General features: G+C 43.4%; 1 protein-coding gene and 1 pseudogene across 2 annotated transcripts; one reads left to right on the top strand and one right to left on the bottom strand.

The window, feature by feature from the left end:
* Window positions 1–30,414: 30,414 nt before the first annotated feature.
* On the bottom strand, window positions 30,415–54,908 carry TEKT3 (tektin 3; the record flags this gene model as incomplete). The annotated part of the gene is made up of 7 exons (XM_080923567.1): window positions 54,324–54,908; window positions 51,710–51,793; window positions 46,255–46,325; window positions 42,813–42,956; window positions 40,138–40,360; window positions 36,996–37,150; window positions 30,415–30,631 (listed from the first exon to the last, which is right to left on the bottom strand). Exons 1-7 carry the CDS (start codon window positions 54,900–54,902, stop codon window positions 30,415–30,417), a joined length of 1,473 nt encoding a protein of 490 aa, XP_080779693.1. The 5' UTR covers window positions 54,903–54,908.
* Window positions 54,909–57,318: 2,410 nt separating this feature from the next.
* Window positions 57,319–60,428, top strand: LOC308426355 (peptidyl-prolyl cis-trans isomerase D-like; annotated as a pseudogene). The gene is made up of 2 exons: window positions 57,319–57,355; window positions 59,352–60,428. The product of its transcript is annotated as a peptidyl-prolyl cis-trans isomerase D-like (transcript).
* The last annotated feature ends 5,479 nt before the right edge of the window (window positions 60,429–65,907 follow it).

Here is a 65,907-nt window from a genome sequence, read left to right as displayed (position 1 = left end):
ACCCTCTTCAGAAAGGGGTTCTGACGTCTCAGGCAGGGTAGACTGTAAGAGCAACTGGGAAGTCAAGAGCTTAACAAATGATACTCATGGCATTTCCTCAGCTTGCCTCACCCCTTCTATCTCATGTGAAGGGTCTGCATCCCTAACGTGCACAGATGCTCACCTGAGGGAAGAGATTTAATTGAATAGGTTTCCTGGGATCCTGGCCATTTCCCCAGTCTCTTAGGTCAGGACCTTCCACTGTGACCAACCTGAAGCATTTGAGGAAGTCCCCGTCTGCCATACAGACCTCACATTTTGCTGGGCCTCCTAGTCAGGGGCAAGTCTGAATGGTCCAATTGCTCCACTCAAAGCCAGCATTCTTCTAGTTCCCCCAAGTCACTTCTTTCTCCCTTCCCTTTGCCATTTCTATTTTCCCAGCACCCGTTCTTAGCCCTGACTATTGTGCCTAGAAGACAATGAGAACGTGGCCAGTGATGTCACTAGGGTCCATGCCAGAGATGCTGGCATGAGGGGTAAGGGAAGGGACTCAGAGTCTGGTCACTTGTCCCACTGCTTCCCCAGCATGTCACATTGTCCAGCTGGGTGTTCTGGAGCTGTTTTTCCTTTGGCTAGGGGTGGGCTGCTGTATTATGCAAGACATGGATTGGTCTCTTCAGGTGAAATGAGGCAGGGGCATGGATAAAGGGAAGAGAATCTATCCTGGTCCTCCTCTGACACGGTCTGCACAGAGTTCTGGAAAGTGGGACGCCCGGGGTTCTTTGATTTTTACAGACACCCCTCTCCCACGATTAAATTGAAGGCTGCCATCCAGAGGCTGTTATACCACGGCCCAGGACAAAATGGTCACATCAGACAATATTATTTATGACCTCAAAGCCTAAAATCTGAGGAAAGCTGAGAGCAAAGGCTGCAGGCATGGGTTTTGCATCTGGGCCTATCAGGTCCCTCCATGTGTCCAGTCCTCCCTAGCCCCACCCCATCAGCCTCTGTCTCGTTTGCTTGGCCCTCATTTCAGCAGCCAGGCCCCGGAAGACCCACTGACCACACAGCTCACCCACACTAGTCTTCCCCCATCGGGATCGGGTTGTCTGCTTCGGTCCCCTGAAGCCACCTGAGGAAATGTCCTTCCGGTTCTCTCGTGTTCCTGTAAGTAGCCCTCTCCTCAGCCAAACAGGACTTCATGGGTAACATGCCACTGAACCACTTGCCACAATGATCACGTAGAAGGGTCACCCGGTTCTACTTATCAGCATGGATGTTTGGCTCCCCCTTACACACAGAGAAAATAAAACCCCTAGAACTTCACCGAGGAAATGGTGAAGTCACCCCAGACTGGCTAATTCTACCAACTGAGTTTTTCTGCTGTGAGTTTGAGTCTCTCGGGAGTAGTGGATTAAATTAATAGAAATTAGCCATTTATATTTACCAAGCTGTTCCATTGAGGCCGAGGAGCACCCTGAGCACGTCATATGAACCAAATCACTAATCTTCACAAAGACCATATGAAATGGGTACCAGGAGCATCTTCTTTTATAATAAGGGGCATAGCATGTCACTTAGGCCCCATTCTGTCTTACTCCTCACTACATCTAGAATAGTCCTAGCATAGCTTTAACACCCAGATTTGATCAATTTTCTATAATTCAATTTCCTTTTTTCCCCATGAAATATACAGTTAGTCACCCACAGTTTTTTCTATTACATGGAGAAATTAGACCTGTCCCTTGGTACTGGCTTACAGCTTCCAGTCTCAGAAGGTCCTTATCACACACACCTGCCCAGCACCTGCCCTAGGGCGATGCCCAGAAGCAACAGTTGATTCCATGAGACTGTCACAGTTCTTTGTGGAGCAGGACTTAAGCAGACTGCAGGAGGAAACCCTTTGTGCATTTGGCAGCTGATAACACGCTGCTGACAAGAGCATCCTATCCAGACAGAAGCCCTGTAACCATTTCCACGAGAAGGAGCTGGGGTGAGAAAAATGCACATTTCTCCCAGCTCACCAGGGCCAGGCTGGGACATAAGGCCCGCTTTCCCCAGAATGAAAACGCTATGGTTTTTTATTCTGCACACTCCCCAAGAGCAAAGGAAAGGTTAGCTTGAGCTTGGCATGTGTCCCGATGGTGAAGTAGCCACTGAAGCATCTTTTCTCCACCACTCTCTGGACAGTGTTCACACGGCAAAGGGAGCCTGTGCGGCCTCACAGCAGCCTGTGTGGGAGAGCTCTTGGCCCAACCTGGATGCAGCTGGTCTGGAAGGATTTTCAAAAGTCAGCTCACTGACCCTGGACGCATCGACACTGTTCTGACCTTGTGCAAGAGCAGTTTTTATAGAAGAACAGACAAAGTGGGGAGGCTGAGAGAAGAACGGACGATGAGGCAGAGAAAGGAAGGAATGGGACTAAGTTTGACTTCCATTGGCTTCTATTCCCCTCTGTCAATACGGAAGTTTGAAACTATGTCATGCCCAAGTCTTGGAGGTTGGGAAGATGCTCTTTATAAACAAGGAAGCAAAAGTCAGCCACACGTGTGTGCGCACAAACACACACACCATACCACCACCACCATACATACACACACACAAATACACATTCACACACACACACACACACACACACACACAAATACACATTCACACACATACACACACACCATACCACCACACCACACAAACATACATTCACACATACACACGCACACACACTTTCACATACCATACCATAACCACCACCACACACACACATTCACACACCATACCACAAACACCATCACACCACTCACACACACAAACACACACACAAATACACACACATATCAGACCACCACACACATAGACATACAGGAGCACACATACACACCACCATATATATCACACTACATGCCACATACATGCATGTCATACACTATTCCACAGACATGTACATATGTATGCTCACACAAACATACACACATATCACATACATACCCCACATATGTGCCCACACATACTACACACACATACACACAGAACATATCACACTACATGCCACATATATAACGTGCCATACATATGCACATGCACACATATACTTACACACACGTACATACACACACCACACACATACCTCCTACACTACACACACACACACACACATACACACACACACCACACCACATACATACCACACACATACCTCCTACACTACACACACACACACACACACGTACACACACACACCACACCACATACATACCACACACATACCTCCTACACTACACACATACACACATACACACACCATTCACATATATACATACCACATGCACACACAACCTAACTTGAAAACTTAGTTTTATCTCAGAATAAAGTGCATCTTCGGCTCCTTCACCTGTGGGAGAGAGAAAGCACAGAATAATTATGTTGCAGACACAAAGAAAACTACAGAACACAAACAACTCTTTGTCCCTGAATGTGTTGTTGCTTAGGGAAGCCAGATTCCAGAGATGCAAGTGGGGGGGGGGGAGAAAGCTGCCTTTCTCTGACATCTTATGCGCTGACAGGGAGCAATTTGAGTGAGAGAAGGTCAGAAACAGACGACGTGTATTTGCAACGCTGAAACTTTTCTAAAGCTCCCAGTCCTAAGAGGCAGGCTTCTGCTCCAACAGCGGTGGGGTGTGAGCAGTCTCCCTGCAGAACTTACAAAGGAGAAAACGGGGCCGTGAGGTATTGTCTGGGCTCCTGCAGACCAGCTGTGGTCTTTCTTACAAGGCAGCCTGGACTTGATATGAGATAGAGAGAAGGGACAGAAAAGACTATTTATTAACCACAAGGGGATGCTTGAATCTGACTTGACAAGAAAGGGGCATTCACCTCTAGCAAGAAAAACAAACAATGGGGGGCCTAGGGGAAAACCCCATTGTAGTCCCAAAGTGTCTAGCTCTGTGCCCTCCATCCTGAAGTTCTGAGAATGCAGGTGGTTTCTCCCTCTGAGAACCTCCATCTACGTTTCAAGTGTGAAAACCTAGCTACACCAGAATGGTCACAGACAGGGGTCAAGGGTCAAACCCTTTTACAAAGTTCAAAGGAAAACTGGGCAAAATTTCAAGCTAGTTTCCTCTTCATTGTTATGGTCCAGGAAATACCTAATCCAGGGAACTTGGTGGCTAGCTGGGGCCTCCTGTGGAGATCATTTAAAAATCTGAGTGCAGAAATGAATTTTACACATTTATTTGAAAATAGTCATGGGTGTGTGAAAAGCTGCTGTTCAGACGTATTAATGATGACAATTCCTATAATGAAAGAAGTTACGAATATTTAGTAGAATTTGGTACAGCCATTAGGTCAACTCTTATAGAAACCTTTAAAGTAATATAGAGGTGTAAAATCCTGACATGTAGAGACATGCATTATAATATGCAATATTATACTCAGTGTATTGAACCCCTTCTGTACGCCAGTGCTAAACCTCTCACTTAGGACAGAGTGACTGTGACCCCTAAGACACCCCCACAATGGGCAGGACAGTGGTGCTCAAATATAAACTTTGGCCATCAGACCATATTCTTAGCTTCTCCATCAAATGGTCAGGGCTATTTCTTTTTGTTTTTATTTTTTATTTAAGGTATTAAGGATTGGACCCTGGTGCTTTTGCATGCTGGGCAGGTGCTCTACCACTGAGCTACCTTCCTAGTCCTCTGGTCCTGTGCCACCAGGCTCAACAAATATGTGGCCTCATAGCTCCATGGTAACAGCCATGAGGGTAAAAACCACGGTCATGCAGAGCCGCAGGTGCAGCTGACCCCTATAAGCGGTGTGTGTTGTGGTTGGGATAACCATTCCTCCAGCCACGCACATGCTAAGACTTTGTCAGTGGAGGAACCTGTAGACAGTGGGACTTAATAGAAGGAAGCTAAGTCAGTAGGATCTCCGAAGCAGAATCATCAGGACCTCAGTCCATACCCTCCCTCTCTCTGCTTCCTGGCTGCCTCGGGGTAAGCATCTTTCCCCATTGTGCACACCACACCATGGAATTCTGCCTCACCATCATCCGTGCTGCATAGAGCCAGCCAACCCTGGCCTGTGAGTCCTGAATCCTCCATGTTAAGTCGAATGCCTCGATATTTTGATTCAACAATGGACGGGCAATAGACACACTGTGTTTCCATGCTCCGACTTAAAATGAGTAACCAAATTGAAGGGAGTTCAGCACATCACAGGGCTAATTGTAGTGACTAGTCAGACATTTCAGCCCCTGGTCTCCAGCACATGGAATCTGTGGTTTTCTGGCACAAGTGGAAAGAATACAAACAATCCACTCCAGGGAAGGAGCTAGGCCAGGAGCCAAGGCTTGCTAGTCACAGCTGGACAGGGAGGAGGGCAATTAATGTTGGGCTAACTAATGTGTTTCACCATGTTGGTATTAAAATGCTAAGGTTCATATGCATTGTGAGTTTGGTAATCCTATATTTTACTTTTAACGATATATCAGATGGTTGTGAAGAAAGAAAGTAGGCCCAGATCTGTTTTTATCTTGAGGGGTCCTTACTGAGTCCAGAATTTATTGGTTTGGGTACACAGCTTTGAATGCGGAAAGAAAGAAAGAAAGAAAGAAAGAAAGAAAGAAAGAAAGAAAGAAGAAAGCCACAGCATATGGCAAGATGTGTGGTTCATATGATTAAAACGATACTGGAAATGGTGGTTAGTTTGGCTCAGGGGAAGCTCTGTGTGGTTGACATGGTTTACCACCTACTACCACATTGCCTTCTCCCTCAGTTTCTTCCTCTTGTTTGCTAAATGCCCAGCCTCAGAGTATGTGTCCATACTAAAATATGATGCTAACATCTGAATTCCTCTACCATGTGACCTCCTTAGTTATTAGGAGACCTGGGACCTTTGTGAGTTTTGTGTCTCAGCAGAGTGTTTTCATGAGCCTTCCCTGACCTGGAGGATGGGCCACATAATATTTTCCCCCACCTTAGTCTTATGTGGTCTTGGATTACTTAATATGCAACTGTGTCACAAGTTTCTAAAAGAAGACTGGATTCCAAAGCGTTTTCTAAGTGTATGGAGCTACAAAACTGTTCCCAGTTTATCTCCATAATTTAGGATCACTGAATGTCACTGCTGAAAATTTTTACCTATGTGACCTCTGCTTTGAGCTTCATCTGTGGAGAAAATGGATTATAGTTATCTCTGAAAGTCAATAGGTGGATTTCAAGGCAGGAAGACTTGGCTAAGACGTCTCAACCAGATAACTTTCTAAAGACAGAAAACAGGAAGCATCAATAGTACCCAACACTGAGAAGTCCCAAACAGTTCTGTCACTGTGAACCAGGATGAGGAAAAGGTGAGATATGTCTGGGATCTCGTGGTGATTAAATGTTGGGAGCATGAAGATCTTTGTACCCACAGACATCCAGGAAAGCCAAGAACATCAATCATGCAGGGTGTCTCCTCAAAGAAGGAAATAACCGTTCTTTCATCCAGAATTCTGGGAATTTGAGGTGATTGGCAGCCTGGTGACCTACATTATTTGTTAGACCAGATCACATCAAGCTCTTACAACCAAGACTGGAGGTGGCTAGTAATCTCAATGACCCTTACAGCCAGGCTCTCATACCAGGACCAGAAATAGTAATAGTCTAAGTGACCCCTACACTATTTGTATAGCCAGAGGTTCCCCAAGCTCCAACAACAAGAACCAGTGATGGCTAACAGCCCAGGTAACTTCTAATCTATCGGAATGACCAAGACTCTTCCCTAGGCCCTTAACATGTAGCCTATCTCTGGAACTCATCTTCTTGGGAGAAATAACACACATCGTGGATTGAGTTTTGATGTAATTATGGTTTCTTGGTAACTGGAGACAGTATTAGACCTTTTTCTAAATTGTACTGTATTTTAATATGCTGGCAATGAACCACCTGGCCTCAGACTCCCCAAGCCAGATCCAGGCTAATGAAATCATTCTGAACTGAGTTTTTATTTCTACAGCTTTGTGGTTCACTTCCTTTCCTGGACACCTGCAGGGCCCCTCAATCAAGACAGAATCACATTCTTCCCAGGTCTTCAGAATCTGCCCTCATACACTTCCTCCCCATTTTACAGCGCGTCATCTCAGTAAGTGGCTTGCTGTGGTCTTTCACAGCCAGAAGGTGCACAAATGAGCCAACAATGGCCTTTGGGTATTGGGTTGTTTGGCTCACTGTAAGCTGAGATTCATCAGCCCAAAAGCCTAGTGGTTTCAAATTCTACGTTTTACACATGGCCCTGTTTTTAAATGTAGCTCTAAAAATTATATTTTTAACCATATATGTCTACCTTCTTTGCATACCTCAGCCCATCTACCCATGGACAAGATGGCGTCTTATAAGATCCCAAGTTGCAATGGCCCTTAAGAGTTCTCTGACTCAGAGGACTGTTGAGTGATAATGGCATTCTCTAGACATATATGGCCCCTCTCTGATGTCTTCTTTCTTCAGAGCTCCCTATCCTCACTTCTTTGTTCTATATCCCCCAGTAAGCCACAGGCTATGAAGCCCTTTTTTAATACAGTTCCATCTATATACTTCCAACAGAATTTGTCACTTTCTATGATCCCTTATTGCCATGGATTTTTCAAAAGCCCATCCCCAAAGTCCTTTGAGTGATGCTTCACACATGGATTGGGATAGTGGAACACAGAGGATCCCAAGATCACAGAGCTCAGCAATGTCCTGAGGTTACTGAGGAAATTATCCAGAGGAGCTGAGTGTCAGGGTGCTATCCCATCACAACGTCTTCTAACAATGCAGCAGATTGAATCTTGACACATCAGACAAATTAATGAAAACGACCTTAGTTTGCTTTCTCTTGCTGTGATCAAACACCGAGCAAAAACAGATGTGGGAGGGAGGGGCTTAGTACATCTTACTACTGTCAGATCGCACTTCGTCACCGAGGGAAGCCAAGACAGGACCTGAAATAGGGACCACAGAAGGGTGCTGCTTAATGACTTGCTCTAAAGAAAGATCCTTCACTACAGCAAGCTGATGGTGAGGATGAACTCATGGTCTCCTTGGTTTGAAGCCAGGCAAAGAGCAACCAGGAGCACACACTTGCATGTAAGCTGGTAGAAGTCAGTATATGCAGATAACACTGTATATGCAGATGGCACTATATATGCAGATGACTGTGTACATTCTGATAACACAGCAGGTATAAGTCTATCCCAGGGACTGAAGAGCCATTTTTACTCTGCAGTTTTGACATCTGGCCTTCAATCCTTATCCCTTCGCACACAGTGTATGAATTCCTGGGTGGAGCTGGAACAGGCTGACCATCTCCTAGAAGCTTCCCACAGTAGTATCAGTTTCCTGCCCACACTAGAGCTGTCTTCCACCAGGGAAACAAAAGCCTTACTGAGGTCACTGGACTTTGCTGATTTCTTCCATGGTGAAAGAGATCTAACTTTTTCCAGGTGGTGACTAAGTATATTTGGCTCCCTGGCACTCTACAGAGCACAGACTTTGGACAAGTGTGCTTTGAACATCTTCAGTTCAACTCTGTGACGAGAAGCAAGACTGAAGACCTCTTAAAATGATATCCGTTCAGTAGATATTTATTGAGCAGCAACGGTAGCTAGGAACAGACAACCTTGTTCATCCCACAGACGCTTCTCAGTCCTAAAGCACTCCTCCCTCAACAGACAGATTCTATTTCCCACTCATTAAACTGGCATTTGTCCATGCCTGTATGATATTAGCTGTGCAACACAGTAAAGGAAACCCAGACATGCTTCTGGAGACTAAGAGGCGGCAGAATAAGAGATTCTCAACCACTACCCTTCTGTTAAAATCCTGCAAGTAAGTACACCGAGATCTGGCCTGGAGCAGAAGGATGCCAATGAACGCCACGTGAGAATTGTGAGAACCAATCATGTGCTGTTTGGGGCCAATAAGTTTAGAGATGGTTTGTTACACAACACAGAGTAACTAATACATTAATAATCCTTGGTCTGGGGGGATGGGTGCCAACCATGTTACATTTAGAAGCAGGAGTTTATATCAATGGGGAGAAAGGCAATGTCTCCTGAAGTAGCAGATTAATTTCTTCTTGCCCCTGAGTCTCCGAGGCTTAGAATTTTACTCTGAGAGTTGACTCAGCTGCATCTCCAAAGAATGAGAATGGCAGAAAGATCTAGAAACTACCTAGAGGCTTATGGAGACTCTCAGACATTTCTGAGAGTCTAGTTATTCTGTGGAGCCACTTGACAATCTGGAGAGTCCTGTGTGCTTGTGGTATGCTCTGAGGCTCAGTGGAGAGCAAGACTTCCCCGTGAACTATTGTTATTACTGGGCACTTGCTGGTTATTTCTAGTTCATCTTAATTAGTTACATGAGCCTGTAAGACAGACACGTCCACTGAATGCCACGGGACATCAGAGTGCTAAAGAACTGGAGAGGATAGGGAGAGGAGGTAGAGGAAGAGGGGGAAAGAACAGTAGGAGAAGAAAGGAGAGGAGGAAGAGGAGGAAGGGGAAGAAGAGGAAGCACCTAATATTTTTTCTATATCTTTGCTTGGCTCCGGAGGGCCTTAAACAGTATATGAATGTGCACAGGACTTATGTGCAGCATCTTGAGTAGTTTTGCTAGAAATTGAGCAAAAGCTTACTCTCCACCTCAGGCGCAGCATCACAACACTTCACATATCTCACACACTAGACTATTAACACTATTCTTTGAACATAGAAACAAATTGCGTTTATTTTCAATCTTCAGAGAAAGGCCTATGAAAACCGAACAGCCAAGGGTTGATAAAGAATAGAAAACGTACTTAGAAAAGGTGCTTTACAATAAGAACAAGAAGTCTCAACACTTAGCTCTTCACAGGCTAGAAGCTGGAGCAGAAGACATAGCTCTACAGTTACCCAGAGGCCTTGGCTCTTGCCGAAAAGCTACTTTAGGGATGCTAGGTGAGGTCTGACAAGGAAATGCAGAACATCCATGGACTGAGCTTCAAGAAGTATGCCCCTCAGATGCTTCAAGACAATAGAGATTTGGCATGAGGGAGATGAAGATTCCACGTGAGCACAATGATACCAGGCTCTTGACTCTTCTGAGCTTCATGAATTTACTCACAGGTTTCTTCCTGCAGTACTGGAAGCCCAGTGGTATGAACTTGTCACCGATTTATCCACCTCATCTGTGTCTTATCTCTCAGGGGTAACTGTTCTCGGTTGACAAATTTCCAGTGATCTAGTTGTTCTATGTATTTTGTCTGCTGTGTTTGTGTCTAGTAAGAGAGTAAATGCTATCTCTATTACTAACTTGGCCAGGGTTTCTTTAGCTTTGGGGATTTCCGGTCAGCACATGGCACCTCTATAGTCATCTGATCTGAGACACCTCTTTTGTGAGTCTCTTCCTGACCTCCTCCACCTGGAATGGCACATGATACATAGAAGATGCCCATGAGATATTGCATGAACATGACATGACTTTCCTCATTGGTGCTAATGAATACTTGTCAAGAGCCAGCCCTGGTGGGATTCTTCTTTCTAGTTGGTTCTTCTTAAGGCAGCAGAGGGGGAAAAAGCATCAGTGGAGGGTAAGTCATGGTCTTACCAGATAAGGGAGTAAGACTTTGTCTTACCAGAGATTTAGGGTTGCTGTATAATAATAAAAAGTTTACTTATCTAAGTTAGTATCCTAATTTAGCTGACCTGCCCTTTGTGTTCCTTTTTGTCCAGAAACTGCAGTTTATGGCACTTAGCATCTCAACCTAAAACAGCAGATGAAGTAAAGGATAAATTGCTACAGCCTTTTCTCCTTTTGTCCAGATGCCTCTTGCTAGTTGTGCTAGGGGGATGTCTGGAGCAATAAACTTCTACTGAACCAAGAAAAAAAATAACACTTGCAGAAGGAAATAATTTTATATAGGTAAATATGCACAAAGGCAATAAGTTCTTATACAGATTCACAATGCACATTTATGCATTTTCATTTAAACCAATTGGGCCCAGCTTGCATACATTCTCACAATTACATTCTTACAAGCACACATGCATGCATTCTCACAATTACACACACACACACACACACACACACACACACACACACATCCATACTCACATATACATATGGAGTAAAAGACCAAGCACTGGTGCAGAAAGAACTCACTTATTCTGGATGAAAAATGAACTCCAATCTTTATTGTATAGAGAAAGGAAAAGCTTCTACCTTTTTATTGCTAAATGAATTAAGCCTAAATTTATAAGAAAAAAAGCATTGCTCCTTTTAATAAGACTAAGCCTGCCTTGTTATTAAGAAAGGACCTGTTCTAGCCAATGGGAAGGAGAAGCCTGCCTGCTCCTTCTGCTCTCTGCAGTTTCTTCTCTTTTCCTCTTTCCCTCTGTATTCTACGCATTATTCTCTTAGTTCTTTATGTTACCTATAGTTTGAGTTATTCCACTCCACAGTCTCCTTCTTATCTTGCTCTCTCCTGCCGCTCTGAAGTCACAATAACGCTCTTACCCTAAGTGCCTTTTCTCCCAATGCTGTGTCTATACTTCTAAGTTCTTCTTGAGTTCAGTTCTGTCTAAAAAGTGTTCTGTCTAAAAACTTCTCCTCCATTCAGTTCCTCTCTCAGTTCGGTTCTTCTCAGTTCAGTTCTGACTCTTCTCTTGGTCCTCAGCACTTAAACATCTTTCAGAAGACATGGCTACATGTTAAAAAGTTCATCACAAGTTCACACAAAAAAAAATCAAATCATAAATTGAAATAGAAGTTTACAACAGGGAATGTTTGCATGCACATCCATTAGGAATGATTATCTGGCTAAACATCCATCACCTGTCTCAGCTCCACAGGTTCACTGAAGGTTTAAAACCATAACTAAATTATTAGTGAAGTTTTGTATAGATAAACCCAGTCAATATTTTATCTTCTGTCCTAAAACCTTTAATAAATCATTAGTTTCCTTTTTATGACCTTTGGTTAATTGTTTTAAAACCTCTTGGAATGTGCTCTGAGTAGGAGAAAGTCTGGTTACAATCTAAGAGCAATTAACTAGTGACACTTGGGAGACTGGCAGAGTTCTCATTGCAGTTCTATCAGAAAAGGACTTAATAGAAGTCCCACTATAAAAGAGTTTGATAATCACTGATATGATTTTAGGAATTCTTATAGGATCATTAAGACTTAAGTTATCTATTTGTCTATATAGCATCACTACAAAACAATACATTTTCATGGATTTGCAGAGATCTGCTCCAAATGGGTGTGCTATTTCTTAGTGATTGTTATGTTTAATAATAACAGAAAAAGCATATTAATAAATTTCTTTACAGCCTACTAATGGCTAATCTGTTTCAGATTATATAATAAATCTGAAGCAGGGAATCTCAGGAAGATCACCTGCTAGTTGTTAGCTTGTCCCATTATGGCTTCTAACAAAATGCTGTCTGTTCTTTATCTCAAATACTTTTCATTTCTCAAATCTCATTTTTTTCATATCTCAAATACATTTCATTAACAACAATTGCTGCCTCATAGATCTTCATTTTTTATGTCTATTAATATAAACTCCTGCTAGATTTGTGTTCCAATAGTTCTTCAAGACAGCACTGAGATGCTGTAATATCTAAGGTAACTGTGCTAGTGGCTGCCACAGAAAACCAAGCATCTCTATAGTGTAGCAGTTTATTCCCAGGTTGAAACATTTTAGCTTCAAGGAGAGTCCTTAAGACAGAAAGTAAAGGACTCAAAATAGCTTCAGGAAGTCCCTGAAACTGACCGGATGCATTAGGCCCCTGCCTCTTAAGAGTAAACAATAAATGCTGTGGAGGGCCACTCTCAAAGGAGCAAAGCATTCTGGAACAAGCAGAAATCAGCCAAGCTGCCTGGAAGAGGCTGAGAACAACTGGAAAGGACAACCAGAAAAGAACACTCTTCGGACTGTTGAATTCCCTATAGACTGTGCAATGAGCTCCAGGTGCCCTGCTCTGTGAGTTGTCACCAGGCTGGGCTAAACTTTGGTAATGGCTGTCTTTTGAGTCATTTCTGTGACTGTAAATAACCCCTTACCCACACTCCTATAAGTAACCCCAATAAGAAATCATTTGATCATTAAACAGGACTTCAGTGGTATCTATACTTTGGTCTTTTATGGGTTTCTTTCTTGTGGTGAGTAGACCTGGGTTGTGACTCTCCAGGAAAAACCTGTCACACTACTCTGTGAGGCACTGGTGATGGGAAGGCAGTGGAACTCAGCTTTCTTTTGCCTTGTTCTGCCTCTCACCCTCAAGGCTACAAGTTACACTGTGCCCAGTCAAGCAGTTTATATTGTATTTCAGCAAAATCAACATCTCTGCCTGTCACAGGCCAATGTGCTTCTCACAGATTGTGAGTAACGGTTATGTTCTATTTCCCCATTGGGCTCATCCTTCTGTGTTATAAGCTCACAAATGACCAAAGCCTCTCTTATTGTTTTGGGGCTATGCTAAGTTATGGTGTATGGGATAAAATAGGTGTTTGTTGATGACTGCACAATTGGAAAAGTGAATCTCCAAGCCTCCGTGTATCCTGCAGTGCACCCGTGTGAAGAAAGGCTGTACTTCAGCAGTTCAATATTATTTTCAATATGATAGCTAGCTAGTGTCCACTCTTGCACCTAGATTTCTAGATCATGGTATAAGAAAGGGAGGAAGAATGAAGGAAGGAAAAGAATGAAAAAAAGAAAAGAATGCAGCCAGTACTGTGGGGTATTTCAACTATGCCTCATTGGTAGGTCAAGAGATCACTGGGGTATTTCAACTATTTCTCAATGCTAGATCAAGAGATAATTGGGGTATTTCAACTATGCTTTCATTGATAGGTCAAGAGATCATTAGCTTTGTAACTGTCATCCTCATTGTCACCTCCAGAGTTTTCTGGATGTGTCTGTCTGTTGTGCTTGGACTTGGAGAACTTTTTCAATAGCCAAGCAAAAGTCTTCCTTTGCCTCTTGATTTTAAAACTTAGGGTTCACGTCTTAAAGACTTACTTTATTATTACTGCCATTTTAGACAATAAAAAACTAAAGTTCAGAGTATAGAAAACTCCCCTCCCCAAGCCCAGTAACAAAGTAAGGGCCTTAGCTTTCATCCCATAAGGCTAAACACCATGGTGTTTGGTTTCTAGAACAGTAGATTTAACATGTGACCAGCAACTGCCTGGATCACAGCCAGGACTTCAGACGAACTATTTGAAGGGCTCTGATGAAGCGCCGTGTGGCTGGATATTTAGTCATGTTCAAAACATCTGAGGGACCGAACTATGTTTATCCAGACCTGGCCATTCCTGCTCTCAAGGCGGCTTTCCTGGAGCACCCTGGAGGGTTAGTCTCTGCCAGAGAATGTTCCTCTCGAGTCAGAAAAGGAACCTGGTTGGACGCTATGTGTGCAGCTGGTGGGAAGGAGGGCGTGTAGCTCACAGCTTGCAGTCGGGATCGTGGGGATGTGGGAACACGCAGCTTTTTCCCAAATGCTTATAAACACTTCATTCACCGCACAGCTCTCCCCAAACATGCATGGGATGCTCTGACCACACGAATTCCTGCCCTCTGGACAAGCCTGGGTTGCGACATCTGGCTTCCACAGCTCCTTTCTTAGCCACAAATTCCAGCCGCAGGCTGCTTGTGGTTCTGGTCCCAGCCCTGGTCTCAGCGCACAGGAGCACAAGGATCTGTGACAAATGGCTGTGGGTGCAGTACAGGGTTGCCCCTCCAGAGGCACAGGAGGGCAGGGGAATTCAAAGTCACGTGATTCCTTAGGTAGCCCCTTTCGTGTCTAGTTATTATGCACTTACAAACTCAGCTTTAAGCCTTTCGATTTGTATTCCTCTTTGCTCCCTCATGCCTTTTTTAACAAAAAGCCTGCTGTAAGCATCATCTCACAACCCTGTTACAAAAATATCAAAGTAAGGATTGTTTTCCATGTAGCTGCGTTCATCTCCTAGGGTCACAAAATAAAGTCCAGCAGGCTGGGTGGGGTGGCTCCAAGAACAGGAATTTACTTTCTTATAATTCTGGAATCTATATTCCAGAGCGGAGGTGTCACTGGGTTGCTTTTCTTTGTGAGTCCCTTCTCAGGACTTTTCTCGATGTTTGAGTCGTTCATTTCAATTGGACAAGAGCCTCTCACAGCCTCCTTCCAAATCTGTCATCGTTACTTTAAATATCCTGTCTCCAAACTCAGTCGCATTCGGAGGGACTGGCAGCCAGAACTTCATCATAGGAATTCTGAGGTGATGCACCTCAGCTTCTACCCCCTTCACAGGAAACGGAAGGACAACCTTGGCAATTAATGAGCAACCCCAATTGGAGAGGGAAAACTGGAAAGGAAAATGGAAGTTTCAAGCCCCCCCACCCCAATCCCAGAATAGTTCATTCTCTATTCAAAGAAGCCCTGGAGCCTCTTGTTTCCACAGGGGTTTTTTATTAGACTGGCTTAGCAGATTGGAGGCTGGGCAAGTCAGCTGCCTGCCTGCACTGTGGAGATGCAGAGAACTGGTAGCTGCTCAGGCCAGTCTGTGACGCTCAAGGCCTGGAAATTCCCTAGAAAGTCTCTGGTGGGAATCTGATAAAGAAGCTGGAGTCTGATATTCTTCAGCAGCGATAGGTACCTGGGAAGAATGGAGCTAGCATGGACTGCCTGCCTGGTTTCTTCCACTTGGGATTTTGTTCCACCTTCTTGTTTCCTTTCTGCTCATAAGGATTCTGTTTCTTTGTAGCCTATCTCATAGTCAAATGTCCTTTCTTACAAACCTCATTCCACTACCCTGGCCCTGTGGCTCACCTCCCAGCCCTTCTTCCCATAGACCCATTGCAAGCATAGCATCTTCTCAGAGCCGGGGTTCTTTCCAGCAGTGTCTCCTCATGGACAAATTCATAAAGTTTAGCTGACTCCACCATATGGTTTCCCTCACTTCCCCAGAGCCTTCACTCCAGGCATCTAGGAAATCCACCAGAAACTCTGAAGGTCTTTCTCTACAGGTTCGCTCTTGGGATAAGGAATCTGATTCTCCAAAATTGTCCTTCCCTTGGCAGTCCGTGGTTAATTACCAAGGCTCCATCCTTCTCTTCTGGGTAGGGATGGGCCATGGGATGAGTTATGCTGCCAACAGTTTGTAAGTATGGTCTTAATCTTTAGTCCCTCCTGCTATTCCCATAATTCTATCTCCCTTTTCCAATTTATCAGTATCATTGGAAGGCTGCCTATCATTTAAGCTTTGTCTGACTCAAAAGGCACAAGTGCACACTCCTCAGTGTGGCTTGCTCTTCGATTTAATCATTTGTTCTGCCTCCTGACACCATTTCTTTTTCTTTTTCTTTCCTTTTTTTTCATTTTTGAGGATTTATTTCAGAAATTCCCATGCTTTCTTGTATAATAGAAAAACAAGATTTTTTATTGAATTTTTTAATTTATATTTTGAATGTTATTCCCTTTCCAGGTTTCCCCTTCATACCCCATCCCATCCCTCCTCCCCCTGCTTCTATAAGGGTGTTCACCCATCCACCCCTTCCATCTTCCCGCCCTGACATTCCCCTACACTGGGCCATCGAGCTTTGGCAGGACCAAGAGCTTCTCCTCCCATTGATGCCCAACAAGGCCATCCTCTGCAAAATATGCATCTGGAGTCATGGGTTCATTCATGTGTACTCTTCAGATGGTGGTTTAGTTCCTGGGAGTTCTGGTTGGTTGATATTGTTGTTCTTATGGGGTTGCAAACCTCTTCAGCTCCTTCAATTCTTTCTCTAACTTCTCCACTGGGGACCCCTTCTCAGTTCAATGGTTGACAAATACAGAATCTGCCTCTGTATGTTACGCTCTGGCAGAGCCTCTCAGAAGACAGCTATATCAGGCACCTGTCAGCATGCACTTTTGGGGATCAGCAATATTGTCTGGGTTTGGTGGCTGTATATGGAATGGATCCCCAGGTGAGGCAGTCTCTGGATAGCCTTTCCTTCAGTCTCTGCTCCAAACTTTGTTCTGTATTTCCTCCTGTGAATATTTTTTTCCCTATGAAGGACTGAAGCATCTGCACTTTGGTCATCCTTCTTCTTGAACTTTATGTGGTCTGTGAATTGTATCTTAGGTATTCTGAGCTTTGGGGCTAAAATCCACTTATCAGTGAGTGCATACCATGGGTGTTTCTGTTTGTTTGTTTGGGTTTTTCTTTTTTGTGTGTGTGATTGGGTTACCTCACTTGGGATGATAGCTTCTTGTTCCATCCCTTTACCTAAGTATTTTATGAAGTTAAAATTGTTTTTAATAGCTGAGTATTACTCCATTGTGTAATGTAGTACCATTCCTCTGTTGAAGGACATCTGGGTTCTTTCCAGTTTCTGGCTATTATAAATAAGGTTGCTATGAACATAGTGGAAAATGTGTCCTTGTTAGATGTTGGAGCATTTTTTTTTTGGATACATGCTCAGAAGTGGTATAGTTGGGTCCTCAGGTAGTACTATGTCCAATTTTCTGAGGAACTGCCAAACTGATTTCTAGAGTAACTGTATCAGTTTACAACCCCACCAACAATGGAGGAATGCTCTTTCTCCACATCCTCACCAGCATCTGCTGTCACCTGAATTTTTTATCTTAGCCATTCTGACTGGTGAGAGGTGGAATCTCAGGGTTGTTTTGATTTGCATTTCCCTGATGACTAAGGCTGTTGAACATTTCTTTGGGTGCTTCTCAGCCATTTGATATTCCTCAGTTGAGAATTTTTTTGTTTAGCTCTGTCCCCCATTTTTAAAAAGATTATTTGATTCTCTGGAGTATAATTTGTTGAGTTCTTTGTATATACTGGATATTAGCCTTGTATTGGATGTAGGATTGGTAAAGATCTTTTCCTAATCTATCAGTTGCTGTTTTGTCCTAATGACGGTGTCCTTTGCATTGCAGAAACTTTGCAATTTTATGAGGTTCCATTTTTCAATTCTTGATCTTAGAGTATAAGCCATTGGTATGTTAAGGAAATTTTTGCCAGTGCTTATGTGTTCAAGGCTCTTCCCCACTTTCTCTTCTATTAGTTTGAGTGTATCTGGTTTTATGTGGAGGTCCTTGATCCTCTTGGACTTGAACGTTGTACAGGGCAATAAGAATGGATCAATTTGCATTCTTCTACATGCTGACCTCAAGTTGAACCAGCACCACTTGTTGAAAATGCTATCTTTTTTTCCCCACTGGATTTTAGCTCTGTTGTCAAAGATCAAGTGACCATTGATATGTGGGTTCATTTCTGTCTTCAATTTTATTCCACTGATCTACCTGCCTGTCTCTGTACCAATATCATACAGTTTTTTATCACTATTGCTCTGCAATACAGCTTGAGGTCAGAAATAATGATTCCCCCAGAAGTTATTTTATTGTTGAGAATAGTTTTTGTTATCCTGGGCATTTTGTTATTCCAAATGAATTTGCAAATTGTTCTTTCTAACTCTATGAAAAATTGAGTTGGAATTTTGATGGGGATTGCATTCAATCTGTAGATAGCTTTGGTCAAGATAGCCATTTTTACTATATTAATCCTGCCAATCCAAGAGCATGAGCTATCTATCTTCTGAGATATTCTTCAATTTCTTTCTTCAGAAACTTGAAGTTCTTATCATACATATCTTTCACTTGCTTCGTTAGAGTCACACCAAGGTATTTTATGTTATTTGGAACTATTGTGAAGGGTGTCATTTCCATATTTTTTTCAGCCTGTTTATCCTTTGAGTAGAGGAAGCTACTGACTTGTTTGAGTTAATTTTATATCCAGCTAATTTGCTGAAGTTGTTTTTCAGCTGTAGGAGTTCTCTGGTGGAATATTTGGGGTCACTTAAGTATACTATTATATCATCTGCAAATAGAAATATTTTGACTTCTTCCTTTCCAATTTGTATCCCTTTGACCTCTTTTTGTTGTCTAATTGCTCTGGCTAGGACTTCGAGTACTGTATTGAATAGGTAGGGAGAGAGTGGGCAGCCTTGTCTAGCCCCTGATTTTGATTGCTTCAAGTTTCTCATCATTTAGTTTTATGTTGGCTACTGGTTTGCTGTATATTGCTTTTACTATGTTTAGTTATGAGCCTTGAACTCCTGATAATTTCAAAACTTTTAACATGAAGGGGTGTTGTATTTTGTCAAATGCTTTCGCAGCATCTAATGAGATGATCATGTAGAGTTTTTCTTTGAGTTTAATGACAGTGCACTGACCAAAGGCTGGCCAAGCACAGAGGCAGAGCAGGACCCACATTGCACACTGGACAGCAGCAGCAGTGGCACTTGTGTGGTGGTTAGCATTCTGTCAGCTTGACACAAGTCAGAGCAACCTAGGAAGAGGGGACCTCAGCTGAGAAAATAAATGGCACCACATTGGCCTGTATGCGAGACTTTGGGGCATTTTTCTTGGTTGATGATTGATAAGGAAGGGCTCAGATCATTGTGGGTGGTGTGGACCTTGGGCAAATGGTTTTGGGGTGTATGCAAAAAGCAAACTGAGCAAAATAGGAGGATCAAGCCAGTAAGCTGTGTCCCCCTTGATCTTTGCCTCAGTTTCTAGCACCAGGTCCTTGCCTTGAGTTCCTGCCCTGACTTCCCTCAGTGATGAACTGCAAGCTTAAAGAGCATCAGAAAGCAGAAGAGACCACCTAGAATGTGAGCAGAAGGACTCTTGCGATGTATGGCAGCTTTCTTGCAGGTCAACACAAGGTCTCTTTTGTCTTCTTGACTCATAAAATCAAAGTATTTCTCCCTTTTTTAAATAACTGTCCACTTATGACCCAATGGAATAATTTGATTTCTTTGGGTCACCCAAATATTTACTATAATTATTTCATTTTCTATAAAACACCCACAAATAAAGCATTGTATGAATCTTATTCATTGTACAGAGAAAAAGTGTACCAGGAAACAGTGGGTTTGGGGTCATGTAGAAACTGCCCTGTTTAGACTCCAGGGCCTTCAACAAGTGCTCTGATTGGCTGGGCTTTGGTACCTTAAACTTCCTCATGGAACCCTGGTTTGGAAATAGCTACTCATGGCTGGTGGCTACAGTTCTAGGCAGAAAAGATACAGAACATTACTCCCACTGCAGAAAATTGATGGACAGTGCCAAGAGAAAGGAACACCACAAGAAAGGCTATGTAGCTGCCAATGACATCACCGGACAGTGTTTATGAGAAATGCACAGAACAGAAGTATCTCGCAGACAATAGAGATATGACTGAAGTAAGTGGAGGAGACAGTCGAGCCCCTCTGGGATGTGCTCCAGTGTGCCTGTGAAATTAGATTAGTGGGATGCAGACAAATAACCAAAGTATCTCACTGCCGTCAGCTGGGCTCATGGATGATAAAAGGAAGAGGGGAAATTTACCGTAAATATATATGAATACCATGAAATAGGAACTTCTAATGTTAAAAATAGGAAGCAATCTCAAAAGATATCTTGAGGTTTAGTATTGAAGGGGTGGCTTTTAAATCTCTGTGCTGAAAAGGAAAACTGTGGCAGGTGGGGGGAGTGACATTTAGTTCAGAGGACAGTACAGTTTAATCCCAATTGAGTTACTTTATCACAGTAGTTTTCAGCCTTATAATACAGTTCATGTTGTAGTGAGCCCAACCAACCCCCCCCCATTTCCATTGCTACTTTGTAACTGTAATTTTGCTACAGTTATAAATCATAATATCTGTGTTTTCAGATGGTCTTGTGCAACCACTGTGAAAGAAAGTGTCATGTAACCCTCAGGGTCACAACCCACAGGTTGGGAGCCACTGGCTTATTAGTTGACTTTTGCACCTCCCCCGATTCTCTAGTGTCATCTCCTAGATAATGTTACAAGCCTTTCGGCTGGATTGGACCTTGGTATACATACTCCATGTTCCTTGAGGGGAATAGAAATGTCTTCTGCTGGTAAGGCAGAAAGAGATAGCTCGGCATGAAAGGGCACTGGATGCTCTACAAGAGGAGCCGAGTCTGGTTCCCAGCACCAACATCAGGCAGCTGGGAACAGTCTGTAACTAACTTCAAGAGAGTTGATGCCTCTGGCCTCCACTCTTGTCAGGCACCTGCACTCACAAGCATGTACCCACAAGTACACACATATATCTACACACAATTTAAAATAGTATCAAGTCTTAACCACACACCATACCAGTGGTCTTTAAGGAGTTTGGATTTATTCGAAAATAAAACTCCTATATTCAGGACCAGCTATAATTGAGAGAAGTACACAAAAAAAATTAGGGGGGTGTCTTTGCTCAAAACCCACTAGACATTTAGATTTTGACAAGAGGGAACTTGAACCAGGCCTGTTCTTTGTGAGCACAGGGTCCTGGTCACCTGTACAAGGATCACACTTATCTGACCCCTGGGCATAGTTGTATAGATGACACACCTTTTAAAACTATGTCTGCCTAAAACACCCTTGGGACCTCCCCTCACTGCCATGTTTATTATTGATTTGCTTCCTTTCGGGTAATCTTTTGAATGACAACTTTCAAGTCAGATCCCAAGACTCACTGTTTCTTGCACATTCTTGTAGATTTATGATTAGACAGGGAGAGGAGGTGGGGAAAAGGAGAGGAAACAGAAGAGGAGGAGTCAGGAAGTAAAATGGAAGAGGAGTCAGAGGAAAAGGAGGAGCAGACGGAATGGGAACAAGAGGACTGTTCACAGCAAGTGAGAGGGATTTCTTAGGAGGGGAACAGAGAGTGTAGTAAATCTGCCCCAAATAGACCACAGTTTGTTTTCCTAATTACTGAGTTGTGTTTTCATTGAATGGGTTTATTTGGGTTGAGGAGGGAAATGCAACAAATTGACGATTGGGTTGAAAAGGATATTGCAACACATTCTCATAATTAACTGAGCTCTTCCCAAGTCTATCTGACTGACGTCACTTCCCTGGGAGAGCAGGGTTCATTTTACTGTGCTTTCCTCCAATGCTTCCCTAGCATTTAGAGCACAGCCAATAAAAAATGCATTGGCTGGGAGAAAATCATGGCTGAAATAAGTTTTCCATAGCACATATCCTCAGAGAATTACACAGTGAGGGAAAGAGCAAGCTGACCCTGGAGGGGAGCACATCAGAGTTCTCTACACAGGTTGCTTCCACCCATGACCTCTGACACAGCCACCTATGGTTCTCAGCATGATAACCTTCCTCTGTCCACTGAATGTGACAAGCCTGTGTACATTTAGGGATTTTTTATTAATGATTAGCATCTTTCTCAAAGTCCTACCAATTTTTAATCTCTTCTTTGAAGACATAAAGTGGACCAAAAAAGGTTATAAAATGAGCTTTGAAATCCTCTCTGTCTCTGTCTGTGTCTCTGTGTCTTTGTCCCTTTGTTCCTTCCTTTTACTTTGTTTTTCTTACACACACACAGTTTGTAAGTTAAGGGAGGTTTGTACCTGATGCAAGTGCTTGTGGAGGTCAAAAGACAGCATATAGAAGTTGGTTCCTCTGGTTCCTCTAGTGAAGGCCTTAGGATCGAACTCAGGTCACCAGGTTTGGCGGCAAGCACCTTTATCCTCAGAGCTATGTCAGTCATTGCTGTTACAATAGTTTACACTGTAAGAATGTCTTGCCAGTTAGCAGCAGTAATTAACCCTGAGGAAAGATGTACTGGAGCGGCTGAGAGAGAGGAACTGAACCTCTGCTGCAACATTGCCTGCTGGTTTGTATCTGGCTTATCTTTATTCAGTCTAAGTTTTTTTTTTTTTTTATAAATTTAACTTTCCTCATTATTATCAGAATATTCTAGAAAGTTAAAAGAACACAAGCGCAAAGAAAAAAAATTCCAGCACACCACTTCCTAAGCTTTGAAGCCTTTGAACTTCATGTGACCCTGTCTTCCAGCCTATTTTCTTTATTTAACTCTGTGGTCCCATATCCACTAAACATAAAAGTTGATATAAATGTCATCTAGGACCATTGCAAAAGTCATTTATCCTGTTAGAAATTGTTCTTTGAGGTAATTTGGAACATCTACGTTTATTCTGTTGTGTAATTTGATTAGTTTGTTTTTAAAGAAAAACATGGTTCTGTGCTGCTATAACTTTAAATAACACTAAAATACAGACTATAAGTTCCCTAATTCATTGGCTTGACCATAAAATTTTAAACTCAATTAACTAGGGTTTATAAAACCAAATGTACTTATGCATTTAATATATAAGATGTACCAAAACATACACTTGTATTTTAACACTGTGGTGGTTTGAATAGGTTTGGCTCCTGTAAATTCACTCCTGTAAATTCACAAAATTTGAACACTTTGACATAGGGAGTGGCCCTATTAGAAGGGATGGTCTTGTTGGAGGAAGTGCATCACTGTGTAGGCAGGCTTTGAGGTCTCTTATACTCAGGCTCAACTCAATGTAGAATCAGAGTCTCCTCCAGGCCATCTGTGGAAGACAATCCCCTTTTGCTACCCGTGGATCAAGACATAGAACTCCTCCAGCACCATGTCTACCTGCATGCTGCCATGCTTCCCGTCATGAGGATAATGGACTGAGCCTCTGAAACTGTAAGCCAGCCCCAATTAAATGTTTTTCTTTCTCAGAGTTGACTTGGTCATGGTGTCCCTTCACAGCAATGAAACCCCAAGGCAACACTATTTAAAACTTAAAAGTGAGCATCTGGCTGATAGACATCCATCATGAACTGGCTCTCCTGAGCTTGCCACCATAGCCTTTGTGGGCTGGTGTAGTTAACAACCAGTGTGCTGCGTTATTAACTAGTGTGATGACTAGTTATGTTTTCCCTTTTCCTTGTCAGTGTGTGAAGAACATCAGTCTACTGTTCAAATCTCTGTCAGACAGTTATTTATCCCCAGCTATCCTCTCACCATGGATGTGTCTGTACAACCATAGGAAGATCCTCTTGCCCCCAGCATCACTTCAGCATCTTTCAGCATCCCCAGCATCCTTCAGCATCCCCAGCATCCTTCAGCATCCCCAGCATCCTTCAGCATCACCGCCTTGTGACTTACCCAATGCCCTTCAAGCACCATGGATAGCCCAGGGCTGCAGCCCACTGGTCTCTGCAATCTATTGCTACCTCAAAACTTACATTATAAAGTGTCAACCTTCTTCTCTCTATATACATAGAATTAGATGGCACTATAAAGCCATTCCTTTGATGTGGATAGATGTGGATGGTGGTACAGGTGAGGTCATATTTATTTACTTCCAAGAATCATATGCACCAAAGGTTATTTTTATAAGTTCGGTTCACACACTGTTAACCACCAAACCATTTTTCTAGTGTCATGAATTGATACTACATCCTATTACCTTTTTCAATGGGTACATTTATACATTTCAGCCATGAGTGGTATGGTATGAAGTGTGAACATAACAAACCTTAGCAGCAAGTCTAATCTGGGTCCTTCAACCCCATTGTTCCACTCTCGTTGCTTTGTAAAAAAAAAAAAAAAAAAATCACCCACTCTTGCCCTCCCATGTCACACCAAGCCTCCTGATTCTTACTAGAGCTTAAATAACCTCTAAAGCGGGGTACATCTATGCCAGCTGCACAGTGACACATTTCCACAGGGCAGTAACTGGCCAAGGCAGAATAACTGAGAACTCTTTCAATATGGGCAAACACTTCCATTGTTCTAAGCCTGCTCACTCTTCCCCAATGTTCTCTATTTCCCTGGCCCAAAAGCTGGTCTTCATCTGCTGCTATTTCTTCTTGATGGTTTTCAGTACAGTAGGGGAGTTAAATCTTTATATTTATGTTATCTGGCTTGGCTGGTAGATGTCGTAAGTTTGGAATCCCAGCTCTTCAGTGGACATGGGCTCAATTGTTTAGTTACCACTATAGCCTAAATCTGAGGAAGCAGAATTCAAAATTCATACTGTAAAAATATAATTTCTCTACATTCGGCTTGTGTGTGTGTGTGTGTGTGTGTGTGAGAGAGAGAGAGAGAGAGAGAGAGAGAGAGAGAGAGAGAGAGAGAGAGAGAGAGAGAGAGAGAGAGAGAGAGGGGGAAGGAGGGAGGGACAGGGACAAGGAGAGAGACTGCTGTATTAATCAAAATAAGTTAGGTCTAGATGCAGTAAACAAATAGCCCCAAGAGAGTCAGGCCCTTAAAAATGCACAGATTTCCTACCTATGTTACATAGACACAGGTCTGGAAAGTCAGCTTACTGTGGTAACTCAAGACATATCTCAGTGGTTCTTGCTTCCTTTTCCAGCAGAATTGAATTTTGGAGGTTCTAATGCTGGTGATAGAATACATTCTCCTAAAAGCTGCTCACGGTCTTTCTATTCAGGCCCATGGATCTACTTACCCACAGGGAACAGGTAGGTGGGATGGTGGAAATAACTTGATGTGGAGTACTAAGGCCTACTACAGTTGGTCCCACTTGACAAAGTTTAATGCATCCTCAATTCTTTACCTGGCAAGCACGAATATGTGGTCACCTCATTTCTGCACTGTAAAAAACGTAGGTCATCTTACCTAAAAATTATTTAATATTTTACTGATACTGCCTACATCCTGTGCTTGTGAGTCCATCTGTGGGATCAACCAACCATGGATTACAAATATTTCAAAAATGCCTGTGCACTAAGTATACAGACTACTTTCTTGTCCTCAGTCCTTAAACAAAGCAGTGTAGCCGCTGCTTATATGGCCTTTTCATTGTGCTGGGCATTGCACCTCTACAGAGATGACCGAGTACGGAAGGATGTGTGTAAATGTGATGTCACTGAAAATGTGAGCATCTATGAACTGGTTTCTGCAGCCCTGGGGCCAGTCTCTACAAACACTGGGGTATCTACCTAGCCTGACTCATGCTTCAATTCTTTCCTGTGAACAAAACCAGCCATTTGCCTTTTGTTAAAACACACCACTTAAGTAGAGCATATACCTACCAAACCACCCTATTCAGTGTAGCTCCACGCCACGTGCCCAGCGGGCGACTTTGTCTGTGTTTTCTTCTGAGGACCAGGAACAGCATCGCTTCCACCAGGAGTTCCTTTATAGAGTGGGAACACCCATGGGTGGGGTGTGTGAGTCATAGTAAGATAGACAGCAGTGTGCTGTTTCCCAATTCACTAGCCTGTCCCCATCCATCGCTTCCCTTTCTGAACAATAAGACTGGTAACATCCTAGCTAACCACTGCTTTCTCTCATTAGAAGTTTCTGTGTTTTCTTTCCAAAAAGCAAGTCCAAAACCCTTGGTCAGTCAGATAAATGCAGTCTCCTGGTAGGTGTCGCCTTTCATGATTCCAGGAACATGATGTAGCTTAATCACCTTCAGTTACTTCTTCCACTGCGTGAAAAGTTGCTGTATTATATTATAAGGTCTCAGAGGCTTAAAGTATTTCCTATGATGTGTCCTGTTTCATTTATTAGGATGCTCTCAGGAGAGGCCTGAATGTAGGGCTGAGTTAATTAGAAACGTAATAGTGTGAGGTCTACCATTACCTCTGTGTATGAGGTCACAGCTGAGTCTTTGGCATTGCAAAGCATTAGGGGTGGTACTGAAAGATGACAAAGACCACAGATGGTCTTATGTGAGCTGAGAACTCACCTGGAGCTGCTGGCCACAGATGGGAGTGTCCTTCACCTGAGCTTTTCTGTGTGGCTGCCTGGGTTTCTGCACAGCATAATGGTCCCAGATCTCTCAACTGTTACTAAGTTTCCAAAGGCACAAAATCAGACATTTCCAGGCTTTCTAAAAAGTCAGGCCCATACCCAGCACAGGCTTACTTTTATTGCATGGTAGGTCAGGTGACCCAAGTCAGTTCATCATCGAGATGGGGGACTTCTAAAGGGCATGGGTGTGACTGTTTTCCCTCAAGAGCTTGACTAATATCTCCAACCCTCACCTTAGGGAGAGAGGAAGCTTTCCTGCCCCATCCAGGATTTATGTAACATCAATGCTCTTGGGTCTTGAAAGCTAGATCTTGCTTCTCTTGCTTAAGTTTAGAGAGTCTTGCCTTTGCATAACCCATGGAATATGTTGGGGTCAAGAAATGAGGATATCTGGCTAGTGATGAGTAAATTGATTTCTTAAAAACAAAATTTTCATATTAGAAAATACTTAGGTTTCTCAAGTCACATTAGGACTAAGAGCATCCTCTCTTGCTGAGGCCAGACAAAGCAAGCCAGCTATGGGGAAGGGATCCAAAGACCCACAACCTAGTCAGAAACAACACCAACCCCACATTGGGTGGCAAATGTTGACGTTATTCTCTGGGGAGTTTCTGCCCTATTCTTTCCCCTTAGCTCCTGAATAAAAGACACAGAAACCTGGTATTTTATTTACAAGCTGCTGACACTGTGCTGAGCAGGTCCTGAGCTATTCCAACCCAGCTAAGAAGTTAATAAGCAAATAAACACTCCATAACTTGTCAACTGAGTCTTGCTTGGCTCCACTTGTACCCTCAGGGTGAGCTTCTCTTGGCCATGTGCCCATCCTACCTCATGGAGAGCTTCTCCAAGTTCCTCCATCCTCCTTATCTAAGTCTGCTTTATTATATTAAGTCTCGCTTTAAAAGGACATATAAAATTGGAATCATTATTGAAAAATAATTAGGATCCAAATGCACTGTGTTTCCCCCTCCATTTTAACATAGAAAATACGTTTTTTAAAACCGTATTTTCTTACTCTCACCTTTCTTCAGAGACTTTACCATTTTATTTTTAAAGTAAATACTTCTTCCTGTGATTTTTTTATAATCAGTTTATTTTTTTCTTTTCTTTTTTCTTTTTTTTTCCCCAAAATTAATGCCTTACCAGTTCAGACGTTTGGGGCTTTTCAGTCTTACCAGAATATGTTCCTTTTGACCTTCTGTTTGTTTGCAGGCTCCTGAGGTCATCATATGCCTATGGAAAACTAATTCTGCCCTCAGTTGGGAGGGCTGTAAGGGTAGGACCGGGAGGAAAGGAGGGGAGTACAATCAGGCTATAAATTAATAAATTCGTTATTGGAGGTTAAAAAACAAAGTATTTAGATTTCTTTAAAGAGTAAGTTCTCTGGCAAGTAGGGCCTCATTTTTTGGAAGTTAAAAAGACATCCTATGTCTAATTGACCAGAGCCTAAAATAGGTTGTCTCACAGATCTGAGTCTGTCTACACATGGCTTGGGTGTCTCAAGAAGACTGAAGAGCTGTTGGTCCCTACTAGGATCCTCTCCATTAAACCACGATGCCACCTGAATCTTTTTTTTTTTTGGGGGGGGGGGGGTTGGGAGAGTTATGATGGTGATGTAGCTAAAGGACTTTTTTTCCTTAAAAAAAAAAAAGAAGGCAGAAGGAATAGTCTTTTAACAAAATTATCAGAAAGCAAGGTCCCAGGGAGATGAGCCACCTACCCATTGTAGGGCACACTCCTCTATTGTTGACAAACTAAGAGCCCAAGCCGAGGAAGAATTCCCAGCCATTTGGGGAAACAGGGTGACTGTGACATTCCACCCTCTGGGACCCCATGCAGATGGCACTCTCATTTGGAGCTCTAGATTTGTAAGGGTCTGAGTTCTTATGTGACCTCAAGGGCTGTCTCAATTCAACACCATGCGTAATTTTTGCCAGTGGGCCAGGGCTGATTGCCAAAGTGAAGTCAATTTGTAGTCTCTAGTGATGAACTTAAGTGTGCTCTCGCCCCCTCAGGAGTGAATGAATAATTGACAGGCTAGGTTTCTGAACTCACCATCGGTGCTAGGCAAGAGTGGCTAGCCTTGGCGGTCAGAGCCATACAGCCCTGCTAGGAACCATTAAGGGCTAAGGCTAGGAGAGGGGAGGCTGACAGACTCAGGCCGCAGGATAAATAGCAGTTCCACTGTTCCAGCTTGGCCTGAACACACAGGGAAGGATCCATCCCTGTTCTCAGTGCCCACAAACACACAAATAATCGAACTTAAACTCAGTTCCTGCTCTTCACCTGCTTAGAGCACAAACTTAGGACGCAGAAGTGCCAGGTGAGTGGTGTTTATAACATTCTCCAGAGACATAAGTAGAAATTACTAAAATTACAGGCGGCTTGGCTATTTAGGGGAAATTACACACATTTCTAAAATTGAATGCTGCCCGGGTAAGTGGATGTCTTTGGCAGTCCAGGGATCCTCCCAGACTCACGTCATATTAAAGACAGTTTAAACCAAGAAATCCAGATCATGTGCTGTATCTGCTTCAGATTCTTCAACGTGAGAACTTAGCGTGAGTCCGGGCTGCCTGTAGATGTCGGCACCACAGTAGCTAGTGTCGTGAAGTGCCGGCCATGCTTCAGACTAAACCCCAGATGTTTATTTACAGAATCTTGCCTTGCCCACAGTTTACCAAACTTTTTTTTTCTTTTCCCGTCACATTCTTGTAATGCCAGGAACATACACTGAAGTAAAAGGGACTGTGTATCTCTCTTCCCTGTGAGTTTGTTGTGACTGTATTCTTTACATTAAAAAATAATAATAATACAATTCATGGAAAAAGAAAGGTTCTCCCCCAAACACATAAATAAGAGATGTGTAAGCTTAGGGTTGTAAAACTGGAAAAATTATGATGTTCTGTTTAACTCTTAACAGTCTGATGACTTCGTGGTACTGAGATATCTGGTGACGATGTTCTGTTTAACTCTTAACAGTCTGATGACTCCGCGGTACTGAGAAATCTGGCTCCATCCGAAGTGCAGGGAAAAAGGCAAAACCTATAATTTGATTTTCAAATGATATCTTGGGGCCACAAGAACAACCAGTGCACAGGCTTGTCATCTGTACATCAACCCTTCTGGCATCTGAAGATGTTTGGTGACACTGACTAACCAGTATTCCAAGGAGAGAGGACATAAGAGAAGGCAGGAGGAGGGAGTGACATAGATTCTGGAGTTAACAGGTAATGGTAGAGCAGAGAAATCACGCCAAGACTCAGAGAGAGGCACCAAGAGAAAGAGGGGAAGGTGAGAAAGGAGAAGAGGCCCTTCTCTGCTCTCCCTTCCCATTTCAGAGTGTGTAGCAGTGCCGAGGAATGCCCAGGAACTCGTGGGCAAGAAGGAAAAGATACAGGTTGGGGGTCAGCATCCCACCGTCATCTTCAAAGGCTGAGGTTCTCCACCTCCATCCACCTACCAAACATCCCACCATGTCCCAGCTGCTGATAAAGACACACAGGTCTTCAGTGAACATTCGGCACTGGATTCATGATCACTGTAAGGATAAGATGGTCCTCATTTTCGGCTCATTCATATTACATACGGAGTGATGAGAATCCTTTGAACCCTCTTATTTATTTTTCTCAGCTAGATCAACTATATTTCCTTATTTCGATTCCATAACCCAGAAAACAGAAAATCAAGGTTTTATGGTGTTTCTGTCAACACAACCCTTTAATAGTGACTATATTAACACTCATTTAGATGCTGAGATACTGCTTTCCTTCTACCATGTTTTTAGGAGCTTGAAAACTACCCTTCCCAGGGTCCCTAACAGAAGCCAACCAGCCGGAGAGTGTTGGGGTAGCTATTGCGCATGCTCATGCATTTTTCCTGGTCGATGTACAGAGTGTTGGCTTTCACGGCCAAGTCATGCTCCAGGGTGGCTTTGGTATGAGCCAAGGACTGCAAGGTGTCCTCCGAATCCCTCAGGCGCTGCTGCAGAGTCTGGATGGTCTCGTCTACCTCATAGACCTCGTTAACAAGGCTGCAGGACAGAGAGCATGGTTAGGTGGGCCGGAACACTCAGGAAGCCTGTCCCCAGCTGATTGAAGGGACATGTCAGAAGAACTTTTTATGTCGAGGGATGTATATATCTATGCATGCTTCCAGAATTACCAGGATCATTCCTACTGTGTGTACCCTACTATAGTCCATAACCCAAAAGATAATCTAAACCTATTCCTGAGATAACAGTAAAATTTTTCTCACTTACACACACACTCTCTCTCTCTCTCTCTCTCACACACACACACACACACACTTATACATTGACATACATCTTCATAGGTACACACATAAATGTTTGATGCTAATTTCAATATTTTAAGAGAAGGAAAATTATAAACACTGATATTTTGTTTAAAAATAAAACAAATGTGAGGGGGAAAACCTCTTGACTTAGGTTGGATGTTATACTTTTTACTTTAGTCTTGAACGTTAAGTTTTTGGAGTTGAGGAAAGAGCCTTTAATATACAGAATTCTGCCCAACCCCTTACCATATCTCAGTTAGGGGCATTCCTCGGGCTCCAAGGCCCCATCGCGACCCTAGGTAAAAACCTCACAGATCTAAAGTCAGGACGCCGTAAAATTTCAAACCTTAATGTGATATAAAGATGATGTTAGGTGACACTCGCCGTGTAAGCTGTGACCCCGAAACTGTCACAGACGTTCTTTCTGTGTCCTGATGAAAATTAGTCATCACAAAGTGGAACAGCCCCGCCTCACTGACACAGTCAGGTCCTCTCTGGCTTCCCGGTTTGTACTGTTTATAGGCCTTCCCTAAATGCCCCTGTGTCCTCTCCAGGTTGCCTCTGCCTCCCTGTCACCCTGCCAGAGCACTGCTACTCACCATCATTTGCATAAGCCAACATCACTATTAGGCATGCTTCTGGAAATAGCAGTGCTCTTGATTTTGGTCTGTTTGCTTGGGGAAACCATTGTCCCTGAGTGACTGTTTGCCTTCTTACTTGGTTTGTGTTGTGCTGTACATAAGAGCCCAGTGTTCCGTGAGCCACCCCGCCACCCCCCACCACCCCCCTGCCTTTGGGTTTTCTTTTTACCATGTTTATATTTAGACTGATGCAAGAGAAATTACCCACCGATTTGACCAATAGCATCCCCCAGGATACACCTCTGTGGCTCTCAAGGGTAAAGCTAGGCATGGGTTATAAAAGGGCAGCACTTGGTTTTGTTTCTGCAGCTCGTTAGTGACTGCTCTCCCTGTGGGTGCCATTCTGAGTGTCATGTCCGGTCAAATAGCTTACTCTAACATCCCTGCACAGACGCCAGAATCGTGTCTACCCTCCTGTGAGCAAATGGAGAGACATCAGACAATACCCATCAGCCACTTCTAAATACTCTCCTCGGATCTGAGAATGTAAGTTTGAGTACACTCAGCTGCCTGTATCTGGGGTCTGTATGTACATCCAGTAAGCCACAGATTTAAAATAATCGCCAAAAAAAAAAAAAGTATTCATGAGAATCACATGCTGTCCTCTTACTGCCTAGATAACACAATATAACAACCAATTGCATTACACAAGCATCATAAGTAATCTATCCATGAATGAAAAGTACACAGAAGGATATCAATGGGTTATATACAAATTCAGAATCATTTTATATAAGGGACTTCATGTTTGTGGATTTTGATATCCAAAGGAAATCTTGAAACTACCCTCAGGGATCCTGATGGATGTACATCAAAGGTGGTGCAAAGATGGGAACTGTATTTTCTTCAAACTTTCACTTACTGACAGATTAAAAGTGCATGGGATATATACATACATATACATATGCATATATACATATACATATGTATGTATGTATGTGTGTACGTATCAGAAACTATTCTGAATGGAACAGCATCTATGACCACATAAGGATCAAGGCGTCCCTAGAGGAAAAAGATTTCACCATGACAGAAACATATCTAAACCACATTAACACCAGAACACAGAGCTGCTTCGTGGGACTTGGCAACTGGAAAAGGGACATCAGGGGTCATCAAGCACAGTGTCCTTGTTTCACAGATGAGGACCCTGAGCCCAGAGGATTGATAAGCTGTCCTGTCCGTGGGTACACAGCCCACATGTGTTTATAAGCAGTGCCAGGCCATCCTGGAAGCTGGGAAGGATATACAGAGCCTGGGTGGCGTACTAAGAAACAGGGTCCCGTTTCCTGTCCCTACCCTCTCTATTTCTTGCAATGAAAGGACAGAAGCAGAATCCCAGGAGGGTGGCCTCAGGACACAGGGCTTCTTTGGGATGACCCATCTCATTGTCTGTCTTATTTGTAATCCTCACAGACAATACACAGGATGCTTGCACAGCTGAATGTCAATATCAAATAAACAAGCAAAGTTCAGTGCCAAGTATATATTTTATTCCTAGTACAATACACACACCGTAAAGTTTGACATCCTAGAAGATATGTATAGCTCAGAGACATTAAGTGTGTTTACATTATGTAGCTGGCTCCTCCAACCATCCAGATGGGGAGCATCACAGAGACCCATAACTGATCAAAATGCACATCTGTAATGTAGCCTCTATGTCTCTGGGTCAGAAAAAAAAATCATGGGAGGAGGAGAGAGGTCACAGGAGCCAGAGGCCCAGGATTCTTTGCTTCTTACTGAGCATATGCACCGAGGGAAATTCCACCCCTCTCATCCCAGACACAGACACAGGCTGGCCACAGGCTTTGAGGCTGGCAGAGGAGGGGTGTGAAAGAGATAACCACAGTAACCCGTGTCACCCGTGTGCCTCAGGTAAAGCTAACCTCATCCTTTCGGGTGCTGGACTAACTTCTGACTGACTTTACCCCTCCCCCATGACCCCACAACCCCCGGACATAAAAAAAATACTAGCCATCTTGTCTCCCAAACACCTAGGCCTTTCCCACTTCCCACATCCTTCCTCACCCCTCTGAAAACCAGCCCTCTAGTGAACTCCCATAATCTCTGACCTCAGAACATCCCTTTGTTATCTCTTCAGCTAGGGTAACTAATCTGTCTCTTAAGCTCTTTAACAAACCTCCAACACTAGGGGAAGAGATTCTTCCAGTTCTTGAGACTAGTTTGTTGCCCAATACTATGCTATGCATCCCAACAACCCAACCCTTCTGTGCTCATTTAGGAATACCTTCCCTACAGACTCCAGAAAGCGACCTCATTCAGCAGGAACAGCCCTGCTTGCAGTTACATCCTGCAGTTTCCTCAGCAGCTTATAGATATAACAAAACTATGTCAGATGAACATCAGCTTCTGCTCTCCAGGTGCAGGAGGCAGCCTCAGAAGGCAGGGAGCTACAAGAAGTTCTAAATCTAAAGGATGCACCAAGAGTAAGACTCAGACCCAGGACAACCCAAAGGAAATAGAAGAGCCCACTTAAACAGACCTACACTCAGTCTGAGACAAAGAAGACCCCAAAAAGGGTCCCCACCAGCTAGCAAGCTGGTACACACCTCTGATTCCTGTCCCGTGGAGGCAGAGGCAGAGGGATCCTGAGTTTGAGGCTGACCTTAGATACACAGCAAACCTAGCTCAGAAAAAACTAATCACTAGGGGTGGGACTATGTGGTAGAGCACTTGCCTAGCATGTGTAACAATCCTCACTCCATCTCTCACCCTTTCCCCTCCTGCAGCAGAAAAGGGAGCCATAGTAGCTCAGGGCACGGAAACATGTTAACATCTCATATCCCCTTCACCTAAAGACCATGCCGGTCTCCCTTCCAGTGGCACAGTCGGAAAAATCCTCTGAAATGATACATTTTTCTCTTTACAGCAAATTGGGTTAAGAAGAAAGTTTCTGTTTTGTTAATTAGCTCCTTTGTTTGTTTGTTTGAGATCCTAGCATGTATAACTTCATCAGCTCTCAGAGCTGCTGGAGAGGGGTAGGGCTGGGGCTTATACTGGATGCTATTTATCAACCCCAGGACCTGCCTCTCTTCTCTGAGTCTTGCCTGGCTTCAGAAGGAATCCTGAACCCAAATGTGTCCTTACTCACTGCAGCCAAATGCTAATCTCCTGGGAACTCATGGGGAGAAACTGATGTTAACGGAAGTATCGGTGTCAAAACAAAGACATGGAGAATCTGGAGACAGGGACCTCAGAGATTTCACTTACTTGAAGCTCTGTGTACACAGCAGAGAGGCGTGACTCCCCCAGTAGCCACCAGAGACCCACATCACTATCAAGGGCACAGGTCACTTCCACTTTCCCTGGTCTTAGCTGATTTTGGGAAACTGTTTTACTGAAGGCATTCCAGGTATTTTTTTTTCTTAATTCCAGACTTGAAAACCATTTTGCATTCAAATATAAATATGTCTGCTAGAGTTGATTTGTTTTGTCTGAGAATCTAGATTTAAGTCAAGCAGACCCTTCTCTGAGTTTCTACCAAAGATGCCAAAAAGGCTTCAAACTGCTTTCGAAGGAGCCGGCTTAAAATATTTTAAATGAAATTAAGTCTTGGAGTGAAGACTGCGATTTTTCTCCATTCCCAACCCCCACCCTGAGTTTATGATCTTTCTCCATCTAGACAGACCAAGGGTTGTTTTCATAGTGATCAATTTTTGAAAGAAAGAAAACATGTTTTTCTCCAAATAATACCTCTGGCAGGGATATCCTAACAAGGAACAAAAGCAGGTTCTGTCCTGGAGTCCACATGGGGACAGGCACATTAGAGGGCGGCAGAGAAGCAAGAGAAAATAGCAGTGGTCTTTAGCTGGGTAAAAGGGGCATTCTAAAGAGTTGGGGGAGAGGATCACGGGGGGGGGGTGGTGGCTGGAACACCTTTCTGTGCTTCTGACTCCAGACTCACATTAAGTAGCTACTCAGGTCCTATTATGGACTGGAGTCATGGCTTGGTGGTTGAAGTGTTCACCGCCCTCCAACAAAACGTGAAGAGCAAAATTTAGATAGCCAGGAGGCATGTAAAAGCCAGGTGTGGCTATGCACCCCTATAGCCCCGGTGCTGGGAGGTAGATACAGGAATCATGAGGGCTCACTCTCTTCAGTGAGAGACCCCCACCTCAAAAAGGAAAAGAGAAGGGACAGAAGAGTAGGAGGCATACTACCAGCCTTTGGCCTCCACCGATGCACAAGTGGGGAAGTCCCTGATCCTGTGTGTGAGCAGACTTGCCCTCAGCATCATACTTGCTAAAAGCCACAATTCACCATCCAATCCTAACAGCTGTTTTGTTTCTGCAGCAAGACACACACTTCAGCTGGATACCTATGGACTTGTCTTGCCTCTAGAGTGGAGGGCAACTTCTTCCAAACTACGGAGCCTGTTCGAAAGAGCCCATTCTGAGGAGGATGCATCATCCTGGGTGAGCAATCTGTGTATCAGAAGCCTGGAAGGCGCTACACAGGTTGCTACACACAGCTAATCTGGGAAGGTCCTTACGATGGGTCATGTCCTAAGGAACCCAAGGTAAGCTGGAAATGTAAAGTGTGTTTAGTCCTAACCCACTGACCATCAGAGCTCAGTCTTGCTGGCTTTAAGTGTGCACTGGATATTTGCAGTAGCCTACAGTTGGGTAAAATCACAGGCATCCAATGGGAAGCCTATTTTAAAATAACATGTTGATTATCTCCTGTCTAGTGAGTGAGTCCTGTACTGAAAGCCAAGGGCCACCATTCCACGGGAATGGACACATAAAGTAAAAAGCCAAACAAACAAAACCCAACTCTTAAGTCAAGGACTGTGTATTCTGGTGCGAGTTTCATAGCATCAAGCATGGTCAGAGTCCATACCGCACATGGAGAGACATTATAGTAATGATCTCCAGGACTCGGGGTCCATCCTCTGTGTGAGACTGAGCTTCCTGCGGCATGTGAGGGAGCAGCCAGCGGATTATTTTCCTGAGAACAACCCATCTGAACAAGCCCCAACTTGGGCTCTTGGGGCTCTCAAGAAGCTGAGGGAGAAGCTCCACGGCGGACCATATCAGACCCAGATATCCTTGTAGATCTTAAGGGCATAAGACACCACAGTCGAGTTCAGAGGGACTGATGGCATTGGTGCTCAGACTCTCTTCTGATGAGTCCCCTCCCTCCTCCACACTGGGAGACCACAGAATGTCCTCACCGAGAAAGGCGCAGGGCAATAAGCTTACCACTTCACTCACCGGAGAGTTTTCCGTTCACTAACTTCAAACACATTCGCGTCGCGTCACCAGGCAACAGTCACTACCCCTCCTCCTAAGACTTTCTCCACCTTCCCGAATTGAACCCATTACCCATTAAACAGCTCCTATTGGCCATCGGAAACATCCTTAATCAGAGCCTAGCTGTATCCAGGAAGGGGTCCCCCTGCTCCCGCTTCTGCCCACCTGGTGCTCTTACCGTAACTGAGCCATATCCCTGCACAACTCAATGTTCGGCCTCCTCGTTCTCTCGTCCAGCCGGGTCTGCGCCACCTTCAGGAAGGCGGACTTTTCCTTGATGGCCTTCTTGATAGATTCTATGGCCGTTTCAGTCTGGAAGATCTCCTGCAGGGTCTGTGGTAACGAGAAGCAACGGCCAACATCTCGTTACAGTTTTTTGTGCAACCTGTGACACTCGCGCCTCTGGCCCATGTGCTTCTTGGACTTCTGAGAGGAGGGGGCGACTCCACAGAGAACCTTGCACCTTCCACACTTTTTTTTTTTTTTTTGTGTTCAGAATACCTGCCATCTTCCTCTCTGTGCCTCCACAGTTCCAACTTCTCCCCATTTTGGTCCTTTGACTGTGGCCCCTTCCCCATGGCCTGGAGCTAGCCCAGGCAACACGGTGCCTGGATGCTGCCTTTAGCACTCGCCGCTCTCATGAAAACGCCTCTCAGGACCAACATCAAGGGCCTCTTGGATCTTTCCCTCTCCTTGACATCCTGCCTCACCTGCTCTCTTGGCCAGCTGTTAGCCACATCCCCAGCTCTCTGTCTGCTCCTCAGCCCACTGCCAAAGCATTATCCTCAGAAACTCTGCTACCATGCCTTCTGTCTGCCGCGAAGACCTCGCAAAACCACACTCAGTGAATGCCTGCGTAAGCCAAGGACTCCTAACCTCTCTTTCAGGCTTTGGCCTCTCTCGCAAGCTTTAACCAACCTGTTGAAAATAAGTCTCGTTTCTCACCAAACTAGACAATGCTTCCGTCTGCTAAACATTTATCTCTCTGATTCCAAGTAGTTCCTTCTGTTTCTTCACAACTACCCGTGTTCTGTGGTGCATGTGTGTGTGGTGGGGGATGTTTGCATGTTTATGTATATGTGTATTGCCTCCCTAGGACATGAGACAGCAGGATTGCTGTGACAACCCTGTGTCTACAACATGCCTGCGTGGAACTTAGAATGCACCTATATTGAGTTATGTGTCCTTCCCCAACATCTCCTGAAGTCTCAACCCTCGGGTCCCAGAATGTGACTATATTTAGAGATTGAGTCTGTGCAGAGATTAAGATAAAATGAAGTCAAGAGAAAGGGTTCAAGCCTTACAAATGGAAAAATCTTAGACACTAATGGCTATTCTTGGTTTTCAACTTGGCTACATCGGTAATTAATTAAAACTCTTGAATGGCCAGGCACACCTGTGAGAGATTTTTTTTTCTCTTAATTACATTATTTAAAGTGGGGAAACCCACTTCTAATCCGGATCTTCGAGGTGGGAAGATCCACCTTTAATCCGGGTCACACCTTCTGCTAGCATCCTGAATAAAGGACTTGGAAGAAGGAAGGTGCCACTCTCTTTGGCTGCTGCTCTCACTCAGTCTCAGGCCATTCCTTCCCTGGCATTAAAGCCTACTTCTTCAGGATTCTGAAGACCAACTAACATATCCAGCCTCATGAACTGAACAATGACTGGATACTTGAACCTTCTGATTGTAGACAGCCAGTGTAATAATTCTAATAAAATCCATACATATACATATACACACATACACATATATACATATATACATGTGTGTATGTGTATATGTATATGATGTGTATATATATGATGTATATGTATATGTGCCTATATACATATATACACATATACACATATACATGACCATATACATGACCATATACATGACCATATACATGACCATATACATATACATATACATATACATATATATCATATATATCATATACATATATACATATATACATGTGTATATGTGTATATGTTATGATGTGTATGTATATGATGTGTATATGTATGTGCCTACATACATATGTACATATACGAATATATACATATACACATACACATATACTTATACATCATATACATGTACATCATATACATACATATACATACACATATATGACATGAGAGATATCTAGGAGAGATTCATTCTATGAGTTCTATTTCTTCAGAGAACCCTGACTAATGCAGACGTAGCTACACAGAGAGAGAAGATAACACAGATATGTGGAGACAGGAGGCTGCCATAGAGTACAAGGAAGGAAGCCCCAGAGACAATCAACCTGTGTCATCTCAAGCTCAGACTTCTAGCTTCTCAGACAGTGAGCACTTTGTGTGGCAATGGCCCTGGAAAACTAAATCAGCAGTACACAGTCTTTAAACTGGAAAAGACAGGCCAAGGTGAGGCTCAGCAGTTAATAGCATTTTCTGCTTTTCCAGAGGACCCTGGATCAATTCCTGGCAACCCCATGGCAGCTCACGACTGTCTGTGACTCCTGTGCTAGGAGAATATGACGCCCTCTTCTGGCCTCCATGAGTACTGCATGCACATGGTGCACAGACACACATGCAGGCAAAAACATTCATAGATGTAAAATGTATACAGTGAGGGTTTTACAAAAGGAAAAAAGAACTTGCAAGTGATGAGGAACACTTTCCATGGTACTTAGAAGTAAAGGCAGTGGCTCTTGTTTATCTTGAGGTGTGGCTTCTGCACCAACCTTTCATTAAATTGTCGTTTTAAAACTCCTAAACTCACAGCACAGAATTCTTTACAGATTCGGGAACATTCAATGCTACCTCTCTGCTTCCTAAATTTGGTCCTGTTGCCCAGAAAAAGGGGTCTGAAATGGTTGGCCCAACTCCCCCTCCCCCGACCATATGTTCTACTAACTTCTCTTCCCAGTTATATATGGCAGTTCATTAAGCTTTATCATAATATTTTTGTTTCCATTGGATACTAAGAGCCTTTCCCTACATAGTATGCTCTTTGTGTTCCAAGTACCAGTGAACTCCCATCTCATTTTGACATCTGGCTACAGATTAAAATGAACAGCAGGCTTTCTACTGCTTTACCTTTTCCTCAGTCTAGATGGCCAGGAGACCATGGTGCTTTTCTGGGGTGGTAAGAGATTTGTGGCTCAGGGTATCCTGCCTTGTCCATGGCAGTGAGGGAGAACTCACAATTGATCCACCTTCTAATTTTATTTTTTCCAATCCTGGGGGTGGAGACAGGGGCCTTGCATGTGCCAAGCAAACTCATGGCCTCTTGACCCCCTTCCCCATATCTGGGTATAGTTCTTAGGTAAGCGACTCGCCTTTGTTAAGTGAATGTGGATCTTATTCTTAGCATCCGCAGTCTCGGCAATGCGATTGGTGAAAGCCACATTCACTTTGTTGAACTGATTCCACATCTCATTGGCCGTCACAACCAGAAGGTTCTCGGTGTCCTCTCTCAGCTTAGCAGAAGCTGCCCTCTCACTCTGGGAGCGGAGAATGTTGTCATCTGTAAACTTGGCCCATGACTCGGGCACTGATACACTGGAAATAGAAAGAGAGCCAATGTCAGCTCGGATGGTCTGCAGGGATTGCTTGTCCCGAGAGGAGCCCCAGTACCACCTATTCTAGACAAGATGAGAACAACAGGGCAAAGCTAATTAGAAGGAAAATTCCCAGTTGTTCCTTATTTTACTGTTATCCTATAGTCTATTAATAGGCATACAGGAACTCTTCTGCTAGATCAAGGGTAGATTACTAAAGAGCAAGAACATGCAGGCTCTTTACAAATGTGCTATGGCCAACCCGATGGACAGAAGAAAGAATATCAACCTAGGGAGTCGCCAAAGACGTGTTGATGAACTATAGCGCACTGAGAAACCGGTCCAGAAGAGTAAGGAGGGAAATGGTAGCTTGCAGCCAGAGACAGGTTTAGGAGTATCTGCTGACTTACAGCTGAGGCTGTTGGACTGCCATAGTCTTGGTGGACAACAGAAAGGCTACACAGAGAAAGATTTTATCTCTTAAATGTTTATAAGGTAGGAATCCCAACATCCCAAGAACATAGTATTCCAAAGGATGGATATGGAAGGACTGCCATTTCAGCAATATTTAAATAAAGCTTTGAAAGCTTAGAAACTGTGTAAAAGAATGAAATTCTGTGTTAATTAATATGTGTGAGAAACCTATGTAGCATGTAAATTCACGGATATTACTTCATGAATCTTATTAACCAAGGGACATTAAGTTCACAAGTAACACTGATGAAGCATGAGGTAAAAAGTTTGATAGGCTATAGAAATGGTGTGTGGGGAATACTCTCACAAACTAGCGCCTGTTGATCTGGGGACACTTGGAAGGACTAAAGAGCTGTTGTCAAGTGTGGGTGTCTCTGGATGGTAGATTTGACAGGTGATATCTGTGTTCGTGTTCTTATTAATAAAATATTGAATAGGACTTAATGTTGACTCGACCCAAAATAATATCATGGATGGGCCCTAAAATCGGAGGCCTTTCAAAGGGCTAGGTCCTGGACCATCCTCCAAGGAGGCAAAATAGATGCTCTCTGCTCACCTTGAGTCAGGTAAGAGGCATTATGTGGGGACTATATAGGGCACAGGGTCTGGTTCTGATTCATACCTGAACATTAAAAGCAAAGTGGTTACTGGTATTGTAGCTCTCAAGGGAGGGAGCTGCTTTGTGGGATGAGGCGCCTACAGGATGGGATCCGTTTTGGGGGCCACTTTAGAGAGTATGTAGTACAGGTGTTGGGGAACTGCGGGGACCTTTACAGGGTGCTGGAGTCTCCATCTTGAATTCGGCTGTGGTTACAGACATTCAGATATGTCAGACCCACTGACACACACTGCAGTTTGGTCATTTTGTAAACTTCAGTCAACTTGGTTATTTTTTTTTTAAAGGAAATGTCTGGCGCAAACCATAAGCCCTGCCCCAAATGGCATGCATGGGTCTGGCAAAGGCAACTGTGACAAGCCATGGTGACAAGCCGTGGCGAGAGAGGCATTTGTGGTTTCCAGCCTGTGCACACAGGGCCCAGAGCATCTAGGAATGGCAATGTCTGGTCAACTTTTTCTGTGCATTATTTTTCTGGGTTTCCTGCAGAAGAAGGTGCCATTTTCATGTTACTGAAACTTTTTTTTTCCTTTGATGAAGGAACACAGGATGGTTCAACTCTCAAGGCCTGACCCTCCAAGAATAAAACCTTATTAAAACCTGGTCAAGGCCAAACGTGTCTGTCCTGTTCAGGCACCTGGCCATGGTTTATACCCTCCATTTTAACTCTTCTGGACTATGCTTATTATCAGCCATTGCTGGGAGGCACAGCCTTGAAGTTGGTGGTGCTAAACATATTGGTCACAACTCCCTTGACAACTCTCTATCTCCAAAATTAGTCCAATTCATAACAGCCGCAAAGTTACAAGTAAGAAGTAACAACAAAAATAATTTTATGGTTGGGGGTGATTGAACATGAGGAACTGTATTAAAGGGTCGCAGCCCTAGGGGCGCTGAGAGCTTCTGCTTCGAGTTCTTGAAGCATTGCTTTAAGTAATGAGTGGGCCGTTCAGGAACATCAATGCCTTTAAAAACACTCTGCCCATTGAGGTGCTAGGCACACCAGACAGATGCACCCCGTCAGAAGGTCACATCCCCTGCCTGAACTCATGCCTCTCTGGAGAGAATGCATTCACTGGTTAGTTTCCCCAGACTGAGCTGCTATGAAAGTGAGTCTTCCATTTGCCCTTCTGTTTCTCCAGCGTGAAAATTGCCACGCAGGACTGTCAAGACTCCAAACATATAAACCCAAGAAACTTCTGTTCTTCGTAACTCACCAAGTGTTGGGGTGGGGGTGGGGGTGGGGGTGGGGGTTCCCTGATAGTTGCGGAAAACACCGGTAAGGCAGCCTCTATGCTGCATCGTGGTGAAAGCAGAAAGAGCAAGTGTCATTGCAATCACAGAGCGGCGAGTGCCAGCTTACGTTGCATCGACTCTCTCCACCCCCCGGAAGTAGCTGACACCCTCGGAAGTGTTGCGCAGATTCTTGCATTTGTCATCAATCCGGAAGGCGGCCTGCTTGTCACTCAGGTCCTTCTCAAGCTCGTGCTGTGCGGACCTGTCTGAGCTGCAAGTACCCAGGGGAGAGAAGAAAGACGTGGTTCCAGTTAGTTCCCAAAAGACCAGGCCTTACCCTCTAAGTATGGGACCTCCCATACTTCTCAGTCAGAACAACCAACTCCCACTCTGAAGGAGCATCTGTAGAGACGGCCCTACATAGCAGGCATGAGGACCGTACCCTTGCCTGGCCCACCCTGCCCTGCCGTGTCCCATCCCTCTCCATCCTGCCCATACTTCCTGTCCATGGGATGTGGGGAGGTGGGGAGAGGAGATGGAGGGAGAAGAATATCTCTTAATGCTCATCAACAGCTGAGACGGGATACTGGTTTGCAGCCTACGTCCATTGCGGTGCCTTCCTCTCCTCCTTGCTATTCAGCTTCTTATTCTCATCTACTTTAACCCTATGCTTGGAACAGATTTTTTTTTTCCCCAAGAACCTCATGAGACATATACATCAAAGGTTCCCTCGATTCACTGGTGACCAGAGTTTGTGGCCGTGTTTTGGCTAAGATGTATGTCAGAGTTACAAAATAAGAGTGAAAATCAGCTTCCAAGAGTGCTTGAGGTGAGGTTATGGAGCTGGTAGCTCACCCCGGCACTCCTTCCTTGCAGCCTAGCCACTGGAAGAGAAGAGAGCCTGACAGTGTCAGAAACACAGTCTTCCAGATGACAGGGAGGATGCCATAAGGCATGCCCACAGACTAGCTCTGGAGGAGACCTGGGCATGGGTGACAGGTGAAACATACCTTCAGCCATAGAATGATTCACTCAACAACCGTGGTGTGACCCTAGAAACAGTGAACATGGCAGAAACATGTCTCCAAGCAGTTTGTCCTACCGTGAACACATAGCAATATACACACGACACAGGCAGCTGCTGTGGCCCAGATAAGAAGGTGATAGCAGAACAGGGGCCAGCAACTCCAGAGCAAGCGCTGTGATTTTACACAGGATGGTCAGGAGAGAGTTCATCAGATCACTCTGCGTCTCCGGGTAAGGACAATTTTATCACACGGATTAGTGGTCTCAAAGACACGGGTTTCTTTCTAAGCGCGGATCTGCCCTTGAACTAGATCATTCTGTTGCTGTGCTAAGAACAGACCTCTGGAGACCTGGAGAGACCCACTGGGAACCCACAGCAGTGATTCAGAGGAGGAAATAATGGCAGATCATAGAGAGAGAGCAGAGGAGACGAGAAGTGTTTAGACTGTGGGTACGTTTAAGAATCAAGACAACCCCTCCCCCAATGAGATAGGGACTTGAGAGAGACTCAGGAGCTCAGCCAGGTCATTGGATCGATGGAATCTCATCACTGGAGTCGGAGAACGTTGAGCTCGGAGGGAGAATATGGGAGAGCCACACCCACATGGAGACCCCAGGTAGCTGTTGAAATTTGGGGAAGTCTATGTTAGAGACAGAATGTTAGGGGCCATTAGCACGTGGCCTGTGAGAAGCAGGACAACTGACTGATGAACCACTTCTGTGCTTTTAGAACCTTAAGCAAGGCCTGGCACACAAATGGCTCTGTAAAGGTTGCCTCTGGTGGAGTGAACTGATCCCAGCCTCTTCTGCTCGCTCTGGCCTGTGCCTTCCTTCAGTGGAACCAGTCAGCTAGAGCGTCGTTTCTAATTTGTGTAGGAATGAGGACAGCCTTAGGGAAACTATGAACCCCCCCCCCACACACAAACACTGATGAGCCTCCTACTTTGGGTTATTATGCTGGAATTCTGGACTAAAAGGTCTGTCTTGTTTGTGATCTGGGGCCAGCACATCACATGAGCTTCCTTCCTGTCTTGGGAAGACATCTTTAAGGAAAAGGGAGTCTAGACACTTTTCTTGTATGGACTCAGGGCACCTGGGAAGATATGGGATGGGGTATCTTGTCATCATCTGTCATACAACCAAAGATGTCAAGAGCCTTTTGGATGCCATAGTAGTGCCCGGGGAAATACCAAGCTGATGTGCATTCTGGGAGGCAGCTGTGCCATCCAAAACAAGTAGATTGGAGAAGCCCTGGTTCTCTTACAATCATTGTAGAGAACACAATGGGAAAACCAACCAGGGATGTGAGGTCAACATTCTGTCCACTATGAATTTAAGCAAAGCCAGGCTCCTTAGAGGGAACCATTAAAAATCCAAGCAAGTGCAAGCACAGGGTCAAGACCTTGTACAAAGAGGCCTGTGATTTAACCAAGGGAGACAGTAATGCAGACTTGCAGAGAAGTGTAGCTACCCCAACATGGCTAGTCTTGGCCAAGAAAAGCCAAGGACAAAGGCATAGCAGCAGATTTTAGATCATGAAAGAAAATGGACATCAGTTCAGACTCATAGGGCATGCTAAATGAAACTCCTAAGGAAGCCAGAAGCTCATATGAGAACTACTCTGTCCAGAGCCAAACCCTGTCAGACAGCCTCCTGCCCACCTAATGCCACCTCCAGAGAACCACAGCATTCAAACCTCATCAACCTTCCCAGTGTTGACGCCAAGGCCCAGGTTGGGCAACCTAAGCAGGTACTAACACTCATTACCTGAACAGCACCCATGCCATCATTGGTAACAGTAGTACATTTGCAGCCATCCTTTCTTTGGGGGGGGGGCATAGCATTTTCAACAGCACTTCTTTCTGTCACCAGAGCCAACAAAGACCTTTCGAGGACAGTTAGACAGCAAGTTCGGAGGGCACTCTATTCCATTCTGACAACCGTTACCACAATTTAAGAATTTCCCTAATTTTGTTCTTTCTTCCCATTGTCTCCACACTTGTCTTAAAGAGCAGGTGCCCTAGAGTCTATACCCCAAGGGCTTCACATTCTAGTGGCAAATAGGGATGGTGCTGCGGGTGCAGCAGAAGATGGTGTTCTCAGGACAGGTGGGTCTTTAAGGAAGTGTAAAAGCAAAGGGGAGATAGTCCAGTGTCTGTCCACTGCCAGGACTGAGCACAGGCCTCAAAGGGAAAGACTCCTGAGTTTAAAGGAAATATTAGCCATCCTTCCCACAGCATCTTCAAGACAAAGTTCCAAGCACTCATCCTGATCTCTGAATAAAAATCGGTGAAGTGCACTTGTGTGTACATGCTTTTGTGTGTGCCTGTGTGTGCTCGTGGGCCATGCATGTGTATGTGCCCATGTGTACCTGTGTGTGGGTGCATTCGTGTGTGTGTGTGTGTGTGTGTGTGTGTGTGTGTGTGTGTGTGTGTGTGTGGGTGTGTGTGTGTGTTAGTATGAAGCTCTAATAGAAATGTATACAGGAGGCAGAGCACAGTTCAATGCTGGGCTTTAAGGCTGGATAGAGAGGAAAGGCTTACGCAAGTTGGGCAATCGTCTTATCCAGATGTCGCCTCATTCTTTCTTGGCAACAAAGAATGGTATCAACTTCCTACTCAATAGAGAAACAAAACCACACATTAATGTCTTCATTGAGTTCACTGAAAGTCACCATTGTTCACATCTATCAACAAAGGAAATTTTTATTTGTTGAAAAATCTGTGACATTATGCATTATAACAATTTTACATCTATTTATTTAGCTGTATGTGCCATGATAACACAGATTAATCTTTCCTTATGGAACTATATGGAAACTATCATGTGGACCAAGCTGGAACAGGGATAAATTTTTAGTATTTTGTTTCTACCCCATCTTTGTAGGTAAAACAAAATAAAACAACAGAATCCCTAAAACTCTGGTGATGTGCACAATATTGAACTTATGGTGCCTTTTTTTTTTTTCATAACAGCTTTTCTTCAAAAGCAAAGAAGCCAGAGAAGGTTGAAGCCCTGGGAGCTTCTCTGTAGCTACACACAGGATGCTAGTGGGTTGAGCTCTGCATTTCAAACATGGAAACGTAATCTTAAAGACAACTGCACTTTCCCAGGTTTCTGTATAGCTTTAGCCTGGAGTTTTTAAAACTGTTTCCACTTAAGCTTTCTTTGAGGAAACAAAAAATAAAATAAAATAAGACCTCCTTTGCGTCCAGGAAGCAGAGGCTGATGGATCTCTGAGATCAAGGTCAGCTTGGTCTACAGAGTGAGTTTCCAGGGTATCCTAGGCCAAACAGAGAAACTCTGTCTCAAAAAAAAAAAAAAGTGATAAATAAATAACCTCTCTTGCCTATATGATCCCAAACGTAAAGGTATTTAAAATTATCAAGCACTTTGTGATGAAAATAAATAAGATGTTAATTTAAAATAGTCCTTTGGTATAAACATAATTTGCTATTTTTTAACAATAAACACAATTTGCATACTAATGAGATGGATATGCTTATATGATATACTTTTGATGCTGCAAGTCAGAGTCTCTTCGATGCCTTTCAGGGTTGATTTGGTGTCATCAGTGCCGAGAATGTTGCTTCACGTAAATACACAGAACACGGAGGTGGAGGGATGTTTAGAACCATGCCAGGAACTGTTGGAAATTCTGTCTTAATCCCAGACTGAAATTCATTGAACAGTTAAAGTATTTTGATGAAACTAAAAGTCCGCAATCATTAAAACCAGACATTCTAACAGTTTGATGGAAAAACACGCTCGTTTCATACTTACATCCTGAGGGGTGATGGTAGGAAAATAAAGTTTTAAGTCTCTGCTTTCTGTAATTGAACCATCATGTGTCTATAAGAGCTCAGAAGAGGAGAATTCATGACGCACAATTCTCTTTAGTCTGAGAGTTATATTTCAGGCAGCAACTGTGTGGTGTTGCATGTGTGCATGGCATGCACAGTGCAGTGTACATGTTGTGCATTCAGAAGCAAGGCCACAAAGACATCACATGATGCAGCATGGATGAACCCCAGAAGGGATTGCAGCCCACACCCGAAGAAGTCCAAGCTTAGCAAACAGTTGATAGAGCTGGCCCACAGCTATTTTCTCCAGACTTAAACTTTCCTTTCTGAATAGAGGAGGGAAGCATGTAAAACCCAGGAAGTAAACAAAACTTACAAGGCTTCAGGGTTCTGAAAGTTAAGTGATTTGCTAAGCCTCTGTGGAAAGATTGCAGAGGAAGAACAGATTTCATCTCTGGCCAAACTACCTTAAAGCTGTGCAGGAAGATCCAGGGGTATAGTTTTGATGTGTCAGTCACCCACTATGGGTGGGCTTTCCAGAACCATAGTATCTTTTGAGCCACCCTGTCTCAAAAGTCTCAATGGTTCACTATTTTCTTTGGCTTTTCATCACTTTCTTATCTGGAAAGTTCACTTCTCACCAGAAAAACTCACAGAAGAGGTCATTTGCTTCATGTTAGAACATAATAGGCATTTGAGTTGTGGGCTCTGTTCCAGTGAAGTAAGATCAGTGGAGTAAGATGGCCAGCATCCCAGGAACACTGATGTTCAACTACAGATGTGGACAAGGCTGGCCTTAGGGTATAGGCTGAATCTTAGATTTAAAATCATTTCATGGATGTACTTATGAATCCAGACCTTGTACCCAGAAGATTGACGCTATTTGTATGGTTCTGTGTAGTCATGTAACTGTTCTTTGAGGTTCGGAGATCATAGTACAATTACCAACTGCAATCCAACTCCTAAAATCAAACTGCAGTTCCAGTTGGACCTAGGTCATGAAAAAAAGAATCTCATCTACAAGAGCAGGCCCTTTGTTCCTAACACAATCCTTGTCAGCTTGCAATTTCAATATTTGCTCCGGTGTCCATCAAAGATGATTAGTAAAAGGCTGTCCTTTCTGATCCAGCTGATTGTCAGAAACCTTTGGACCCACATCTTGAACACAGAAACCTATGCAAGGAGCATATAACTTACTATGGGTCTGTGGACCCTATCTATTCATTCTGATGAGACTATTCAACTCCTCAGAGCAGAATCCTCCCAGGCTGCATTGTGCTGAGATAGGTTTGCTTCTAGAACTCATTGCCACCCATTCCCAATAAGCCCTTGAAGTCTTGAATGTTTCTGCTTTTACAACGTGGGGAGGAGAAAATGTTCACTAGGAGCAGTCTGAGAGGGTCAGCTTAGCTCTGAGTAGCAGACTGCGTTTGTGTCCCAGCGAATAGCCCAAGCTGGCTGGCTGGGTGTGTGATGCTTCTGCAGACTCAGTTGGCTTCATAGTTCCAAGAAACGCCATGGTGACAGAGACATGGACAGGTAACATCATCACAGCTACCCCAAGAGACGCTGTTCTCTAAGAGATGGTGTTCTATAAGAGACTGCTAAACATGGCTAGCATCTCTCTTCAGGAGAACTTTGGATCAGAAACATTTCAGATAAGATTTTTTTCCCCAGAATTTTGAATATTTGCATAGTTCGGATGAAATTGTCTTGGGGATACAAGTCTATACTCAGAATTCATTTATGTCTCAGACACACACACACACACACACACACACACAGGTGATTTTGCATGTTTAATTTAGCCTGAGGTCTGTTGTTCCCTGTGTGCAGTGTCATCTTCACGCTCAGTGCTTGATTTTGGAACAGTTTAGATTTCAGATTTGGGGGTAAGGATGCTCAGCCTATATTACTACTTGTATATAGTAGCCAAAAGAATAAGTGTGTGTGTGTGCGCACGCGCGTGTGTGTGTGTGTGTGTGTGTGTGTTCACTCCATTGAATAACAACATATTCACTACTTGAATTAATTTGGGAATGACCACTTCATGAGCTATTATTCTAGTTGCAGGTTTAACTTTGGGATAAGATGACCTCTGCTACTGAGCTGGAAAATACCAGCCTCTGATTCAGTGTTTACTGGTTCTCAAGGATAGATCTGTGGGGCACAGATCATAGACAGCATCACTTACAGACTCAAAGTCTCCCACCAGTATTAGTACACCCATTGGCAAAATCAAACCCAGGGCACTTGCATCACCTGGCTCCAAAAAGATAACCCTTGGAAACCACCTCCAAACTCCCCCAGCCTTCTAGACACCCATTAATCTACAGTGGGCTGCTGAAGAATTCCTCTTTTGTTTTGACTCTGTAGTACTCCTACACAGCTTTCCCATACTCATCCCCTGCAAGTTTTTCCCTCTCGGCTCATGCTTGCCTTTTCTCTTGGGTAGATACTTGGGAGCAGAGTTCCTGGATTATGTAGTAACTCCAAGCAATTATTTTCTGAATCAGATGTATCATTTTCCATCCACGCCAACAATGTGTATAGATTTTAGCCCCTCTATAGTCTCAGCTTTTATTTTCTCTGTAAAAATCGCCATCCTGTGTGTTCGAGTCTCATGAAGGGGATTTCTGTCTTCTTGATGATTAATGATGATTCGTAGTTGTATACTATTATTGGGTTTGGCTTCTCCCCTTTGGTGAACTGTTTTTTTTTTAATTGAGTTATTTTTCTCTAAAACGTTTAATTATCATTTATATAGGCTAGATAAAAGTCCATATCAGGTATATGATATGCGAAGATTTTTGTTAATGATAATCTTCCTTGATGCACCAATGCTTGAGCTGGGTTGACATGGCTTATCTTTTGTTCTTGTTTCCCTTTCATGGTTGTATCTAAAAGAATGTCAGCTACTCCAGTGTCAAAATTATTTAGACTTACTTTTCCTAAGTATTTGATCATTTCTAACTTTTGGTGTTCTGTCCATTTTGTATGTCATAGTGTAGGGATAGGAGGTGGGCTGTTTGTTGTTTGTTTTTAGATCAAGAGCCGAGGCTAACACAGGATTTAAGGACATAATGGCTTCGGCCAAGGGTGTTCTACCACCAGTAGAAAGAGGTGGATAGGGTAGGACAGTCTGGAAAAATGAGCTGGGAGGAAGGACAAACACTGGGTTTGACCAGTACATACTTGATTCGTACTATTATTACAGGATAATCAAAGTTTTAAAACTTGTTTGGCAGAGCACTTAAGGTGAAGAACTAGTGTTTGGGTCAATGAGAATCCAAGGAAAGGGACTGGGAATAGCTCAAGTACACAGAGGCTGAAACCTTAACAGACTGAGCGATGTTAGTGTAGGTAGTACAGAAAGTGAGAGAACTCGGGAGTAAATCAGAGTTAAGTGTGGAAGGTGCAGAGGAGCCTGGGAGAAGCCACAGAGCATCTTGGACTCATCATTTCTGGGGCTGCAGCTTGGCCGTGGACCAAAACCTCCTCAGATGTTCATGCCCTTTGACATCCCAGTTGCTATTCCTGAAGAGAAGTGGGGGAAAGGAGTCAGGAGAGGGTACTGTGGTCAGCAGTGATGGTTTTGACATCATGGTGGCATGGAGCTACAGAGACCAGACCCTGTGCCTTCTTTGGAGCCTGAGCACACACTGGTAAGCAGTAATGAGATAAGAAAGCTGCCTAACTCTTCAGTGACGGAGGACTGAGCTGCTGTCCAGTGGCAGCAGCTTTGCATTAGGAACACTGGGGTTTGGCTAATTACTTTGTGTCCTACAGGGATATGTGCTGACAGGAAAATGGCCTCGGTGCCATTTTAAAGAGATGAAGACATTTTCACATTTACAAATACAGTTGGAGTGTAATCTTGGAGACACATGTATGCCCTTACGTGAAAGGGACACTTTTATCTAAACGTGTTTGGCAGAATGCCTGAAGTACCAAAATTGACCAACACTGATTTGCATCCAAATTGGGCTACAAACATCTTATCCATTATTTTCTGTATTTTAAAATTCTCAGCCAACATATACTACTTATAAAAACCAAGAGAATGAACCTTGGCCAGGCACTATAAATTTATTCATGAATAGCTTTAGACAGCACTTCTCTGATTTGTTCCCCTAAACTCAGACTTCCCTCTACAGACATCATTACTGAAGCTTTTTTTCTCCCCCACACTTACTGCCAGTAGTTCTTTCTCAACTTCATCGTGAACAAGATCGATTCCCATTCTCTTCTCGCGGTGAAAGAGACACTCTCGGGCAACCTAGAGATCCACAGAGCACAGAGTATGTCACTCCAAAATGACCATGGCAACTTTAAAGGCAGTCAACAGGAACTCCCAAGATGGACTTCTCAAGTTGGTTTAGAAGAGCCTGGTACGAGAATGACCCTGGTAGGGAAAGACGTCTTTGCTCTTACTGAAAGGGTGACATAAAATTTGGAAAATTGGTTCTAATTTGGAAAAACGACAAGAAGAATCCCCACCAACGAGCAACTGAATGAAGTACATAGCATCATATTGAAAAGAAATATTTGAATAACATGTAAGATAGAATCTGAGATATCATCATATCTAAGTATTTTCTACTGGAAAAAGTAGAAATGAGTGGTTTACTTTCAAAATATTAAAATGTTTGTGTAGCCAACTATCTAAGCCATTATCTGTAAGGTTATTTATTTTCCTAATTATAAAAACAATAGGCTTTTATCTATTAAGAATTAAAATATGGAAAACATGTTTCAGAGACTCATTGCTGCCTTGCTTAATGGTTGTCTGGTTTTAATAAAATGGAGACAAAAAAATATCCCTACAATTTTATACTCTTCTTCAGGATCAAATGAAACAGTAGACTGAAATTTTAAAATATTTTTCGAGGCAGAGAATGTTAGTAATGACAATAAAAAGTAGCATAAGTAAGTCGCTAACAGTAAATTATGTAGGAGATCATTGTGTAGCTAAAATGCTTTCTTCAAAACCTCTTCTATGATATAGGACTATGTTAAACTTTTGTAAACACAAAATGTGAGCCATGTTGTAATATGTTATTGAACCTTAACTGAGCACATTTCTAATTTTAATTAGTATAATTTGTATTTACTAGTTGAGGAACCAGTGGACTGTGGGAACTCTGAGTATTTAAGTGGATATTAACACACTGACTTTCAGGAAAGTTCTTCCAGTCCACGGTTCTACCAAGGACACATCCAAGTGCACACGTTCTGCCTTAGATGTTACACATGTTCATTACTGCATATTTGATGAGCTACAATGGGCACCTGATTGATTTAATTACTTTTACGAGAAATTTGACAACCTTCCTTCTGTTAAGTGGCTACTGGTATTTTCTTTTTTGAGGTTTATCTCTAAGTAACAATGATCGTAATCTGGACCTTTTGACTCTATTTTGACAGTCAATATTGTAACTCACAAGAACACTCAGGCAGAAACTGCAGGAGAAAACTCACATTAGAACCAATAAGGTCCAGTCATCATGAAGGGAGTGAGACTCCTGAAATCACTAGACCTTCAGCCCCTCATACCATGGGATCTGCTGTGAGTGTTCTCCATGGACACAACCGATGTGAGCGATGCTCCCTGAGACATATACTAATTTATATTCTTTCCCAGCCTTAGACAGAAGATGTCTTCTTTCTATGAAGGTGGTCAAAAGAAGCTGGAGGGCCCATCCTGTGGTTCAAGAGTCATAGGTGCCTGGAGCCCACTCAAAGCCTAATCAGACGCCAGTAACTAGCCAAAGGGCTGCCTGTCTGACCATGACAACTGGCCTACACTCAGTTCCAATTATCTTTTTAATAAAAGAATTCTGAACGGATTTCTAATCTAAGGGGTAGCCTTAGATTGCTTGTGCCCTGAAGAGCAATTACATCAACATAGAGATTACTTCATAACACAAACTGAAAATTTTTAATTTTTAAAGAAAAGTTTATTCATTTATATATGTATGCATGTTTGTGTGTGAATCTGCATGTATACATGTGTGTAGGCATACATGTGTATACATGTGTGCATAAGTGTGTATTTATATGTGTGTACATATATGTGTGCATATGCAGCAGGTTTCCACGTGTGTGTCTGTGTATGTGTATATGTGTATGTCTGCATGCAGGTTTCTGTGTGTGCATGTGTGAGTGTGGCTGTGTGGCTGTATAAGTACAGGTTTCCGAGTGTGTGTGTGTGTGTGTGTGAGTGTGTGTGTGTGTGTGTGTGTGTGTGTGTGTGTGAAGGCACAAGGTCAGCCTTGAGTGTTATTCTTCCTCAGAAACCATCAACTTTATTCTGAAACAGTTTCTCATTGGCCTAGAACTCACTGGTTATGCTGGCTGGCTAGTACTGGGGTTGCCAGCTCACACTACCGCACCCTTTTCATATGAGTTCTAGGGATCAAATTTGGGTTCTCATACTTGCAAGAAAATGGTGTCACCGACTGAGCTATCTCCTCCACTCTGAATAAATTAAAATTTTTCTTAAACTGTTTTCTAATGCTTTCATCTTAATCTAGAACCTGCAAAGATCAGGTCAGCCTTCTTAGGGGCTAAAATGATGCCATGTTTAGCTGAAAACAGTGTGTAGCCTAATGGTGTTTCTTTAGTCTGTTTCACTCAGAAACTCACTATGTGCGATACATGTAAAATGGAAATTTGTTTGGCATTACCAAGCCCATCTACAAATTTATTGATGAATGGTGTTTCTATGGGCAGCAGAAAATGTAATTTTTTGGCAATAACTATAACCACTGAGCTACAGTGCCTTCTACTCTGACCCTCATCCTCACCTGTAGAGGGGCTTCAGTCTCTATCAAACCCCTCTCCAGCCTTCTCTTAATATCGGTCAGTGCATTTGTTTCTCCGATCATTTCATCCAACTCATGCGTGATTTCAGATTTCCAAAACGCTATGTCATTGACTCGTTGCCCCAGGTTTTGGGTGGAGTCAGCCTGGGTCTTCCGGATCTGCTGGTATTTGTCTTGAATGAGCCGGGAGGTATCCACTCTGAGTCTCTCTGAACTATGCCGTGAGCAGTTGGACTCTTGGAAGCTGACTAGGTTGGAACGGTACCAGTCGTCGGGGGTGTACCTTGTGAAGAGGGTGGTTCGGTTGGACACAAAGGGGAGCATGGTGCTCTCACACACTCTCTGAGACCTCGAGGAATATGGGGCCAAGATTGGGTAGTTGTAGGCCGTTTTGTAGTATGTGCTCGGTCGCCATGGGAGGCTCAAGCTGTGTGTTAGATTGCGGTGGGGAAAACGGTCCCGATAGCTCGATGTGATGGTGCCAATGGCTGGTAGGAAGCTGTTTGGTGCAGGTTGAGGGTGGGCATATGTAGCCGCCAAAGTGGAACCTAAAAGTTCCATGGTGCTCAAACACAATTTGTGAATTTCTCCTGCAAAAGAGAGATAGAAAATAAATAAATCGTATATAACATCCCGATAAAAGGTCTCATCTACACAGTACCAGCTTCAGTGCTTCCAGGCTCGCTACATATCTCTTCTCATGTGGTCTCAGTACTTTCTGGTGATGATTTTAAAGTTTTCATCCCCGAGTCTCTAAAACGTATGAAGGTAGTCGGGTTTTATATTAGTCGTTGGAATGTGTGCAACCTTGTGAGTCTGGCTTCCCATTAACCTAATCTCCGTTCATATCCTTCCAGAACATACCATTCATGGGACCTCTTGGAAAGACCAGGGCACTACAGACTGTGGCATACCTTTTGGAATGTAATTCTGCTGGAGAGCTGATGTCTATAGCTGTTACTGAGAAAAAATCAAGTCATATTCAATCTGATGTACTAGTTGGATGAAAAGAAGTAAGTTCTTCAGTGATTAAATAGCTGTGTGTCAATATCTTTTGATGGGAACCACAAAATAACTGATTTGTAGACCTGTGTTCAAGTTAAAATTCGCTCATAAAAATGGCTTCCCAGGCCGGAGTGGCCCGGAGGAGCACTCGCTCCCTCTCTGTGTGCTCAGCCTCTCTTTTCTTTGCCTCCTGTTCACTCTATACTGGCATCTCTTTGCTTCAATTTGGAATTTTAAACACCACTCTTCTTCAACGCAAGTTCAAAGCAACTTGAGGTGTTAGGGACATTAAGTCTGCCTTCCTTCCAATCTGTCTCCTCTGCCAAATCCAGAATAACATAGTTTTCTTCTAGCAAAAAAAAAAAAAAAAAAAAAAAAAAAAAAAAATCCTTAGCTTTGTTTAATGTTTGACAACAAAAGATCTCAGAGGGTCACTCGGTACTCTGACAGTGGGACTTGAAGGGTGGAATGTCACGTGTTTTTTTTTTTCTAAATAACACCTGCTATGCTGGCATCTCGAGATATCACAACCCAGGATGGCCAAACCTGAAACCACACACCTGTGGAATATGAGACTTGAAGACTGGGGAAAAGCCACGTCAAAGACAGACAAACAGACAAAGCAGGCAAGGCTTTCTTTTAGGGAAGGGGTGGCAGAGGATCCAGACTAATGGACAGAGCCCAGAACTCAGGTCTGGTGATGAGTTCCACAGAACTAAGTATGTTACAAGCACACCCAGAACTCCAGCCAGTCATCCTTCAAAGCCATCCAGGAAGAAGAAATGAAAATCACCCCTTGGTAGTGTTTTACCAAAGTTCTCCACCACTGTATTGTGTATTTGGGGCTCTTATTGGTTAAGAAATCTGGAGGTGTCATGGCCTACAAAAAATGTTTAAAAACTCAAACTCAAACAGAGTTTCTACCTACAACCATGGTAGACTAGTCAAAACTATACATCTAAAAACCTGGATCAAACATATGAGACAGCTTCTGTCGTACACTGGGCCACAGGCCAACACAGGGCTGACCCCTGAGAGAAAGGAAGCAAATAATTAGCCCTTTGATTGTTGAGCCATTGTGTTTAGAGGCAATTTCCAGGTCACTGTGGGGAAAACCCATGAAATGGACCCGAGCTTGGCAGACTCTACATATTGAGAGAGGGACCAGACGCTGGAGAGGCTTCAACAGCTAGAACTTGTAATCAAAACGCAAGAAAACGGCAAGCTACACAATCACAGCTTAGAAATCTACGCAGGGGATGCATGAGAGTCTCTGATTAGACATAATCTGCATATACATCAAGGGACCCTCCTCAAACTTTGCCGAACGCTGGGGGCAGAGTTGTTGGATGAACTGTTTCTAGAGCAGAGAAGGAAGAGATGCATCCTGAGCAAGATTAGAACCTATGATATTCCCGGGAGATAGTCAGCGAAGACGTCAGAGTGCTCACACAGTTGAAGTCCCTGGTTTGGAAACACTGTGGATTGAACATGAAATCTCAGCCACGGGGTCAGGTGTGCCGCCTGGTCCCCAGCTGGTAAGGCTTCTTTAGAAGGCTGCAGAAACATTAAGGAAGCAGGTTCTAGCATGAGGAAGTGAGCCACAAGGGGCAAGTTCTTGAGGGTATATCACTCCTGTGCTGATTGGCTGTGTGTGGACAACAGCCCTCCTGTAATTGTCTTTAGTGATCATCTTGCATGTGGGCCCAAGCAACCCTCTCAAACCATGAGCCACAGCTCGCCTTCCCTCCCTTAATTAGTTATTGCCAAGGTAATTTTCATTAGTGATGCCAAGGTGAGAAGAACATCCTGGGTGCTCACTTAGACAGAACCTGAACACAGGACTCAGGATGATCAGATGGGCCAGCAGGTGATTTGGTTTCCCGAGAACATCAAAACACTCCACCAGGTCAGACCATGGTGTCCAGCAGCCCATCAAAATAACCTACATACATACCAACAGACAGAAAACATGGCCGGAATTAACGAGAATCGGCCTGTAGAAGCAAGTCAGGAAATGGAAGAAATGATGGGATAAGAGCATCTCCGTGGGAGGAGCCAAATGGGACTCAAGCAACAAAACAGGCAGGGCAAATGCACACAATGTCTACTTAATCCATTCGTTGTCATGGGCAGCAGATTGAACACTGGAGAAATAAATATCGGTACACTCAAGCCTTGAGAACAGAAAACAGAGATTTTCTTTCAATACTTTTTTCTTTTTAAGAGAAAGCCAAAGCAATGGTGTAACTGCACAGGAATTGTGCCTTTGTGACGTCATAAGGAGAGGGACCAAGTGTTGGAAGAAATAACTGAATACCTTCCACATCTGATGAAAACTATTATAGTTTTTAGATGGTTATAAAGTATAGAAATTCCACAAACTGTAAAAAGATAAAGAGAGAGAGACACACAAACACACATATACCCCAGTGTCACCCCAGGGGCTCACCCGAATCAAATTTCTGAAGGCCAGACCTAAAGAAAAAGCTGAGGATCAGAGAGAAAAACCAGCACAGCAAATAGAAAGAATAGCTGTACAAGGAACATTGATTGTCAGAAACTACTCAAGCCAGATGGCAGTTTCCCCCCAATGTTTGTTTTGTGGTGCCTGGCATCAAACCCACAGTCTTTCACCTGCCGGGCAAGCATTCTACCAGCAGAGCTATATGCTAGCCCTTGACAGAGTCTTTAGAACCCTGGAAGATAGCCTAAGGCAGAAATCCTCTGGCAAGTGAAATGTCTCACTCTAGTTAGCTTTCTGTTGTTGTGATAACACCACCACCAGAGGCAACTTAGGGAGAAAGGACTGACTCATCCTGATCAGTCTGTCACTGAGGGACCGTGAGGCAGGAACTCGAGCAGAAGCAGAAGCCATAGAGGATGCTACTTACTGGCCTGTCCCTCATCGCTCACTCGGCTTTCTAATTCAACTCTAGACCTCTGCCCGGGGCCCAGCCTGCCCACAGTAAGCAGGGCTAGCTCACAGCAATCATCGTGCAAGAAAATGCCTCACAGACTTCCCCATGGGCCAATCTGATAAAGGTGTTCTCTCAAGATTCCCTCTTCCCAGGTGACCTGAGCTTGTGTCAACAAAGCCTAACACATCCCTCGAAAAGGTAAAGCTGAATAAGAGATTTGTTTTTCCAAACAAAAGTCAAAAGGATTTTTGAGCAACAGGAAATTCTTCCGGCAGAGGGACGTATCCCAGATGGGGCCTTGGATCCAACACAAAGAATTAGGGAAGTCAGAAATGGCAAAGATGCGTGCCAGCATTGCTAGAACCTTTTCTAGCTTCCGGGTGTCTTTAAAAGATAGTTGCTTGAGGTGCAAAATGACAAAATATTGTGTCATTTATCAAATGAAGGTTGACTGCATGGCCACGAGAGCACAGATGGAAGACTTGAATGAAAGAGTATATTTTAAGGGTTGTGTGATTGAAATGAGTGGCAGACTTTAAATAAACACAGCTCGGACTACATAGGAAGGCGCAGTGCACGCTTCAGAGCTGTCAGTCTCCAAGGGTAATAAAGGACCAATAGGCGTGCCCAAGAGCTTTCGGGCGGTGACAACATCAGCATCAATGGGAGCATCAGCAAACACGCAGGTCCAGTCTCCTCTTACCCTCATAAGCTCACAGGTTTCCATGGAGATTCCAGAAATGACGTCATCTGTGGCATCACAGCAGAGTGAACAAAGACACCGAGCCGGGGATGAAAGAAACATGCTACTATTGAAGACAGCAACACTCTAGTCAAAACGTTTTATTTCACGTAACGTGAGTGGCGTGCACATTCACATATCTGAGACCTGTGTGACGCCATCGGGGTTGATACTTTGGAAAAGAGTTCCACCCAATCCCCAAAACATTTTAAAATGAACGTCCTGAAGCAATCTCTTAAAAAAAAATAACAATTAGGCAGTAGAGTTTGAGTTCCCTCTCATGCACGAGGTACTCGTGTCCCGCTTTCCAATGTCTGCAGTGAAGATACCCCCCACCCCCAGCAGCCAAGCCCTCCGATTCCAAGAACCCTCGAGTCTTCTTTGACGTGGACATTGGTGGGAAGTGAGTCGGGATAATTGCTTGCAGATATTGTTCCCAAAGCTGCAGAAAATTTCCGTGCATTGTGTACAGGAGAAAAGGGCACTGGATCCACAACTGCGAAGTCTCTCCATTTTAGAGGATGTCCTTTTCACCGAATTATTAAGAGGTTTATGATTCAGAGACTTCTCAAATCAGAATGAAACAGGTGGAGGAAGTATCCACGGTGAAAAGTTTGAAGATGAGAATTTTCATTAGCACGATCAGAAGGAGGGTTTGCTGAGAACGGCAAATGCAGGCCCCAATACAAATGGTTCTCAGTTCTTTGTCATGACAGTTCCATCTCCTCATTTGGATGGGAAACGCAGTATTTGGTGAAGTAATGAAAGGACTAGGTGTGGCAAGGATGCTTGAATGAACATGGAGAGGTGAATTGTGAAAAGCCTGCCAAACTGTGATATCACAGAATGTGGAAAACTGAAAGAAGGGGATGACTGGGGCATATTCCCTGAAGATGGCTCTGGTGACAGTCATCCAGATTTCCCCAAGGATGCAGATATAGATTTAAAAGATGTAGATAAATTTTTAATAATATCTGCAGACTTAAAAATAACATTGGAAATAGTTCTCTCAAGTCTCAGAACCGGGAGATGGTTATTAAAAATATGCGAAGGTTTTAAGGTACGTGGATAGTTCAAAGGCTGTTATTGAGAAGGCAGATACATCCAGACTGCAACCTGTAGCCTTAGGCTGTGTGCTGAATATTGGTGCTTATAAACTGAAGATGTCCAATTGGCAGGGGGCAGCTGACAGTTGCTCAGAGGCTTGAGATGGACCCTTCAAACACTAAAGCACTGTACCGAAAAGCGTGAGGATGGTAAGGATTAAAAGAATGTGATCAAGCACTGGCTGATCTTGAGAAGGTGCAGGAGATTGCCCCAGGAGATAAGGCTATCCAGGCAGAATTGCTTAAAGTCAGACAAATGATAAAGACACAGAAAGAGAAAGAGAAGGCAGTGTATGCAAAAATGCTCACATAATAAGGACAGAACTTTCCTTAACTGTTATACATTGATTACCTAAAGGACAATGTATATCACTGTTTACATGATCCCTGATGTGTTTCCCTTCATCTTTGTCATTGTTTACATATCAGTGCTGACATAGTTTCCTTCTTAATAAAGTGATACGAAATACAGCAAATCTCACTTTGGAATGTTTCTGTCTGTGTTTTCACCATGAGTGGTATCTGGCCAATGTTTAAACTCTAACTCTCACTAAGTTTTAGGCTTTGTGGGCCATCTAGCCCAGTAGTTCTCAGCCTGTGGGTCCACTGGAAAACACAGATTTTTTTTTTTTTGCATTACAGTTCAGAATAGTAGCAAAATTACAGTTATGAAGTAGCAATTTAATTTCACCACATAAAGAACTGTACTAAAAGGCTGCAGCACTAGGAAGGTTAAAAACCACTGGTACAACCTGTCACAATTATGTATACAAACCAGCGGGCATGGCTATATCTCAATAAAACTATAAGAGTTGAAAAATAATAATTAAAAAAGAGTTCTAGCTAATAAGTCAAAAATGAAGGAGGAGGAAGAAGAATGAAGAAGGGAGAAGATGAAAACAGGGAGGTGGAAGAAGTAGAGGAGATGAAAAGGGAGAGGGAGGGAAAGGGGAAGGAGGAGGGGGAGGGGAAGGAGAAGGGGGAGGGGAAGGAGGAAGGGGAGGGATGGGTTGTAGAAGGGGGAAGAGAAGAGGGAGGGGAAAGAGGAGCTAGGGAGGAAGGGAAGGCAGAAACATGATTCATGAGAAAGAAAAATAGGAAGAACAACAAAATAGCAGGATGATGGACAGAAATCCAACCATATTATAAATTACATTTATATTAAATAGCCTCCACATAGATTAAAGAATGATCTTAAATAACAATATTAATTGTATATTACCTAGAAAAAAACATTTTAAATATAAAGCAGAAAATTTAAAAATAAAAGTATAGAAATTCATTTAACATGTAAATAGTAATAAAATTTTAATTTGCAATATTAACATCAAGCTATGTAAACCTTGGAACACGATCAGAGATAAAAATGAATGGAAGGGTCATTCAAAGAGACACAACAGGGTAAGATGGCTCAATGGGCAGTGTGCTTTGCTGCTCAAGCCAAGAGAGACCTGAGGCCCATCCCAGGAATCCATATAAAAATGAAAGAAGAGAACTGACCCTAGAGCTTGTCTTCTGAACCACACATGCCCGCCACTCACACACGTATCATATAAATAACGTATCAGTAGTCAATAAAAATAACATTGTAAGAGAGATAGCAATCTTAAATGTCTATCATAGACAAATACATAACACAAAGATTGACAAGATTAAAATAAGACAAATCCACCACTGCAGTTGCACCTCTTTTATCAGTAATTCATAGAAAAGATATACTGGTTAACACTCGTTCAAATAACCCACACTGACCTGATGTAAGGTATCCTAAACTACCAAAATCGTGCAAGTTACATGTTTTCTGAATATGTCAAAATTAAGTTATAGGTTGATAATGGACAGTTAGAAATTCCTCAAATAATAGAGAATTAAACAATACAATTTTTAAAAACTCGTGAATTAATTCAGAAATAGCATGGGAGACAGGAAACTGTCTTAAACTGAATAAAAGCAAAACACAACCTATGTGAATTAATGAAATGCAGCAAAATTTGTTACCAGAGTGATGGGTGTGTCTTCATTCATGTTAGATAATGATGAACTCAAATCTGTGACCTGTAGTGGTTTGTTTGCTTTGAGATTTTTGTTTTGTTTTTCCTTTTTTTGTGTTTTTTGTTTATTTTGTTTTTGTTATTCTTTCTTTAGGCAGGATTTCTCTGGGTGATCCTGGTTGTCCTAGAATTAATTCTGTAGACCAGGCTGAGATTAAAGGTGTGTCCCACTGGTGATCTATGTTTTAATCTAAGGAGTAAAAAGCAAAATAAACCCAAAGTAGAGGGGAAAAGCAAAGAGAAACATCCATGAAACAGATACATGGAAAAAGAAAAACACTAAAACTGTTAATAAAATGAACAAGTTGGCCATACTCTCCAAAATAAAAGACAAACTAGAAGCAAAAGAGGAATATTACCACCCACATTGTGGAAGGGAAAAAGCCAGTAAGACAACATTACTCCAACATTGTGTGCACACTGGGCAGAACAGACAAATGGTTTGGAGGATAAAGATGCCTGCAACCAACCCCGATGAGCCGAATTCAAGTCCAGGCACCCACATGGTGGAGAGAGAGAACTGACTTCTGCAGGCTGCCCTCTGATGCCACACCCATGCCTCAGTTCTACAAAGACTCTGGATCAGTTTACCCAATGTGTCTTTTGCAGTGCTAAGTCTCCAGATTCTAACTCAGTCCCTCTATAAGCAGGTATGAGCAACACTTGCTAAGACTGCTAACACTGTCTTTTTATCATGGAAATTCAACAAGGTTTTTGGGAAGATGGATGAGAGTAGCTATGGGAATCATCCCCTGGACCAGACCCTCGCCTTTTGCTTTTTAAATTGAATTTTGGCCCAAATGTGGTGTGCATGTTTCTAATTCCAGCACTTAGGAGGCAGAGGCAGGTGGATCTCTATGAGTTTGAGACCAGCCTGGTCTCCATAGCAAGTTTCAGGCCAGCCAGGGTTCCAATAAGTAAACAGATAAATAAACAGATTATATATTGTCACTTCCTAAAGAAACGAGATGTACCACAAATTCAAACAGTGTTGGGCTTTATTAATTCAATGTGTGATCAACAGGTATTAACATACTAGAAGTGCCATAGTATTTATCAACTATAAATATTGATTTGCTAAAGATAGAATGAACCCCACAGAGAATACAGGTACTGGAGAGATCTATTTACAATTGAGAAGCCTGGCTTGACTTGAATGGTTGTATTTTATCAGCACATTTTAGTCAAGACTTTAGGATCATAAATCTTTAAAAGAACAAAAATCTATAGAACATCTCCAGAAACTACAAGGACGGAAACTGCTTTTCCTTTCCCCACATCCAGCCTCAGATCAGCAGGCACAGACTTGACAGGTTCATAGACAGCCCCTCAGGACTAGAACTAAGTCCACTGGTTCCAGTAGCTAACACAGTGTCAGAAGAGACCAGAAATGTATGTTAATAAATACGGCATTTAACTAGAGCTTCTCCCAGATTATACAAACATTTAACCCTTTAAACAAACACCAGAATGAGAAGTGACGACTTGCATTTCAACACGAAACACTGCACCTTCAAGATTAAATAAGAATGTGGGAGAGGCTTAATTATCTGTAAACAAACAAACAAATAAAATGCCAATGAATTCTTCTCCAGAGAAGGGTCAGTACTATGGGAATAAAACTTCCATATGCTTTTACTGTTGTACCTGTATGCCCAGAGACACCCATATACAAAAACATTAAGAATGCCCAAAAACTGCTCTTTGGCATTTTTAAGGGTATTTTCAGCATTTTTATATTAAAAGGGGGAGGTTGTATGTGTGATGTGAGGTATATTCATAACACATTTGATGCCGTGTTTGTTACATATTACTACATACACTTGGTTTAAGGGTTGCACAGGGTGACTTGGCATATAGATGCTATTCACAGAATTATGGTGTGAAATATTTCGTTTATAAAAGGAATAGAATATTTTACCAGATTCATCAAACACTTTACCCGTCCGTAAAACAGCTTCATTCCTTCAATAACCAAGCAAAGAATGTTCCCCGTTTCTCAGATGTTTGCTTATTACAACACCTTAAGCACCAGGGGCAGTATTGAGAGACTTGGTTTTAAGGGCCAAAAAAAAAAGAAAAAAAAAAAAAAAAAAAAAAAAAAAAAAAGCAAGGAAGGTGTAACCAAAAGTTTTCCTAGGACAGCGAGTGCCAGAGGACATTAGCCTTGGTTTGAATTTCAAGAAACATGTTCTCCCTTGAGCTACCTGGAAGTCTAGGCTGAGAAAGCAGCCTAGGGGAAGGGTTGGGTTTCACACACAAACTACTCTGGAAAAGCAGTTGAGAAACAGTGTAGATGCCCCTTCTGTGGACCACAGGATGGGACAGCAGACCCGGGCTGTCTGGGGACCAAGGGTGAGACATCCTAAACTCCTAGTCGGACACCGCAGCCTTGGGGGGCTAGGATCTTCCTGAATCACTCACCTGTGTGCACTGTGGACCCTCCGCAGCCCTAGAGGATGGCTCGCCCCTGCCCCACTTGACATCAAACCCTGGGCCACTCAACCGCAGCCAGGGTCCCTAGTATGAAGCGGATTGGGTACCAGCAGGGAAGCCCTGCCCTAGGCGGTTGCTATGGACGCTCACGAGCGTAGTAACCGTGCTGGGATAGCGGATGTTGCGAGACTACAGTGTCCGGGAGGCACTGGAACTCCAGGACCATTCATTCCAAGGCGCGCCAGCTACCTTTGGGATCTTCCCCCTGTTAAGTTTTCAGTAAACACAAATATTGCTGTAGACACTGGCCACGTGTTTTACTTACATGTCCATCACTGTCATGTCCTTCAGAACCCTAATAGAATTTCTTATGGGCAGATACTGAGGCTGTACATATTCATTGGCCTGGCCACACCCAGTGGCAAAGCAATCCCTAAAATGCAGACCTAGAGGTTTCAATGGTCCTCGAGGTGGCCGCCCTAACAATTCACACTGGTAACTGTTAAGAGGAAAGAAATCAAAATCCCAGGTTAATCACTCTTGGTGTTTTTTGTGTGCCATTCCCTGGTTGAGGCAGCTCCCAGGGGACCTTAACGTGTGACAAGGCATGCCGAGGGGAGTGGGTCCTCAGAATTACACATTCAGAAACGTGGTTACTTCAGAGGCTGGTGCCAACTGAAGTCATATGCAGCCAAACAGGGTTGGCACCACCAGGGTGCACATTAAGTGTCTCTGGCTTTCTGAAAATGAGTCCAGAATGCTTGTCTCAAGAGGCGGGGGTGGGTAAGTTCAGAGACGACCTGAGGTCCCATGCTTGGAGGTCTTCAGCCCCCCCCACCCCCCAGGACTGAATTGCTAGCCTTCTTTTTTTTCCAGTTCTCCCTCCTGACAGGCAACTCCAGATTCTGGTCCAAGATGCCTTTCCAGTCAACCATTTTCCTCTCAAGTGTGGTAAGCTTCCTTTTCTTGATTCTGGGGACTCGGGGTGGGTTTCGGTGATACCCCCATGCTGCTGCCAACACAATATGCTACTTCTGGGGGCCTGAGAGTTGGAAATTTCTGAACCAATTTTAACTGATGGCTACTGAAGACGGACTCATCTTTATGTTTTGTGTTGCTCTGCCCTCAATAAGATATTGAGTGGACACTGGTCACCCTGTGTGTGGTTTAGAAACAGGGGAAAGCAGAGCACAACCTGGTTATTGAAGTGATGTACAACATATGAGTGTTATAAACCTCCTGCTTGAATTGATCAGCTCTATTTACAGGAAAATAAAAGAATCATTAAAAAATATGTTGGAAACC

Source organism: Micromys minutus (assembly GCF_963924665.1).
Source record: "Micromys minutus genome assembly, chromosome: 10".
NCBI classification, from domain to species: domain Eukaryota; kingdom Metazoa; phylum Chordata; class Mammalia; order Rodentia; family Muridae; genus Micromys; species Micromys minutus.
This window is presented reverse-complemented; position numbering and strand designations above follow the sequence as displayed.